The sequence below is a fragment of the Capsicum annuum genome, chromosome 7 (assembly GCF_002878395.1).
Source record: "Capsicum annuum cultivar UCD-10X-F1 chromosome 7, UCD10Xv1.1, whole genome shotgun sequence".
NCBI classification, from domain to species: Eukaryota; Viridiplantae; Streptophyta; class Magnoliopsida; order Solanales; family Solanaceae; genus Capsicum; species Capsicum annuum.
This window is the reverse complement of record NC_061117.1, coordinates 58,538,273-58,610,361: the sequence shown is the minus strand read 5'-3', so window position 1 is coordinate 58,610,361 and position 72,089 is coordinate 58,538,273. Positions and strand designations below refer to the sequence as shown.

General features: G+C 33.1%; 1 long non-coding RNA gene across 1 annotated transcript; it reads left to right on the top strand.

The window, feature by feature from the left end:
* The first annotated feature begins 43,356 nt into the window (after positions 1-43,356).
* On the top strand, positions 43,357-56,994 carry LOC124885576. The gene is made up of 2 exons (XR_007042735.1): positions 43,357-44,028; positions 56,487-56,994. It is a non-coding gene; the product is annotated as an uncharacterized LOC124885576 (long non-coding RNA).
* The last annotated feature ends 15,095 nt before the right edge of the window (positions 56,995-72,089 follow it).

Genomic DNA, 72,089 nt, shown 5'->3' with positions numbered 1-72,089 from the left:
TCACTTATTGACCCTTCCGAGTACCTAAGGATTGTATCAATTAAATCGACCCAATACCTCAATTAGGCACCCCTATTTCTAGGATGGTACCTAAGATCTAGTCAACCTTACAATCACCGTTATGTCTAAGATAGTGAAAATTAATAAACTTTTCCCATAAATTGTCTACCATTGCCTTGGTCCCCATATCCCTCTTTGAAGGATTATTTGGTTTCCAAAAGTTCATCTAAACCCCTCTTTAAAGGATGGTTTGGGCTTTCAAGATCTTGGGGTTTTCACTCATAAACCCATTCGGTATTTGGGGCTTTCGCCTACAAATCCCAACTAATTCAGTCAGGCAATAGTAGAACGCATCCTCAACAAAATAACAAATGCACAATTTAATCACAACCCACACATGATTGCACCCTATTCTAGCACAATCCCAAGAGGAAGAACTAGCTATACATAAGAGTAATAAGAAAGATATACCTAATAATCTCCATTGATTTAGATTTATGAAAGACTAAGTGAATGTTACTTCAAACTTTGAACTTCAACAAATCTTCAGTGGGGGTTAGCTAATCCTTTACTTGGAAACTACTCCGATGTATTCTTCACCAAAAATTAATACACTAATTATCTTCCAAAAAGTGGAAACTAAGAAGTAGACCAAGTTCTAATAGTTGGGAATGGATTCAATAATTTTTAAAGGGATAGCGTTTAAGTCTATGTAAGGACATTTGGGATCAGCTGGGTGCATTTACATTTCAACCCTTGGGCTATATTTTTTGCTACACCGTGATCACAAGAGTTGTTCGCATTCACGGATACCGAAACTGCAATTAGAGCCATACGATCGCGGTATATTGGCCTTCTTAACTGACCGTGATCGTTGTCCTCAGACTGTGATAGTGGTAACTGAGTCTATGTTCTTCTCCAGGTCTTCAAACTGGACTTCTTCCTTCTTTTGATCTTTTTCATCTCACATCCATATATTATCATCCCATTATCTATGTGCCCACAAAATATAGATATTAGTGCATTTAATCACTAATATATCTCACTTATTCAGTCAAAGTATGGTAATGTACATGAATGTTGAGTGCAAATGAGTGGTAAATTCACCACTCATAATGGAGAAAGAAGGTTTTGGGTTGAGAGTTGAAATTAAATTTAGTCCAGGTAGAAATTACCCTTCACGAACGTGATTCAACGGTAACGAACGTGAAGGTCAACCCTTCTCGAGTTCCGTATGCAAGGTCAATCCTTCATAAATGCGATAAAGGTCAGCTTGAAACAAACCCACTTGACCCTACGTGAATGCAACCGAGACACCACGATTGCGATGATCAAAGAAATTGTCCTTTACAAATATGGTCCCACTATCATGTTTGTGATGTCCAATATTCCTTCTCCATAAATATAACCAGGGCCCGCAATTGTAAAAAAATACTAGTAGCTACAGTAGAAACAATAGTATCAGCAATATACTTAGTCCAAAACTCTATGAACAGACCTTCAAAATTTATTTGAAACCCTACAGAAATAAGCTAATAATCCTAGTAGATAATTTTTTATGTTACAAACGTAATGGAGACGTTAAATTTCCAAAAAATGATCATTTTCAGCAAACTGACCCCCCAGAACCCTTTAAGTCAATTTTAACTAGTTTCTAGATGGAGGGTGAAATATAAGTTAAAGGTTTGAACCTGACCCAAGCTTAATACTAACCCAAAATTGACATTTTAGATCTACTGGAACAGTCAGAATCATCATCCAAGGCTCAAATCACAAAACATTGATCGAAGTCAAATCAACCCTTTTCAGAATGTTTAAAACTATAAATTCATTTAAAATACTCTCAAATGTATCGAGAATCATATCAAACATCTCTACAATTCGTAAATGAGATAAGGTAATCACGAGAAAGGAAAAAATGGTTAAAATACATATATTTTCTAATTTTTAATACAAAGGTCATTATACCATGTTAAGATTACAGACTCCAATCAATCGAATTAAATTTCGTACTATTTAATTCATTGATTAATTTAATCCTTAGTCATATGCTTAACTTATTTAATGTGATGGATGCAAGTTTCCACTTGCAGGGTTTTAACATAAAAACTTATAAGTTACAATAAATAGGTATCATCAATCTCAAGGTTGAGACATAAATTCTATTATCTAATCATTGTGTCACAAATGTCATTTGTTATCATCCAACCTATAGAAAATATTTTAACCCATGAAAAAGTTTCATCCTTTGATAGATTAAGATAACAAACAAATGGAATTGATAATAATAACTATATCAAGATTAAGAGTATAAGTACACTTAATAATCTAGAGAAGTGGTTTATAAATATTCAGAACATATATAATCTTCTTTATATGGTTTGTTCATTACACACAAAGTGTACTAGTATAATCAGTTACTATACGACCATTTTTATAATTAATATTAAAATATATTTAATCTTGTGCTATAATCATCAAGATGTCTGTCCACTTTCATCTTTAATTGTGAACATGATATTTATACTTATAAGAATCGATGATTTAATCTTCCGTGTATAAGCTAAATTCTATACACAAAATCATTTACTATATAAGTAAACGAACGCATAGCCAAGTATATGATCAATTTAATTCTTTATTAAAATTAAATAAATAATTTTTCTGTGATAAATATTTTAGCCAAAACACATGGTTAATAGTATATATCTTTCACGACCTAAACTAGGGTCGTGCCGCGATGGGTATCTTAAGTCCTACGTGGACCGGAGACCACCCCGTTCATCTAGCCTAACTAGCACAACAACCACAAGAGTCGGATGAATTCCAAAAATATAACAAATAATGTAAGCTAAGACTTGTATTAATCCATGAGATGTATAAACCAATCACTGGTAACTAGAAAACCGTCCGTCACTAAGCCAATCCACCAAAATAACACACCCAAGTCCACAGTAATCCAACAAAGCCTCTACAAATCCAAATTCAATAAAATGTTGGGACATGTCCCCAACGGTGGCCAAAACAAAGTCTAATCAAAATATAAGACAGAGAATATAAAGACCATAAAATGAAGCCTTCCAAAGTATGGAAGTTCCCCACTTCAATGTCAACTGATGAACTAACTCAAGCACCTAATCACTGTGCAGGAAAAGTAGAAGAAGTTCATGTACCTGAATCACATAGGGATACAGCATCCGGAGAAGGTTGGCAGTTGGAGAGCTAGCATGTGACTGAGGGATAGAAGAATAAAGTAATGTCATCATTCAAAACCAAGAAAAATAACCATATGCAATTATATACATACATATATATATATCGTGTCAGAATAGGGAACAAGGTTTAACATGTATTTGAAAACCTTAACCTCAGTTGGGTAGCATAACCTTCATATAACAGGGCACTCATGGGCTATATGGTCCTAGCTCTCCCCTAGCTAGAAGGGCCCCGGTGTGTGTAGTCTCACGAACCAGAGAATATCCATATCCATATATGCCTTTATGGGAGACTCAAACCTCCCAACATAGTCAAGGTGACTTAAGCACCAATGTATACAATATGGGAGACTCAAACATCCCATTCATATTTTCATTCGAAGGACTCAAACCTCCTGGTCATATAGACACCCGCACCAACTAGCGCGGTTTCCAGTGATAGTTCTTTGGACTCCACTTTCATGGCCCAACAACACATCCTATTTTAAAGCCTGAACTAAAACATTCATTACACATACACAACCATTATTCACATTAATTACCAAATTCATCCCGTTGATATCCTCATACCAACCCCACTTGCAAGCATACAACATACCATAACCATTATAATAAACTTAAAACTCGAACCCATAGTCTAAACAAAGACATTAATTCAATTCAACATTTAGGGAATCAAACCCATTTATCTAACTAACAACCAAGGTTATAATTCAAATCAATTTATGGCCAACAAAGCTTTCATAAAACCATTTACCAACCACTTAAATCATTAGCCAATGCTTTAGTTCAAAACACAATTCAACATATGAAAGATCATTCTCAAAGAAAATTCAAAAACAAGTTGAGGGCATACCATTATTCAAGCCAAAAACCATTAAGTCAGGGTTGACCATGACCTATTAGTTTAAATCACAATTCCCAAGCATCCACATGTGCAAAACCATTATCAAAACATGTATAATCACAATTTAAAGCATGAGAAAACAAACTCAACATTATGTATTTAAACCCTCAACTATGGTTTTCAAAACCACCATTAATGATTTATGAACATTATTTAAAATACATGATTTTAGTGAACTAACCATGAAGGAAGAGTTACATGCCTGAGTTACGAATATTCATGGAGAGATTTTAATCTTTCAGCCGCTAAATGACCACCTTGAAGAAATCCTAGCCCAATATTTCTAGAGAAGTTTTAGAGAGAGTTTAGAGAGTTCGTGATCTTATTTAGTGTAGAATGAATTCCAAATAAGTGTTATAAGATGTGGCGTCTTAAGGGCTTGGGTGGGAAATGTCAAAAATACCCTCAGCTTAAAAGTTGTAGAAAACCCATAGGTGGGTATGAGTTTACCCTCCAATATGTCACCACATCATATGAGTAGTACCTTAAAGTCATCTCAAGATGAAAATATTGGACACCATATTTTGTCCAACATACGACACCCTTGCCCAACGCGTCACTAGACCATACAACTAGTACCACTAAGTCGTTTCCAAGGCAAAACATCAAGGGCTAGACACTGGACAACATACGATTGGACCTTTAATCTTTTGTCACATAACCATACAATTGATATACTGTCTCTGGTAACTAGGACAACACTTGGCCAACAACATGTTGACCAACATATGATTAGGGAACCTAGACCCGTCACCATACCATACGACTTATAGTGTGACTCATATGATGAACAGAGAGTTAAATACTCAAGAAATTTGCAAGAGCCAAAGTCTGGGGCATTTTAGTCTACCCCACTTAGGATCATTCATCCTCGAATGATGGAACAAGGCAATAAAGGCATGATTTAGACTCCACAAACCTCTACTCTTACCTTTAACTAAGTTAGAAAAAAATATGCCACACAAACCACCTTTTCCCTTAGCAAACATAGAAAATAAGGATGTTAAGAATAGCACATACCTCAAGCATGAATTTTTTAAATCAAGAATAGGAACAGATACTTGGACTTTATATCCTCCTCAACTTCCTAAATAGGTTCCTCAGACTTTTGGTTCCTCCATAGAACCTTTTCTAAAGGTAAATCTTTCATTCGAAACCATGAATTTGCTGATCTAAGATCCTCACCAAGACCTCCTCATAGGATAAAGACCCCGAAATACAAATGTTCTACAAGGAAACAACCAACGAATATCGAAATGTTGGATGAATGGAACTCATGCTAGAAGGCAATTCAAACTCATATGCAATACTACCAACCCTTCTCAAAACCATGAACGGGCCAACATTCCGGGGACTGAGCTTTTCCTTTTTCCCAAACTGTATTACTCCCTTCTTGAGAGACACTTTCAAGAACACCTAATTTCCAACCTCAAACTCCAAGGTCCTTCACCTCACATTCGCATAGGACTTTTGGCAAGTTTGGGCGGTCTTAAGCCTATCCTGAATTACCCTCACCTTCTTCATAGCTTGGTGAACCAAATTCGGGCCAAATATTTCCACTTCACCAACCTCGAACTACCCAGTAGGAGATCTATACCTTCTTCCATACAATGCCTTAAATGGGCCCATGCCAATTCTAGAATGGTAACTATTGTTATAGGAAAATTCAATTAGAGTCAAATGGTCTAACCAACTACCACAAGAATCAATTAAACAGGCTCGCAACATATCTTCCAAAGTCTGAATAGTCCGTTTGGCTTGCCCATCCGACTGTGGGTAAAAAGGAATACTAAGACTCACTTTAGTCCCCCAAAATATGTTAAAACGAGTGCCAGAAATGCAATGAAAATTAAGTACCATGATCCAAAATAATTGAGATAGGTGCTCCATGCAACTTTACAACTTATTGAAGAAACAACTTTGCATAGTCCTCAACAGAATAATTAGTCCTCACTGTCAAGAAATGAGTGTACTTAGTCATCCTAACCACAATGACCCAAGTGGAGTCACACTAATTTCACGATCGCGGAAGGCGAATAACGAAATCTATTTAATTACCTCCCACTTCCACACCGATAGTTCAATCTCTTGGAGTAGCCCACCAGGCCTCATGTGCTCTACCTTTACCTGTTAACACACCATATACTTATCCATAATATTGGCTACATCCCATTTTATATTATTACACCAATACTTCTCCTTAAGGTCATGATACATCTTTGTTGAACCGTGATGAACCATATATTGTGACTCATGGGCCTTGACCAAAATCCTACCTCGCAACCCATCAATGTTGGGAACACACAACCTTTCTTGGTACCTCAAGACAATATCATTGCTGATCTCAAAGTCCCTTACCTTCTGCTTACTACATCATCCTTGATTTTCATTGAAAGAGGGTCAAATACCTGTTTCTCCTTTATTTTTTTAACTAAAAGACGATTGCACCACCTTTTGCACCAACACACCACTATCCTCAAAGTCTAGAAGATGAACTCCAAGGTTAGTCAAATAGTGAATATACTTCACTATTTCCCGCTTATCCTTATCCGCATGAGCAATACTCTTTATAGATAACCTTTTAAGAGCATTAGGAACTACATTAGCTTTACCTGGATGATATTGAAGACTCGTATCGTAGTCTTTCAGCAACACAAGCCACCACATTTACCTGAGATTAAGCTCTTTTTGAGTGAACACATACTGCAGGCAATTATGATCAGAAAAGATATCAACATGCACCCTATACAGATAATGATGCCAAATTTTCAATGTGAATACCACAGCCAAAATCTCCAAGTTATGAGTCAGATAATTCTTCTCATGAACCTTAAATTTTCTAGAGGCATAAGCAGTTACCTTACTATGTTGCATCAACACCCAGTCTAAACCAATCTAAGATGCATTATAATAGACAACGAAACCCTTCGTACACTCAGGTAGAGTCAAGACCTAGGCTGAAGTCCACATATCTTTCAGTTTCTCAAAACTACCCTTATTAGACCATAAGAACTTTACCTTCCTCTTGTCAACTTGGTCAATGGCACAATAATAGAAGAAAAACTTTCCATGAACCTCATATAATAATCGGCTAAATCCAAGAAGCTATGAATATTATTGGAGTCGTGGGTTTAGGCCACTTCTTAACAACAACAACATTTTGAGGATCCACCATGATTTCTTCACTAGGCATAAATGACCTAGAAATAAAACAACATTTAACTAGAATTCACATTTAGAAAACTTAAAATACAAGTGCTGATCTTTTAAGGTCTGTAATACAAAACCGAGGTGATTGGCATGATCCTCCTCTCTCTTGAAGTACACCAAAATATCATCAATAAAGACAATGATAAACAGAACTAGAAACTGATGAAAGACCCTAATCATCAATCTATGAATACTACCAGGGTATTAGTCAAACTAAACGACATTGCCAAGAACTCAAAATGGTTGTATCAGGTATAGAAAGTTGTAATAGGGATATCCACCTCCCTAATCTTTAACTGATGATTCCCAAAATAAAGATTGATCTTATAAGAACTTAGCACCTTGAAGTTGATCAAATAAAACATCTATCCTCGGAAGAGGGTATTTATTATTTAATGTTTCCTTATTCAGTTATCAGTAATCAATACACATCTGAAGGTAACCGTCCTTTTTATGCACAAATAAAATCAGTGCACCCCATAGAGACACATTAGGATAGATGAAACCCTTGTTTAAAAGATCCCTTAATAGCTCCTTAAGTTCCTTTAACTAAATTGGAGCCATTATATATGGTGGAATAGATATAAGACCAGTGTCCAGAACAAAATCTATCCCAAGATCAATATCCCTATTAGGATGAATACTAGGAAGGTCGACAAAGAAGACCTCAGGAAATTTATTCACCATCGGGACAAAATATAAAGAAGGATCCTCCAAGTTAGAATCTTTAACTCGGACAATATGATAGAGACACCTCTTGGATATCAATCTATAAGCTCTAAGATATGATATGAACCTCTCCTTAGGGGATAGGGAACCACCCTCCTACTTAATAACTGGCTCATTTAGGAATTTAAACATGACCTTACGGGTCTGATAGTCTAGAAAAGTATAGCACGAGTGCAACCAATCCATACTCAATATGACATTGAAATCAACCATGTCTAATTCAAACAGATCCACTAAAGTCTCCCAACCACTAACAGATACCACGCAACCCTTATAGACTCTTCTAGCAACCATAGAGTCACTTACCAGGGTAGACACAAAAAAGGGGTCAGAAAGACACTCAGGACCAAAGCCAAAATACACAGCCACAAATGGGGTCACATAAGAAAAAGCAGACCCGGGATTAAGTAAATAGTACACATCACAAGAAAAGAGTTTCAACATACTAGTAATGACATTGGGAGATACCTTAGAGTTTTGTCGAGAAGAAAGAGCATATAAGCAATTTTGGCCAGTGCTGATATCAAAAACAGAAGCAGTACCCTTTGGTGCAAGAGCTGATGAAGAGGAAATAGGAACCTTATTAGCCACAGAAGCAACCCTAGAAGGAAAAGCACATTGCATATCAACCTGACTACTATTGAAATATCTATTTTTCCCTTTCTCACATTGGTCATGGTGTGACTAAGCATAAAATCTACAAGGAGGATATGATGGAGTAGACTGAGACCCACCAGCCTGAGATTTAGCACTCTATGACCTATACCCTCCACCATACTAAGAAAAATAAACACCCAATGACTTTGGATAAGAAGTACTAGCCATAGAGAAAGAACTAAAACTCCCCCACTTCTTCTTAGGCTACATTCCCCAGTATCTACCACTCTACTACTGGCCTTCTTCCTAATCAGAGAATCTAAATTTCTTAGTCTGCCTCTCACCAATCTTAGCCTACTTCTTATTTTCATCAACCTATTGCATATAAACCATAAGGTAAGAAATATCTATATCCTTGTTCAATAAGGCAGCCTTACTCTCTAGAATCAACTCAAGGGATAACCCAGAAGCAAACTAACATATTCTAGCTCTCATGTTAGACACCAAATCAAGAGCATACCTGGACAACTGATGGTATTTAAAGTCATAATGGAATTTCAAATCGTACTCCTTGACCATTATCTTACTTTGCTTCAAGTTAACAAATCCCTCTGCTTTTACCTCCGTCAAATCCTGAGAAAAGAAATGGTCCAAAAAGGCTCTAAAGAAGTTATCTCACAAAGAAGAATTAGCATCACATTCCCTAAACTATTCCTACTCTTTATACCACTAGTACGGCACATCATTCAATTGGTAGGCAGCAAACTTTATCCCCTTTAACATCAGATGCATACATAATCTAGAAGATATTCTATATCTCATCAATAAAAGCTTGAGAATTCTCCTCAACCTTAACACCAGTAAAAGATAGAGGACACAACCTCATTAATTGGCTACCCTTTATGGCCTCAAAAGATGGAGTAACAGAAGCACCATGCTCAGACTAGGAAGAAACCAACTGAGTCAATATATGAATAGACTGACAAAACTCAGTGTTTGTCACATCTTCCTTAGGAGCTCAAAGAGGGCTAGAGAGAATCGTGGAACTCCAGGAGAGAGATCAAGAATTAGACCCCTAGACCGAGTTTAAACTCTATAAGTAGGGTATGTCACATCAACAGTGTCCCTAAGTGGAACAGAGGAGTTCCCATGAGCTTCAAATTATCTAAGAGGCGTGATCTAAAAAAGTAAACAAATAAAAATTAGAAAAAGCTAAGACCTTAAACTATATAGCTCAAAATAGGACATCAATAAAGGAAAACATTCTTAAATGACTTGTAGACTCTCACTTATAAGTGCGGCGTACTACGCACTCATAAAAGAGAATCTACTTAACACAACTTTCCGTACACCTAATTGACCATGAACCTGGATCTGATACTAACTTTGTCATGACCCAAACTAGGGCCTAGCCATGATAGATATCTCAAGTCCCACGTGGACCGAATATCAGCCTCATTATCTAGCCTAACCAGCACAAAAACCACAAAAGTTGGATGAATTCTGAACATATAATAGATAATATAAGTTAAGACATATTAATTCATGAGATGTCTAAACCAATCATTTATAACTAGACAATCATCCGTCACCGAGATAATCCACCAAAACAACACACCCAAGTCCATATCAATCCAACAAAGCCTCTATATATTTGAAGCCAACAAAATGTCGTGACATGCCCCTGACAGTAGCCAAAACAAAGTTTAATCAAAATCTAAGACATAGAATATAAAGACCAATAAAGCCTTACAAAGTATGGAATCTCACCACTTCAATGTCAACTAACGAATGAATTCAAGCACCTGATCATTGTACTAGAAAAGTAGAAAAAGTTCTGGTACCTGCATCGCATGAGGATACAACATTCGGAGATAGTTAGTGGTTAAATCGCTAGCATGTAACTCATGGATAGAGGAATAAAGTAATGCAATCATTCAAAACCAATAGATCTAACCATATTCAATCACATACATACATATATATATATATATATATATATATTATGTCAGGATAAGGAACAAGGTTGAACATACTGTAACACCCCATACTTTTGGGCTAGAATATTAACCGTCAATCCTACGTGTAATAGTTCCAAAGGCCAATAAATCCTATGCAGATTTAGTGTGTTAATAAATTATGTAGTGTGGGAATCTATTTTATCATGAATTTAAATCATAGAGGTCCCTTAACTCAAAGACGAGTTGAAATCTTTCCTATCGATTGAGTTTTAGTAAGCATCTAAACTTGGGTCAACTTCCATCGACCATAACATTATGTATATAACGAATTAGGGGTCCTACTATATATCAAATGAAATATCTTTGAAGTGGATTTCCAACGATATCAATTTTCCCTCAATACGATACCCGAGGAAAAATTTATGACTTAGCAAAGCAGAGTACGTCACCTAGAAATCGCCAAAGGCTACTGGAATTGTTGTACCATGGGAAATGCGATGCCCAACCTAGTTTGGGTGATGGAAAATGCGACGCCCAGCCTATTTTGGGTGATGAACAATGCGTGGTACTGAATAGCTTAGGCCATAGGCAATGTATCGCATGCCCTATGGCCCAAGGGCGTAAAAACGTTGTTTTTAAGTCATTTTAAGGGCAATCAAGTCTTTTTTCAATCTAAAACCGTCCCTACTCATCCTTAAATGAAATTAGGGTTATTAATAATATTTTAACTCTCTTTATATCCCTAATTCATCTTCCAAGAAAACCATAAGAGAAAAATAACTTAGGGCTAAATATTCAAGCTTAAGGGATCAACTTTTTCGCGAATTCTTCATCGATTAAGGTACGTAGGGCTGTCCTAAAAACTCTATGGTCATAAGTTATGATTTTATCAATCTTTTGAAAGTATGTTACAATGTTTTTAACAAGGGTTTGAATAGTTATTTTGAATATCAAAATCATGAAACCCTTTTCAATAATAGACATATTATTTTGGTCTTGAGGCCTCCCCTTAAAAATTAATTTTTACTCGTGTATATGTAAGTTTGTATTTTTAGTTTTGAAAAATTAAATTGAGAGCATGAATAAAGAAACCCCTTTCTTGTTATAGTACCTCTTGATTTCATATGTGGTGGGTTGTTCAATTGCATGTTTTGAAGAGTGAGATAAGTGTTTTACTATTATTTTAAACTTGATATTGATTATGAATTGAAGAGAGGGTGTTTTATTGTTTATAAATATTTAAAGTGATAATTGAAAGAGATTGAATAGTTTGTTACATGATACTTGACCACCATGTGTTTGTGAATTAAAATTAAGGATCTTTGCCTAAGTTTTCATGAGTTCCACTATATGCATCCTCATATACTATTTGAATAGTTTGGTGATCTGAACATAAGGATTTGAAAGAGAATATTGTAACATGATAATGTATGTCTTAGAGATACGATTTGCAAGTCTTGGTATAACGATACCAAAATAGAAAATGCCATAACAGACTCAGAACATAATAGAAGTCCGATTTCATTCAGATTTTCAGAATTTGAGTTCTTAAATATGCATGTTCAAAAAAAGTTAAAAAATAGGCTGAAGAGATTTTAGGTGGTCACCCAAATAAGGCACGAGTTCAGCTAACTTATTGCCCAAAATCATGTTTTGCTGATACGGGTTATTTTGTCCCCAAGAGGGATTATACACTGGCCTAGTGCCCTATGGCATATCGAAATCAAAAACTTCAACTCTTGTGGCAAACTTAGGTTGGGGGCTTACCCACCGAGTCAATGATGTATTCCATATAGCCATGGAATATCAAACTTGTAGGCTGTACCACCTAGCTCAGAACTAAGATAAAGATATTGAGTTGATTTGCAGAACTTTTTTAAAGGCCTATTTACTATGCCCATGGATTTTCAGATGGTTTATGATGATGTATTTTTTTCATAAAATGCTCTCACGTATGTTATTTGTTAAAGCATATTTTTTTGGATGGCTCTGCATACCAGTACAATTGTATTGACCTCTATATTTTAAGATCTGAGGCTCAGTCCCGGGGTTTCGTTAAGCAGTAAATTGACTTGATAGAAGCTGCAGCTGGTGGCCTCCCTTACTTCGAAAGGCCTGGTTATGAAACTTGTCATGGTTATATTATTTTGATTAATGGTCCGACTAGGGGCCTTATCCCAGAATTCAGACAGATGTTATTTTCAGTTAGTAGAGATTTCAAAGACCAGAGTCGTGAACTTTGAATGTTATGAACTTTATTTTGTATTGTCTAGTTAAATTTAAAAGTGACCATGTTTCGGTTTATTAATCTTTTGTATTTCTTTACATTATATGAACATTGTGTATGATTACCAGATAGAATAGGGGCACTCAGGCCTTCACAGTTTGGGATGTCCATCGTGGCCAGGGCCTCGATTTGGGTCATGACAAACTTGGTATCATAGCTAGGTTCATGGTCCCAAGGTGTCTATAAAATTGCGTCGAGTAGAGTCTTATTTATGGGTGAATAACGCGCCACACTTATAAGCAGGAGGCTAGTAGGCATTTAGGAATGTTTCATTTTCTTCATGTTCTGGAGCATGCCATTGTATTGTTTATTCGGAAGTTGTTCATATTCTTTCCTTACTCTGATTTCATTAACTATGTCTCTTTGTCGAGTCGATTCAAGAGAAGAATACTAGAGCCTAGATTAGATGGTCCCTTCTAATTGAATCGTATAAGATTATGAAATTGTACAAGGACTTGAGAGGAGTCTGTTGGTGCTTTAATGCATATTGATTCTAGTGTAAACTCTGATCCTGATGAAATCATGCTTTTCAACCTGAGATACAAGTGTATTCAGTCCCCTTTCAAAATTCTTAAAGCAGATATCATGCATAAGGGTAATCATGTGAAGCAAAATATTGGAACTATATTTCCACCCGAGTAGTTGTATATATTAAAGTGTCATGACCTATTGGTAGTAAGATTGGGTCAAGTAGTTGGTGATATAAATTCACAAGGTTAGAAGTCAGAGTGAGGTTGACCTTTGAGTAAATAAATAGTTTCAGTTGTATAACCATTAATTGAGGGATTATTTGCCATTTTTTGGAGATAGACTAGTGTGGTAGCAATATTAGTAGATCGTATGGTAGTCTGTTGAGGAAGTATTTGTCTATGATTATTATCTATTCAGAATAGGGAAAGAGCCTAGATTGGATAGTTATGGTGGTTATGGAAATCGCTTATAAGCTCTGAATGGAAACGGTTAGATTAGCCTATAAGTTATAAGTATAGATTCAATGTTGTATATGGAATTTTGAAGGTAGTTGTGATGTATGCATGGGTGGGTAACTATGATGTGAGAAAGTAGAATATATTGATAAGATTGTAATGGTTTATGATATAAGATTAAGATCGACTACCTTCATTATGTGACCTTTGTTGACACCCAATTTTGACCGTCCGATGCTCCTTTTAGACTATTATTTAAGCAAAATTATCAATTTTAATGTTAGTATTTTTTGCACATTTTTCTTGCATCAAATAGATTTTTGACGTGTCACATTCATAATTTAAAAATGTACAAATTATTTTGTTAACTTTTGGTATCATTTTTTACAATTTATTAGCTCAAATACAACATTTATTGTAATTTTATTAATATTTATTAAATTATTTTTTTCACTAATATGCACACTCACAATTTACAAATGCATTGGCTAGTTGTTGTTGTTGTTATTATTATTATTATTATTATTATTATTATTATTATTATTATTATTACCGACAATTTTACATAATACTTTTTATGTAACACTAATTTTACATGCTCAATTTATTCTTAATAACTGCATCTTATTATTGCATTTATTAAAATAACAACTTATTTTATTCAATTTAAGTGTTTAATTTTTAGCCACTGTTATTTTTAACTGATGTCAATTTTAGCCAAATTGACATCAATTTTTTATTCAAAAATTAAAATTCAATTTTGACCCATTTTTTTAAATCACCCTCATATTACTTTAGTCTCAGCCGTTGATCGATATTTGATCAAACGGCTGAGATCAAATCTTCATATCTTCCCTTTTTAAATCTAAAAGAAACCCTAACACCTCATTTTTTTTATCAAAATCAGCCGCACACCACCCCCACATTTCTCCTTCTATGCTCTCTTCCTTCTCTCTAAAAGTCAGTAGCCATCGAAGGTAATTACCGATCGGCCAACCATCCCCCCCGACTTCAGCCACCGTTGCCGGCGTCCCTCCTTTCTACATTGCTCCCTTTGACCATTGCCACTCCACACCAACAATAACAATAGTCAAACCGCCGTAGCACCGCCCCCCTCATGCTCCAGTAACCAACCGCGCCACTGCCCCTTCCGTTCTCCTTCTCCAAGCACAACCATCACTACCGCCGGTGAAATAGCAACAACAATGCAGTCGTTTCACCATTTTTAGCCAAAAATCACCCCAAGAACAGAGAAACCAGGACACCGATGACCGCCGCCATCACCGCGCTCTCCTTTCACCCGTCACGTCCTCGCCGTAGTTGATGATCGACGAGGCTTTGATGAACTTATCTACAATTATTGTCCGGTTTGATTTTTTAGTACCGCATGTTTGCCTTGTTAGCAAAATCAGTTTTCTAAATTAAAATTTTCGTGATTTTTGACTTTAAATTTGGATTTAATTCCTTTATTTACGTGTTCATGATCATATATTTGGAATGCTTCGATTTGATTCATATAACTAGGTGTCAATGGGAAAAATGTTGGATTGTGTGTTTTACTTTTAAATGACATTTTATGGGACCGATTTCGTGCATAGCTGTAATAATTTGAATTTAATTTTTCGTGCATAATTAAATTGCTTTGGTTAAGGCATATTTTTATAATTAATTCTTTTATTTAGGGTAAGAATTAATAATGTTCATACCCATATGATGTCTATTATTTTTTAATATATTTTAGTTTTTTTCACTAACTTGCTTATTTATAGAAAATCCAATATGTTATTCCAATTTATTCTGTGTTTGACAGATTCTCCCTTGTCATTTGTGGTAAATTTTGATTCATTTGCAATTTAATTAATTTAATGTGCCTTATTGGAGAATAATAAATTGTGCAATTGATAATTTTCTTCCTCTCTTTAATGTCATGGTTGACCCTGTGATAATGGATATAGTTTTTTTGCCTTAATTGTCATAGTCATTTTTACTACATAAACAAGCTCTTTCTCATTATTTGAGGACACGGTTCCCAACCGCACTACTTTCTTTCCTACAAAATATACTTTCACAACATTCACTTTTCTTGTCTCTTTATATTTTCTCATCCTCTGCTCTCTTAGATACAAAGAAAAAGAGAAACACTTTTAACTGTCTTTGGCCTCACACGAAAAGTAATAAATATTCTAAGTTTCTCTCTCGGTTCACACTACACAGTGGAGATTCCGATCGGCATTTTATTTATTGTAATTACTGAGTATTTGAGTCAAAGTACTGATCTCCAAGCTTTCTTTAATTATTTATTTGCTGCAAAACTTGTTAGTTTTCTGAGACGATGCATTTAATTATCATCTTTAGTTATAAACGTTTTAAATCCCCTTAAGTGTGATTGGTGAATTTTGTGGCGTCTTCATGTGCTTGTTCAGTGTAATATAATCGCTGGATATCTGTTTTTTTGTTTGTCTTTGGATATGTTTGGTTTGCTTGACAGATACTATTGAACATTCCAGACGGATGAAGAGTCGCCAGGAAATTAGAAGGATTGTTTAAATTCTTCATGATTTCTATTCCTTTCATGCTTTCATTTGGGTTGTAACTATTGATTGTACAAACACTGTTATTATATTGTAATAATAAATATTGGGGACTGCTCGGGGGCGGAGACTTACGTGCTCTATGAATAATATAGATAGGCACAACTTGGATTTTGTGTGTGTTACATGCTACGTGAATTATCTAGGCACAGGAATTTAGAATTTATTAACACATAAATAGCTCAGACATTTAATCTACTTAATAATTAATTGGGTTAGAAATTTTGATTTTAGGATTAACGTTCGAACATGCTAAATCCCTGCACATTAACACATCTTTATCATGTCTAACATTAGGCTTAAATGATTTTTATGACACTGCACGTTCTAACATGTTAATACAAAAATTCAGCATTTTAATATTGTTAGAATAGGTTAGCATTAAATTTCTGCATATTAATATGTATTTCATCATGTCAATTTATTTTCAGCATGTTCACATTGAATTTTAGCATGTTAAATAGTAGAACGTAAGAATTTCCAGCATGTTAACATGAGATTTAAGCGTATCAATATATTTTGCATGTTAGCATATTAAATGGACTTTAAGCATGATCTTTAGCATGTTAGTGTATTAAATTAGATTTAAGCACGTTAATGTATTTTCAGCATGTTAAGCATAATAAATTAAATCCCAAATTTTTGGCATGTTAACATTAGATTTAAGCATAATCAGTTGAATTTTCAGCACGTTTAATTGAATTTTCAGCATGTTCAATTGAATTTCCAGCATGTTTAATATAATGTCCAGCATGTTTAATTGAATTTTCAGCATTAATAATAATTTTTAGTATGTTAAACAATAAATTTCAGCATGTTCATCTAAGGTTAAGCATTATGGAATAAGTCCCCAACAGGTTAGTATATATTAATTTGAACGCAGCATGCTAGTATATTTTCCTACATACTAATTCATTTATTTCAAGCATGAGATTTAGTATGTCAAGGAGTGTTTAGCTTGTTCACGTTACATGTTAATATATTTTGCATATTAATTCCCACTCTCAAGCATTAAAATATGTATTTCCCACATGGTAATGGACTTTCTAGTTTAAAATAAAATAATTTTTGACGTGTAATTTTTTGGTACTATCATTAGTTTATAACACTTGCACAATGAAACTCATGAGCACAACTCTTTAACATATTCACATCACTTTGACATGTCCTTTTAAATAATTTTATAACACATTATTTGATACGAACAATAGTTTTATTTTTGTCATACTAACACTTGTTGAACGCGTAGATATCACGTCTATAGGTTAACTAAATAAAATAAATCAATATTTGTCTTTACATGTTCATCACATTAATCAATTTTAATTAACCCAGAGGCTAACTTGGGATAATTGTGTGCTACGTAACATCCTACTTGTTACGTGCTTTGAGTCTTAGAAAAACATAACTTATTCTATCTAGACCACAAATTCAAAATAGCAAAGTCCATTGCCTCTTGGACGATAGGTGGGACGATAATTGTTACTAAAGATGTTAGTTTTCTCCTTGTCCTAGAACACCTTTAGACTTGGCATCTAGCCTAGGTAGGGTGAGGATGGGTAGTCATTTGGAAGAGATGATCTCCAACAGATATTAACGGTAAGACTAACGACATTGTCACTTGTCTAAGAATTCCATTGGGTCGGATAATGATTTAAAAAGTTGGGGTTCTGATCCGAATGAGACCAAAAACATTTCTTTGTTTGATTTGATGAATTATTTTTATTCTTTTATTTACTGTACATGCTTATTTATTTGGAGTAGTTAGTCTATTACATAAGCAGTCCCCTTTTGTAATATATTATGTCATTTCTTTTTCCTCACTTGTCTTATTATATGTTTTACTGATTTTATCACTTAGATAAGCAAGAATTAGAAATAACAAAATAACATGCATTTGTTTATTAATTACTTCATCACTTATTTAACAATTAAGTTAAAATAAGAGACCTTTATTTGATCACGTAGAATCCCCACGTAAAATACGAATTCGGCCGAAAACCACTTTTGTGGACCTCAAAAGGTGCGTAACACCTTTCTGTCAAGGTAATTTGAACCTTACTCGAATTTCTGGTGAACTAAGAGAAAATAAAAAATAGGTCCGTAGTAGCCTATACCGGTACCCTAACGCACCTTAATTTGCCAGGTGGCGACTCTTCACATATACCCTTTAAACAATCCCAAAAAGAGTGGTCACGTCGTATTCCGCTTTTTAAAGAAAAATGGGGGACAGAATGGCGACTCTGCTGGGGATCAAAGTTCTAACCATTATGAGTTTGTGTTTTATGTGGGGTTCCTTCACGTTGTTTATTTTATTGCTTTCTCTCTTGTTTATACCACGAATAATTTATACATGTTAGTCCCTTCTCCTTTCCCCTTTTTTGTGTTATTTATATTTCTCCATGTCTACTTTCGCTTTTATTGGTGATTAATTTATACATGTTAGTCCCTTCTCCTTTCCCCTTTTATGTGTTATTCATATATCTCCATGACTACTTTTTATTTTATGGGTTATATGTTTTAGCGTTTATTCTTATATTGCTAAAAGCATGCTATTGTATGATGTGCTACGTGTTACTGCTTTATATAACTGGCATTTCGCTCATAATTTTCTCCACTTGGAACCTCTTTTATTTTTATGAATGGTTGTGTGGGTACACGAACGTTCTTTCCTAAAACACCTTTCGGGAAATGCCTTTTGGATTGGTCGATAGCAATGCGTTGACAGCCATAAGTTTTCCCACTCTCAAGTTGTTCGCTTGAAGAAGCCTTGTCAAAACCACTCTTATTCCTAGAACTTAACCGTTTGTCCCTTTACTAAGGAATAAACATCCTTAAAAACCTAGGATGTCATGTTAGAAAACCTGGCCCTGAGTTCTAAGGGATTCTATGATCCTAAAAAGAACGCCTTACTATTTATGTGCATTTTGAGAGACAATTATGCCAAAATGATGTCATTTGTTCTTTGGGGGGTAGGGTAGACTAACGCTTTATTTTGCAGATTTAATGGCCATCCCAACTTCATACCCAAGATTTGGCATATTTTGGAGCATGCCGCCGCATATGAAGCATTGGTGGTCGAACTTGGGGTACTATGGACAAAGCATGGTAGAGAAAGCATTAGGAAACTTGCCGTCCCTTATGCAAGTCACCCCGTGTAGAGAACTTATTGAGGCGGCCACTACATTTTGGGATGACACAAGATCGGTGTTTAGATTTAGTAATGTAGAAATGACCCCACTCCTAGAGAAAACTAGAGGGTACGTAGAAAGCAAGAGTATGCCATCAATAATGAAGTCGCAAAGGGCTGAGGTGATCATCCCGAAAAGTGTGACTTTGGAGAAAGCTAGTGATAAATTGGGACTCCATGGCAGCAGGTTGGTAGCATATGTGATGAGGTCAAAAATCCCGGGCAGTTACTTGGTTGATCAGTTCGGGCACATGCAAGGAAAGGAAACATATGAAGCAGAAGGTTCTGACCCCAACTCTTGGAAAAGTAAACGAATCTTTGTATTCATCACCTACTCCTAGGAATGGTGATCTTCCCAATAGGAGTGGAAGAAGTAGTACATATTCGTCTGATGACTGTAGCTGATGCCTTATGTAAAGGAATCGAGAAGGGGTCTTGCACAATTGTACCCATGATAGTGGCGGATATTTACTGGTCCCTTGGTCATTGCAAAAATGGGGCCAAACATTTTGATGGTTGCAACTTGCTGCTGCAATTGTGGTTGATTGAGCATCTTCAAAAGGTTCAAGGGATTCAAAGCCTACGTAGGTTGATTGGAACTAACAACATCACCGCACATGACACCCGAGTCATATTAGGAGTCAAAGATCAAACGGCAAAACGAGGTAGAAAAATGGGGACAGATGTTGGACACCCTAACCGAAGACTCCATACAATGGATGTTTGAATGGTTTCCTATCATGGACTTCATGATTTACAGCCAGTATTATGTCTACCTAGTTTTGATTGGACTTCACAGGCTACAACCATATGCTCCTACTAGAGTAATAAGGCAAGGAGGAAGAAAACAGATAATCCCAAGGGTCGCCAATATAGACTCGCACCGAGTAGACTATAAAGACAACAAGATCCTAAATGCCAATGGGCTTGCCAAGATTTAGGGCAAAAAGACTCATCTCTATAAGGAGAGTATTACGGCAGACAGGTACCATGTGGGCTACGTTGTAGTCTATATTGAGTGGTTGCACACCGATTTGAAAAACAAAATAACCCTAGGCATAAAGAGGGGTAAACATGTCAACGATAAGGAAGCCGAGGCACAAGCCCTCTATCATAAATTTAAGAAGAAAACTTTAGAATTTGAGGCACACCACCGCCAGATAATTATGGAGAATGCCAAGAAAATTGCCTACATGGGGAAAGAGCTAGAGTTTTGGAAACACCGTGCCTTGACCGTTGAAGAAAAGGTGCAAGAGCTCTGGGATGAATTTGATAAACAAAGTAAGGACTGCTATGACATGGGAGACTTGGGAGGAAGGATGGCATTGTCTTATCTCGCGACCAGCCACCACCACTTTGACAAAGCCTTGGAGGCATACAAGAAGGAGGGACAAGAAGTGGACATATTTACAATTTAGTTTAGCATTCATTTTTCATACATTCTTGTATTTATTTTTATTGCAGTTTTGAAACAATTCGAATAAAATAAAGTTCAATTTTATTTTGCGGTTTATCTTTGAGCAAATAACATTATTCTATGGTATGATTGTCTCTCAAACAACGATAGGCCTACCTCTGGCTCAAAAGAGGCTCCCAAAATAGGAAACGTCAAACAATGTGTTTTCGATGTGATAACCTGGTTCATTCTTTTATATCACTAACACACTAATTTCTTTACCTTTGTTGTTTTATTTGTTTTGTTCCCCCCCCCCCATAGGTTGATTTGTGCATCTTGGCCTATTATACCCATTCGAAAGGGCTCCTCCTTCTCTGCCTCATCTACCTATAAGTTTTAGATGTAAAGAAGTAATGGGTGACCGTCACAATGTTGGGGACAAAGAAGGTGATAGTTCAAAAGGGGACAGTGTCGTCGGTTAGAACTAAATAATACTGAAAATAGAGCAAAGAATTTTGGTGTTACAAGAAGAGTTAGAGCAAGTACGTATTCTGGCTAAGCTATCACTTAATCTAAATACTCCTGAATTGAAGGCCAATGGCTATGCTATTCCAAAGTCCTAAAGTATGCCTAATCCTCCAATGCCTCCTCCTTAGACTCTGATTCCTACCAACGTCCAGAATTTACCAACCTCTACTCCAAATAACCCAAATATCCCAGCTCCATTATATATGCCTACCCATCATACTCAAAATCCTAAGAACTCCACTTACTCATCCACACAAAAGCCACAAAATCCAAACTTATTCCACTATCACATATCCAGTAGCCATAAATAGAACCCCGTCTATGTTGAAACCCTTCCACCTAGTTGTCCTCAACCCGCATTTGAGAATCTAGAGAATGACTACACGATGTAGGCCGTGGTTGAGAGGCTGAGACAATTACAGGGAACCAAAGAAATAAAAGGTCTAAACTATAAGGACCTTTACATTTATCCTAACGTCGAACTACTAGACGGGTATAAGCCTCCCAAATTAGAGATGTACAGCGGGGCAAGAGATCCCAAGATGCATCTGCATGTGTATTGTGACAAACTGGAAGAAGTAGGGAGGAATGAGAAGATTTAAATGAAGTTGTTTATAAGAAGCCTCACAGGAGAGGCTCTCACGTGGTACATTGAACAAGATGTGAAAAAGTGGGCAGGTTGGCTTGACCTGGCCTCTAGCTTCATCGAGAAATTTGGATACAACATTGACAACACTCCCAATTGGTCGTACATACAGGCAATGAGAAAGAAATTGAACAAATTCTTTCATTTGTATGCCATGAGATGGATTTTGACCTCCAGTAGAGGAACAACAAATGAAAGAATACAACAAATGAAAGAATACTTTGTCAAGGCACAAGAGCCACAATACCTTGACAAACTGTTGACAGTTACGAATAAGATTTTCTCCGAGATCATCCATCTAGGAGAAATATTTGAAGATTGTCTTAAGAATGGTAGCATCATTAGCTTGAATGCTCAATCTGAAGGAGCTACGTAGAATAAAAAGAAGAAAGAGGTAGGGGCTGTGATGGCGGCCCAACCTTTAGAGAGTGCTCTGAGTTGTCAAACCTTTATTCTATCTCCTCCACCTTACCCATAAGCTCCAACGCCTTACCCACTACAAATTCCCTACCAAGCTCTATTATACCAAACGCCTACTTATTACCAAATGCACCTACAATTCTCAAACCCTTCTTATCCCATATACAATATCTAACTAATATAAGTCCAAACACCTTAACCTACCCACATCCCCACTGTCAATCCTGCTGCTACCAAACCCAAATAAAACTTTAAAAGAAAGAAATATACACCCTTAGCCGAACCCTTGGCTCAATTATATGAACGGCTCAAAGAAGCAAGCCACATCACACCAATTTTTATCATGCAAGTCGATACTAAATCTCTGCGATATCAACATAACAAGACTTGTGCCTACCATTCTCGGATGAGAGGACATCCCACTGAGGTATGCTTTGCTTTGAAGAATAGATTCAACAGCTGATTGACATAAAGGTCATTCATCTGAAGGACCCAGAACCAAATGTTACTAACAATCCTCTTCCAGAACATCACGTGAATATGCTCGATGTTGATGAACATGTGGACTAGGAACAATGATAATGCTGACCAAGGAAAGGAATTGCTATCATCAATGAGTAGAGAGGAGCCCCTAGGGAAAGTAATGGATCGAAGACTACTCCGTTTAGACCTCGCCGGGCACTTGGGTCGACTTGACAAATTTTTATTTTTATAATTTTAAAAAGAACACGCTCCGTGTTTGAGCAAGATCGTAATTTCAGTTTTTCCTTATTACTTGAAACTATGTTTTGAGACATTCTAGCATCATTAATAAGGGATTTTTTGAATTATTGATATTTTCTATTTCTTTTTACAACAAAGTCACTTTTAAACTGTTGAATCTGAGTCTGTAACACAACGAGATCATACAAAAAATAAAGGATGATGAAATCTCTAAGGAAATTGTTAGATTTAGAAGATAAGTCAAGACACTTCACACCTAGACAATTGGCCTTGAAATGGATCTTCTCGCATTAAGATGAAGCAAAAGGAAAATTCTCGCCCAACTGGTAAGGTCCTTACGTGGTTTATCGAGTCTCGACAGGAGGAGCACTCATACTTACAGAAATAGATGGCATAGTTTGGTCTAAGCCCATCAATTCAGACGTTGTCAAGAGATATTGTTGTTTAACATTTCATGCCTATTACATTGCAATTGAAACTACGGTTGACCGAATTCTCATTTAAAGGGGATACGTAGGCGCTCCTGTGGAGTTCGGTCGCATTATAAAGAAATTCTCTTTTCCTCTCTCTCTATGAGCATTGTAACTGGGGCAGAATTTTTGAGAGGACCTCAAAAATTCTATATGAGCATGACATCGGCATAAATTATGAACTGGGGCAGAATTTTTAAGACGACCTCAAAAATTCCTACGAGTAGACTTTGGGATTCTTGCAACAAGATAGCTCTATACTAGAGCGGAAATTTTTGACCGGTCCTCAAAAATTTCCTAGACAAGAGACCAAGGTCTTATAAGATGTATTATTTCAAAACATGTCACAGTCAATGATTTAACGATATTTTAAATTTTACAACAAACTTTACTTAATAAAAACTATTTGCAAACATGATTTTTCCTCTAAACAATTACTTATTTTCTATCTACCCGAGCAAAGACCTAGACGAGGCTCATCAATGAGATGATAACATCAAGAAAAAGACACTTCAATTGAGGCAGAGGCACAAATCAACCTCCTTTTTTAACAAACTCACAATTTTTCTTTGAGTACAGGATTAAAAAGTATAGATAACAACAATCACTCCATCACAAAAGGCCTAACGGCTAATCCGACATCACGTTGAGAAGCTTGACAGCTGATCCAACAGTACAATAGATATGCTTTTAAATTTCATTTTTGAAAGGCCTAATAGCCGATTCAATGTTATATCGAAAAGCTAAACAGCTGATTAAAGCTACATCGAGAGGCCCAACAGCCGATCCAATGTCACGTTGAGAAGCCCAATAGATGATCCAACACTACATCAAGAGGCCTAACAGTTGATCCAACATCACATCGAGAAGCCAAATAACTGATCCAACGCTACATCGACAGGCCCAACAACCGATCTAATATCATATCAAAAAGCCAAATAACTTATCCAATGCTACATCGAGAGGTCCAACAGCCGATCCAACATCATATTGAGAAGCCAAACAGCTGATCCAATGTTACATCGAGAGGTCCAATGGCCGATCCAACATCATATCGAGAAGCCAAACAGCTGATCCAACTCTACATCGAGAGGTCAACATCGATATAGCATCCTATTGAGAAGACCAATAGCTGATCCAACGCTAAATCGAGGGACCCAACAGCCGATCCAACGATATATTGAGAAGCCCAACAGTTGATTCAATGCTACATTGAGAGGTTCAACAGCCGACCCAATATCTTATCAAGAATCCAAACAGCTGATCTCAATAGTATAATAGATATGCTTTGTTTACTCGCATATTCACCTTATGTTTATCAATTATTTATTTCTTGCATGTCTAGCCTTTGTTATTCAGTATATTGTAAAGTAAGCAGGTAACAGAGAAGGAATAACAAATAGAAATACTTTTCATTCCTGTTTTCAAAATATCACCCCTTCTATTCATCCATCGTATGAAATAATCTTAAAAATCACCTACCTCAATATTTTCAAACCCTCCTTACGTCATTATTTCAAATCTCATTCATTTCTGTCTCGTTGATCGACCCATAATGTTTTCGTTGAATGCTCATCTTTTATCGTTGGCATTATTTAGGAATATTATTCATTCCTAAATCTAGAACTATAAACGGCATGATTCTCATAAAACCAGAGATATGTAGGTGACTTAAAACCAAAGTCTCGGCCACACTATTTTTAAAACACCTCCCGTTGTTTTCTTACTAACAAGTCGTCATCTCGGATGGACAAAATTGGCGAATATGTCACATTTAATTGCTTGACAATTCTTTTATCATTTTCAAGAAACGAAGGGGCAGCTGTTGACACCTAATTTTGACCGCCCGATGCTCCTTTTAGACTACTATTTTTGCAAAATTATTAATTTTAAATGTTAGTATTTTTTACATATTTTTCTCGCATCAAATAGGTTTTTGACGCATCACATTCATAATTTAAAAATGTATAAATTATTTTATTAACTTTTGGTATCATTTTTTACGATTTATTAGTTCAGATACAACATTTTATGTAATTTTATTAATATTTATTAAATTATTTTTCACTAATATGAACATTCACAATTTACAAATACATTGGTTAGTCATTGTTGTTGTTGTTGTTGTTGTTGTTGTTATTATTATTATTATTATTATTATTATTATTATCGATAATTTTAAATAATACTTTTTACGTAACACTAATTTTACATGCGGAATTTATTCTTAATAGCTACATATTATTATTGCATTTGTTAAAATAACAACATATTTTATTAAATTTTTGTGTTTAATTTTTAGCCATTGTTATTTTTAACTGATGTAATTTTGGCCAAATTGACATCAATTTTTTATTCCAAAATTAAAATTCAATTTTGACCCATATTTTAAATCACCATCATATTTCTTCAGTCTCAGCCGTTGATCGATATTGATCCAATGGCTGAGATCAAATCTTCATCTCTTTTATTTTATTTTTTTTAAAAAAACCATAATACCTCATTTTCCATCAAAATCAGCCGCACACCACCCCTACCTTTCTCTTTCTACACTCTCTCCCTTTTCTCTAAAAGTCAGCCACCGTCGGAGATAATTACTAATCGGCTGACCATCTTCCTCCGGCTCCATTCACAGCCGTCGGCATCCCTCCTCTCTTCTTTCACTAGTCACGTCCTCGCCGTACGTGATGACTGATGAGATTTTGATGAACAAAGAGGCTTTGATGAATTTATCTATGATTATTGTCAGGTTTGATTTCTCAATGCCTTAAGTTGCATGTTTGTTTACCTTGTTAGCAAATCATTTTTCTAGATTAAAATTTTCATGATTTTTGACTTAAATCCTTTATTTACGTGTTCATGATCATATATGTGGAATGCTTCGATTTGATTCATATAACTAGGTGCCTATAGAAAAAATGTTTGATTGTGTGTTTTACTTTTAAATGATATTTTATGGGACCGATTTCGTGCATAACTTTAATTATTTGAATTTGATTTTTTGTGCATAATTAAATTGCTTTGGTTAAGTCATATTTTTATAATTAATTCTTTTATTTAGGGTAAGAATTAATGATGCTCATACCCATATGATGTCAATTACCTTTTGATATATTTTAATTTTCTTACTTGCTTATTTCTAGAAAATTCAATATATTATTCTAATTTATTCTACGCTTGACAGATTCTCCCTTGTCATTTATGGAAAATTTTGATCCATCTGTAATTTAATTGATTTAATGTGCCTTATTGGAGAATAATGAATTGTGTAATTGATAATTTCCTTTCTCTTTTTAATGTCATGATTGACCCTGTGATAATGGATATAATTTTTTTCCTTATTTATCATAGTCATTTTTACTACATAAATAAGCTTTTTCTCATTATTTGAGGACACAGTTCCCAACCCCACTGCTTTCTTTCATACAAAAACACTTTCACAATATTCACTTTTCTTGTCTCTTTTGCATTTTCTCATCTGCTTCTCTCTTAGATAAAAAGAAAAAGAGAAACACTTTAACTGTCTTTGGCCTCACACAAAAAGTAACAAATAATCTAAGTTTCTCTCTCGGTTCACACTGCACAAAGGAGATTCGGGTTGGCATTTTATTTATTGCAATTACTGAGTATTTGAGTCAAAGTTCTGATCTCCAGGCTTTCTTTAATTATTTATTTGTTGTAAAACTGGTTAGTTTTTTGAAGTGATGATCTCCAACAGATATTAATGGTAAGACTAACGACATGGTCACTTGTCTAAGAATTCGACTATTGGGTTGAATAATGATTAAACAAGTTGGAGTTCTGATCCGAATGAGACCAAAAATATTTCTTTGTTTAATTTGATGAATTCTTTTTATTCTTATATTTACTGTACATGATTTTTTATTTGGGGTAGTTAGTTTATTACATAAGCAGACCCTTTTGTTATAAATTATGTCATTTTTTTCTCCTTGCTTGTCCTATTATATGTTTTACTAATTTTATCACTTAGATAAGCAACAATTAGAAATAACAACATAACATGTGTTTTTTTATTAATTACTTCATCACTTAGTTAACAATTAATTTAAAATAAGAGACCTTTATTTGATCACATAGAATCCTCACGTAAAATACGAATTCAGCCAGAAACCATCTTTGTGGACCTCAAAATGTGTCTAACACCTTCCTTTTGAGGTAATTTGAATCCTTACCCAAAGTTTTGGTGAACTAAGACAAAATAACAAAATAGATTTGTAGTAGCCTAGATCGGTGCCCTAACGCACCTTAATTCGTTAGGTGGCGACTCTTCAAATCTACTCTTTAAACAATCCCAAAAAGAGTGGTCACGTCGAATCCCACTTTTCACGAGAAAAATGGGGAGGTACAACCTTACCAACCCCCCTCTCTTATTTTATCTTTTCTTTAGTAGTTGTAAATTTATAGTGCGTGCGAGAAGGTATGTAGTAGATTTGGAGGTTTAGTAGTAATGTCGTGGAGAGAATAGACTTATAGGTCATAGATAAGTGAAATAAGAGACTTAGGTTGATATTATATTTGATTGATTAGTATAGTATGTGACATGCTTCATATGATTGGTGTTGTTAGATAATAGGCTTGAACTTTAGATGTTGACTGTAGTAATAAGAATAGTAGCTCGAGATTGATCATGCATGTTTTATGGGATTGAATTAGAAGTCTTGATCTGAGGTATGAAATATCTTAGGTTGGAAACTTGTGGTAAAAGAATTGGATAATTGTGATATTTATGTACATGAGGTCTAGTATAAAAAATGATGAATTGTGGTTGATTCATTAAGTGGATAAGGCCTAGGTATAAAAGAATAAGTTTAACCCTGAGGTAGAATGTTGTTAGATAAGGTGTGATATATATGAGTGTCACATGTACCTAGATTTTATTCTCAAATCTTGTGGAATGGGGAAGTCAGGGGAGTTGTGGTATAGCGTTATTTAATATTGAATTCAGGAAATATGGGTGGGCAATATATGCCTTTGGTATAGTTTTACAAATCTTGTTAAGTTGCAAGTTATGTGATTAAAGGTGCAATGCTAAGTATTCTAAGGAGTTAAAGACGAAGTATTGTGTGCCTTGAAATGTGAATGTCTATGCCCATGATAACGTTAGCCATAAATAGATGACTTTGGGCGTTGGAGGATGTTAGGATTAGTGTACCTGAAGGAGATGTCCTAGAATGAATTTAGTGTCCTTGTATAAAAAAAAATTATAGAGGGGAGTTTGTGTTCATATGTATACTGGTACCCCTTTGTGATAAGGAGTGTGGAGGCGTATGCTTATGAGAATAGGAGTTGTAGAGTGATGGTTATAGAGGCTAGCGAGATCTAAGAGTACACTTTCAAAAAGCAAGGCCTTTAGAGTATAGTTTATCAGAGAGAGTTTAGCGCTTATGTGTATAGTGAGATACCTTTTTGTGTTAAGAGTTGTTGCTATAGAGTTTGATGTGAGGGTATGACCTCAAATTTAGGAATGTAACTTTGATCTAAAGAGGAGATGATAGATTAAAGTAGTTCCTGAATTTTCTTGTGGTGACAAGTTTCAAGTAAGAGGCTTGATAAATCAATTCTTATTCAAGCAAGCTCCTCCTACTGTGGTTTGAATCAATACCTACTAATTTCTTCTATACTCAAGTCCAGCCTATGTCTAAGGTTGGAGCACTCTATGTAACTCATTCCATGTTTGGACCTCCAAACTAGAAGAAATAATGTCCCTCAGTGATCCTATATTTTAAGTATCCAAGCTCTATGTTATGAGGTACATGATCCATAAACCTGTGTCCCAAATCATGCTTGGTTCTAAGGAACTATGTTTTCGTATGTTAACGATTCATTTTATGTCGGGGTTAGCCAAAATGATAAAGTTGTACGAACTCATGACTATTTTAGCTCTGAAAATGAGAAGCGATAGCTGCTAGTAAAAGTCCTTGTCTAAATCATCGACTTCATGAATTCCACACTCATGTTATAAAACTCGTGATGTAAGCTCTCACGTTTCTTACTGTGGTTGTCCTAAGAACTCGTGCTATGTTGAGTTTATACCAGAACGACTCTCCACTTATGATCCAACACTCGACATATGAAACACTCCATGATTGTATTGTATCTTAAACTCATGTCCCACCTTGAGTAGTGCAATAAGTATATCTTATAATCGAATAGTGTTACTCTCTTTCATGATATTTGTGCTCAGGTTCTTTAATGACTCTCTGTATGTTAGTATGATGGTGGTTATGGAAGTCTAGAAGTGTGTTAGGTGGGGGAGTAGATGTCGTTGTAGGTGAAAATTTTGATGTGATTTCTTGAGCTAAGGTTATAGGAGCAGGGGGGAAGAAGATGAATATTCTTTACGTGAAATAGTTAGGAGTGAAGTATATAGCGAGAATATTTGTGAGAATGATTTAATTTCCTGGTCTTAGTGGAGATATCCATGAAGTGGGGTATAGTAGTGGTAGGCTTGAAATTTATGATTGATGAAAACACAAACCAAAGTGTCATGTGGTTAGTATTCTTTGAATTAATACTTGAGATTGTTGGATTATAGAGATAAGGTGAGGTGATTTCTTAATGTTATGTAGAGTATAGGGTCCCGTAGTTTAAATTAGCACCTCTTTCCTCTGAGTTAGGCTTCAACATAGAAGTATTATACAGAGGGACACAAATTCTTGTGGTTAGATATGTTACGGGAGAATTGTAAGTTTGGAATGATGAAGTATGTTGATTAGTGTTGGGGTATAGACAATTTGTGTCTCTAAGTTTAAGTCTTTTCATTGTACCTCGTAAGATGGAGAATGTTAACATTCTTATGACTTGCGAGAATCTTATCTCATGTCTTGTACCAAACTTAGTTAGGTCGAGGATTCTTAGGAAAATTCATGTCTTACAATGTTTTGATCATGTGCCATAAAACACTTGATCATGTGCCATAAAACACATGCCAAGATCATGTCGATGTCAATATTCATTATCTCAAGTTTTATGCTTACCCATTTTCCTAGGGATTATCATGAAGATCGTGTGATACCTTTGCATATTTTCGATGAGGAAAAATGTTCAAATCAATATTACATTAATTATTCTATACTTTTAGAGCTTCAAGAAGTCCCTACCCATCGTTCGGGGATGAATGATCCCAAGGGGAAGATAATGTAACACCCCGTACTTTCGGGCTAGAATGTAAATCGTCATTCCTATGCGTAATAGTTCCAAAGGCCAATAAATCCTATGAAAATTTAGTGTGTTAATCAATTATGTAGTGTGGTAATCTAGTTGAGCATGAATTGAGATCATAGAGGTACATTAACTCAAAGACGAGTTGAAAGTTTTCCTATCGATTGAGTTTTAGTGAGCGTCTAAACTTGGGTCAACTTCTATCGATCATAAATTTTTTGATATAATGAATTATGAGGCCTGCTATATATAAAATGAAATATCTTAAAAATAGCTTTCCAACGATACCAATTTTGCCTTAATACGATACCTAAGCAAAAAGTTATGACTTTGCAAAGCGGAGTGCATCGCCTAGCAATCACCTAAGGCTACTGAAATAGTTGTGCCATGGGCAATGCATCGCCCAGCCCATTTTGGGTGATGGGAAATGCGACTCCCAGCCTATTTTAGGTGATGGACAATGCGTGGCACTGCCTATCTTAGGCCATGGACAATCCATCACATGCCCTATGGCCCAAGGGCGTAAAAACGTCATTTTTAAGTCATTTTAAGGGAAATCAAATCTTTTTTCAATCCAAAACCGTCCCTACTCATCCTTAAACGAAATTAGGGTTATTAATAACATTTTCACTCTCTTCATATCCCTAATTCATCTTCCAAGAACACCATAAGAGAAAAATAACTTAGGGCTAAACATTCAAGCTTAAGGGATCAACTGTTCCGCGAATTCTTCATCGATTAAGGTATGTAGGCTATCCTAAAAACTCTATGGGCATAAGTTATGATTTTATCAATTTTTTGACAATATGTTATGATGTTTATAATAAGGTTTTGAACAATTATTTTGAATATCCAAATCATGAAACCTTTTTCAATGATTGACATATTATTTTGGCCTTGAGGTCTCCCCTTAAAAATTGATTTTTACTCGTGTATATGTAAGTATGTGCTTTTAGTTTTGAAAATATTAGATCGACAGCATGAATGACAAAACCCCTCTCTTGTTATAATACCTCTTGATTTCACATGTGGTGGGTTGTTCAATTATATATTTTAAAGCGTGATATAGGTTTTTACTATTATTTTGAACTTGATATTGATTATGAATTGAAGAGAGGGTGTTTTATTATTTATAAACATTTAAAGTCATAATTGAAAGAGGTTGCATAGTTTGTTACATGATACTTGACCACCACGTGTTTGTGAATTGAAATTGAGGATCTTTGCCTAAGTTTTCATGAGTTCTACTATACACATCCTCATATACTGTTTGAATAGTTTGGTGATCTGAACACTAGGGTTTGAAAGAGAAGATTGTAACATGATAATTTATGTCTTAGAGATACGACTTGCAAGTCTTGGTATAACGATACCAAAATAGATAATGCCATAACAGACTCAAAACAGAATAGAAGTCAGATTTCATTTAGATTTTCAGAATTTGAGTTCTTAAATATGCATGTTCAGAAAAGGTTAAAAAATGGGCTTAAGAGATGTTAGGTGGTTACCTGAAGAAGACACGAGTTTCGATAACTCATTGCCCAAAATCGAGTTTTGCTGATACGGATTATTTTGTTCCCAAGAGGGATTATACGCTGGCCTCGTGCCCTGTGGCGTATCAGACTCAGAAACTCCAACTCTTGCAGCAAACTTGGGTTGGAGGCTTACCCGCCGAGTCAATGGCGGATTCCATATAGCCCGTAGAATATCATACTTGTAGGGTGTACTACCTAACTCAGAACTAAGACAAAGATGTTGAGTTGATTTGCAGAACTGTTTTAAAGGCCTATTTACTATGCCCATGGATTTTCAAATGGTTTATGATTATTATTTTTTTTCATAAAATGCTCTCACTTATGTTATTTATTAAAGCACATTATTATGGATGACTTTGTGTACCAGTACAATTGTATTGACCCCTATATTTTAGGATTTATGACTCAATCCCGGGGTTTCGGTAAGTAGTAGATTGACTTGATAGAAGCTACAACTGGTGGCCTCCCTTACTTCGGAAGGCCTGGTTACGAAACTTGTCGTGGTTATGTTATTTTGATTCATGGTCCAACTGGGGGCCTTGTCCCAAAGTTCAGACAGATATTATTTTCAGTTAGTAGAGATTTCGCAGACTAGAGTCATGTACTTTGAATGTTATGAACTTCATTCGTATTGTCTAGTTGAATTTAAAAGTGACCATGTTTCTGTTTATTAATATTTAGCATTTCTTTACATTGTTTGAACATTGTGTATGATTACCAGATAGAATAGGGGCACTCGGGCCTTCACGATTTAGGATGTCCGTCGCGGTCATGGCCTCGGTTCGAGTCGTGACACATATATTTGAAAACATTAACCTGGGTTGCGTAGCATAACCATCATATAACAAGGCACCCACTGGCTATATAGACCCAGCTCTCCCCTAGGGTCGTAGTTCATGTAGCCGCATGAGCAAGAGAATATCCATATTCATATATGCCTTTATGGGGGACTTGAACCTCCCGGCATAGTCAAGGTGACTTAAGCATCAATGTATACAATATGAGGGACTTGAACCTCCCATTCATATATCCATTTAGGGGACTCGAACCTCCCGATCATAGAGACATATGCACCGGCTAGCGCAGTTTCCAGTGTTAGTCCTTTGGACTTCACTTTTACTGCCCGAATACACATACCACTTTAAAGAACGAATTAAAACATTTGTTATACATACACAACCCTTATTTCAATTACTTACCAAAGGCATCCCGTTGGTATCGTCATACCAACCCTACTTCCAAGCATACAACATACCATAACCTTTGTTAATCAACTTGGGACTCAAACCCATTATCTAACAAAGGATATCAATTCAATTCAATAGTTAGGGACTCGAATTCATTTAGCCAACTAAACTACCAAGGTTATAATTAAAATTAATTTATGGCCAACAAGACTTTCATAAAACCATTTACTAACCGCTTACATCATTAGGCCAATGCCTTAGTTCAAAACACAATTCAACATATGACAAGATCATTCTCAAAGAAAATTTCACATACTGGTTGAGGGCATACCATTATCAAACCATTATTCAAGCCAAAAACCATCAAGTTAGGGTTATCTATGACCCCTTATTTTAAATCACAATTTCCAACCACCCACATGTGCAAAACCATTATCAAAATATGTGTAGTCATAATTTAAACCATGAGAAAACAATACTCAACATTATGTATTCAAACCCTCAACCATGGTTTTCAAAACCACCATTAGTGATTCATAAACAATGTTTAAAATACATAATTTTTGTGAACTAACAATGAAGTAAGAGTAGCATGCCTGAGTTACGAAGATTCACGAAGAGATTTTAATCTTTAAGCCTCTAGATGACCACCTTGAAGAAACCCTAGCGCAATATCTCTTGAGAAGTTTTAGAGAGAGTTTAGAGAGTGCTTGATCTTCTAAAGTGTAGAATGAATTTCCAATAAGTGTTATAAGACGTGGGGTCTTAAAGGCTTGGGGTGAAAAATGTCAAAAATACCCTCAACTTAAAAGCTGTAGAAAACTCACAGGTAGGTACGATTTGACCCTCCAACTCGTCACCACATCATACGAGTGGTACCATCAAGTCATCTTAAGATCAGAAAGTTAGACACCACATTCTGTCCAACAAATGACTCCCTTGCCCAAATCATCACTAGACCTTAAGACTAGTACCATCAAGTCGTTTCCAAGGCAGAACATCAAGGGCTAGACGTTGGACAACACATGATTGGACCTTGAAGCTCTCATGACTAGACCATACGACTCGTATGAAGTCTCTCGTAACTAGGACAGAACTTGGTCAACAACACACTGACCAATATATGACTAGAATCGCTGACCCATTACAACACCGTACGACTTATGATGTGAGTCGTATGATTAGTAGAGAGTTCAAGACTCAGGAAATTCACAAGGGCCAAAGTCCAGGGCGTTTCAATATCCCAACAGGTGATTCACTGGAGAAGAAAAGGTTAAATTTTTTAAATGTTGTGTTAAAATTTTATTAAACATAAAGGATCCTTGTAATACAATTCAAATTCAATATTATATATCTTTATGAATTCGAAAGTTCTTATTTCATAATAAATATAATACATTTCTAACTACAGAAACTGATTTAAATTATAATAAAATCTTTGAAATTCACATATAATACTTGTAATACTTTTGGAATAAACATATTTTAGTTATATATATTCAACATGTATATTGAAATACGTCTTTAATACGTATAATATATTGAATTCAAAATATAATAAAATTATTATTTATTTTCTCTTATTGATGATGTTAAAACTGTGTTTAAAAATACATTATATAAGTATTTAGATATTTTCTTATTAAAAAAATAGATAAAAATTTAGGCATTGTATATGTACTAAAATTGATAAATAAGGTATATATTTATGCTCTTTATGTAAATGACTCATAATAGTAACTAAATTTTTTATCCGTAAGAAATATACACCCTAATAACATATCTTTACAAGTTACAAATAACACACATTTCTATATTATAAAGAAAAAAGAGGCTGTTGACATGGGTGCTTCATGTTATTTTATTTCATACAAAGGGAATTTTGGTCATTGACTCCACAGGGTAATAATGATTTGATATTGTATATGCAACTACAACATTCAACAAAATATGTAGTTGCTTCCCGTTTTCTCTAACTCTTTTCCTAGGGTCTTTCTATTACTTCTCTTTTGCTTTGTTAATCCAAAAAAAAAATAAAAAATCAAAGATAAGGTTTGTATCGGGCATGTTTCCTTTCCAAAATTATTTCATATTACTATATTTTAAATTTTTTATTATAAATTTTTTATTTTTATTTTTTGTGTTGTAGTTTTGGGATTTTACTGGAGTTTTTTATTTGGATAACTACATAACTTAACAAATATTGATTCCTAATTATTTGATTTAGTCTAAATTTCAATTAATTACAATCCATAAACCCTCTTGCCTATTAATTATCCCTAATTACAATTTATAATTTCTCTCATTATTTTCTCTATTTTCTATTATTCTTTTTTTTTTCAGTTTTTTTCTTCATTTTTTCTTTTACTTTTTTTTTTTGTCTTCTCTTTCTTTTTTCTTTTTTCTTTTTTCTTTTTTCTTTTTTATTTTATTTTTTCTCCTTCTTTTTCTCTCATTTTTTTCTCCTTCTTTTTTTCTTTTTTTTTCTTTTCATTTTTCTTTTTCTTTTCATTTGTGCAAATTAGCAAATACAAATACAAGTGTCAACTATAAAATACAAATACAAATGTGAACTATAGCATACAGACATAAGTGTGAACTATCATTTGTATTTTTTAATTATTGAAAAGAAATGATTGGTTTTCTTTCTTCGAATACTTGTTTGTATTTATTGATACGAGTTGTATTTATTGATACATATAAATACAATTCAAATTTTTATGTAAATACAATATGTACAAATACATATTGTATTTGTATTTGTAAAATCATTTGTTTGTAATTGTATTTATATCAATTGATATTTATTTATTTACAAATACGAATGATAATTTTGACATATAAATACAAAATGGTACATTTGTATCAAATGATACAATACATATTTATATATTTTAGAATCAAGAAAATACAATTAATGCATTTGCTTGTTCGTTTACAAATGCAAATGATAAATTATACGTGATCACAGCTTAATACAATATGCAATCAACTTACAAATACAAATACAAAATAATTCTTTAAAAATAAAAAAGGCATCGACGAAAATAGAATACAAATACAAATATAATCTAAATATACAAACACAAAAAACTCACAATACAAATATAATCCAATATAATATATGATCAATTATGAAATACAAAAATACAAAGCAGTTCTTTAAAATATAAGTGAGAATTATATAAAATATAAATGATGGTGCGAACTGACAAATACAAATACAAGTGCAAACTATAAAATACAAATATAAATGTGAATTGCAAAATACAAATACAAGCACAAACTTTAAAATACAAATACAAATACAATTGTATCAATGAATACAAAATTATAAATGATGGTGTGACTACAAATACGATAACAATTGTGGTAGTTACGTTATCAGCCATTACTTGTGCTCGAGTAATTATATTTTTCAAAAATACGAAAAATATAAAATAGAACCAAAAAAATGATAAAGAAAATAAGTACAAAAAAAAATAAAAAAGAAAAGAAAAAAAGAAAGAGAAAGAGAAGAGAGAAAAAATAAAAATAGGGAAAAATAGAAAAAAAATAAAGAAAAAATGAGGAAAACACAAAAAAGAAAAATTATTAAAAAGAAAAAAGAAAAAAAAATAGTATTTTTGGCGAGACTAAATATGTAATGTATTTATGTTTTATATGATTACAGACCACTGAATAAAAGTGAATATAGTGGCTGTGAATCGAATACAGCGGTTAAATGGTAATGCATTTATATTTTATATGAATACAGACTATTAATAAAATCGAACACATCGGGTGTAAATTGAATACAACGGCTATAAATGATAAAATATGGTTATGAAAGGTGAATTTTTCAGCAAAGTATAGCTATTTTTGAAAGATTCCTTTTTTATCCTAACTTAGAAGGAAATCAAATTTGACTCTCCTAATTGTAGGTAGATTAAATTGATTAGTTGGAATTTAATTGGGGTTTGTTATCTCCATCTTTTATTTTATTGAAAGAAGAGGAACCAATTCAATTTTGTAATTTTTGCATATTTTAGATTGTTAAAAGCTTTGTACTTGATCCTTGGTGGTTCTCTTCAAACTCAATTTTTAATCTCTGTAGTCATGTTCTTTTCGACATACTCTCGGAATCTGACTTTGCAAAGTAATTGTGTAGTTTCTGATCAATTAGAGACAAAAATAAATAAGTCTTATAATTTTGACCTATGATTCTAAATTTAAGATATCGGTATTTTTTAGTAAGCAAAGGTGCCCATGAATTTGCAAAATATACATCTTACAATTGTTGTTCCAACTTCAGATGCACCCGTCTTTCAATTTCTTTTCCAATTTTTTTAATTCTTTAATTATGAGTTTACGGTACTCTTTATTTGGCTAAAGGGGTTATTTTTCTTGGGTATATTCGATTTTTATTCATAATATCTCTACTCATATCATTGTTAATATTTTACAATGTCAGGTTTCTCAAAATCACGAAAAGATTTAGCATCAATGCAATTACTCCTACAACTGCAGAGAAGTAAAGCATATAACAACTCTTGATTCTTTATGATGAAGAGGTACATTTTATTCAACTTACTTATGCTATGGAAATTAATGCACATCACTGAAAATTATAGTGTTTGATCATTGTACATAGAACTACCTTTAATCTTGAGATGTAAATTAAGTACAACTTAATTATCAGAAAAGCTAAATTAATATAATATTTCACAGAAAACGCAAGTTTGGTGCATTATATTCGGCAGTGACATGACACATTATGCAAATCTCCAGCGTCCCTTTCATACCTACCCATTGTCCCTTCCAAATATTAAAGAATCAAATTTTGGGTATGACAAATCAATCAGTGACTTCACCTAGATAATTGACGGAGAACCAATCGTCAGATCAATAAAAAAAGTAAAAATCCTCTGAATAATCCACTACCACCACCAACATGATTCGATCTTACAACATTTGACATCTTTTACCATCAATTAGAATCTGAATTTGGTATCATAACTTTTGATGTATCATATTTTTTATCGGCTAGTAGAGTTTCTTTGGTTAGTTTCTTACTCATTTATTATGTTTTTTTTTTTTTTTTTTTTTTTTTGCGAGATGTTCTTGCTATTGTGCTCAATGTTGGGTTATTAATATACACTGCAAATGAATTAAGAATTGAAGACTTTATTATAGTTGATAATCAGTAAGTACACATTTTTTTCTGCTTTCATTATTTTTTTATTTCTCTTTTTGCTGAAAACAAAAGAATAAATATATAACATGTAACTCCTACCCCTTTTTTGTATCAAAAGAGTTTACCATGTCTCACTTTTTGGTCATTATCTTTTCCTTTATTTCCCTGTATAGATGTCTTCTCCATCTCCTCTCCCTTTGCATACAATACAAAAGCAAAAGTAAGAACAAGCTCTATCACTTCTCCGTCTTTCTAGTTGTTATCGTCATATATTTTTTTGGGGTAAATTAAGTTGTTGTTAACTTGCAAGTAGAAGTATTTTGTGGAAGGTGACTCTGTAAGGGCATGTCGTCTAAAGTCATGCTTGGCCAACCAATCGTCAGTTTTACTCTTTCTATTTTTTTTTTCTTCCCTTGATCTGTATAGCTAAATTCAGGTAAATAAATATTAATTCCTCCGTCTCATTTTATGTGTCATCATTTTTTTTAGTCAATTCCAAAAAAAATATATCATATTTTCTTATTTAGTAAAAATATTTAAAAACACAATTACATTTTTACCCTTATTTGACCCACTTAATTTAAAAAAAGATAGTTGCATATTTTTTGATAAAAAACAATTTAATAAATATTATCAAGTATTCCCTTATTTCTTAAATTTTATGCCCAATCAAATGACGACACATAAAATAGAACGGAAGAAGTATTATTTATTAATTAAAAAAATATTGACAGATACTATATTTTAGAGATGAATAAAAAAAAAATACTCCCTCCGTCCCAAATTATGTGTCGTCATTTAACCGTACATGATATTTAAGAAATAAGTATTGACTTTGTTAAAGTTACAAAATTATCCTTTTTAAAAAAAAGAGTAATACTCTCTCCATTTCATAATAAATGAATTGTTGAATTTTGGCACACATATTAAGAAAAAATCATTAAAGACATAAATTTAACACAACTTTTTATTTTTACTCCAAAAAAAAATTGACCTTGTAATACCTTTTCAAAAGTTAATTGGTTGTCAAATCATAAAAGCAAATTTGAAAAAAAATTTAATGATTCACTTATTTTGAAATATTAATAAATACCCCAACAATTCATTTATTTCAAAACGAAGGAAGTAGTATTTAAAATCAAGTGAGATCACTTTTAATTGAAAATACAAATAAAAAAGAAGTAATAGTATTTTAAATCAAGAGAGACCACTAAGGATAAAATTATAATTGTGTTTTTAAAAACTTAACAAATAAAGAAAAATGATATTCGTTTTGGAACGTATCAAAAAGAAAATGATGACATATAATTTAAGACGGAGGGAGTAATTAGTAATTGAAATGGAGAGAGTGCTTCCACAGGAAAAAAGAGACTTGTTCACTATTAGATCAAAGTTCTGAAGTCTTATTTCTTTTTTTTAAAATATATTTTTCAACTAATCTGCCCTTATAGTTTGTACTGAAAGTAGTAATGCGTTGACTTTCTTTTGAGGATACGTATAATCTAAAACCTAAATGTTAGGTTAGCTATATGAACCTATTAAAAGAATCATTATCATTTTGTCTGCTTTTTGCATATTTTCATGTGTGCTTGGAGGAATTAAATATCAAGGCTTGTTTCTGCATTGTGATGAGCTTTCTTCTTTGCTGATTTTTTGATTTAGGATTTCCTCTTTTATTAGCTTTGATTTTCTATTTGCTTCTCCATAAAGTATCCCTTCTGCAATACAATTTGAAGTTATTGTTCGTCTGTTCTAATTAGGAAAATTAAATTATTTTGTGCCGGACACTCAAATTCTAAATATTAAAGCTCATGGGATATGTGTGTGTGTTTTAGCTTAATCTCACATTTTCTGCTTTATGCATCAGGTCTCAGCCTTAATATTACATTTCTCAACCTAGTATGCATCATATTTTGTTGTAAAATTTAGCTACTTGACAAATACTATCAAGTAATTAGCATGTTCTGCATATTTATGCTTATTATTTCTGTAGCTTAATCTCACATTCTCCACTTTATACAATAGGTCTCACCTTTAAGGCTACATTTCTTAATCCGACGATGAATCATATTTTGTTGTCTATGTAAATAAGATAACTATTTATAAAACTTAGTTACTTGACAAATACTATCAAGTAATTAGCATATTATGTATATTCATGCTTACAACACATAACTCGACTTGTACGTACATAACTCAACCTTGATGTTGAATCCGTGCTGACATGAGTTGTACTCCCCTAAATTTATAACAAATATGACATTTTTAAAAATAAAAAATATATACAAGAGTATAGTAATTCATTTAAATGTTGGTAAGCCTCTCCATTAATTAAGAAATTTATTTTCATTAGCAAACTTTCAGTGCACTATTTTCTCTCTCTTTTCTTCCCCTTATATATCTCTTTTTAAAAAAGAAGAATTATCTAGTCTTCCCTTAAAAAAAAATAAATGTTGAACAATTATTAATCGAAAAATAACCTCTTATTTGCATCTCTTCTTTTTATTTAAACAAAATTTATTATGCATAAACTTAATATACATGCACTATATTTAATTGAAAAAAGAGTCAAATATGCTGCTGAATTTTATGAAAATATTCAGATATATCATCCGTTAAAATTATAGCTCATTAATATCCCAGTCATTCATGTTTTAATCCATATATACCCTTGTTATTAAGTTTTAGGTCATATATACCCTTGTTGCCAAGTTATCCATGTTTTAATCCATATATATCCTTGTTATCAAGTTTTAGGTCCTATATACTCTTGTTGCCAAGTTATGAGTCATATATACCTCTGTAGCCGTTAATTGCTTTGCTGAAATTTTTCAACCCTCTTTTTCTTTTTTCTTCTTAAGAAATTACATTTGCCACATCACTTTTTTATTTCCACATCACATATAATTAAATTTACTCCTTCTTTTGCACATTAAATGTCTATCAAATGCTCTCATCTACCTCACAATCTTCTCGAATTTTCTCTAATTTTTCGAAATCCATTTGTTGTATTTTCAGATATTTGCATAACTGCTTCTCTCTTAACTGACAACTTGCATTTGTTGTCTCTATATGGACTGTCTTTTTTACACTTCTACATTCCAATTTCTCACTTGGGTTTTCGTTATTCTTCTTATTCATGATATTAAAATTGACGGTGGTGCGAAAGATGGAGTCGATTGATATGATACTAAAATAATTTGCAGTTGATAAGTACTTTAATTCTTGATTTTTATCGCAATTATGCATTGAATTTTTATGGGGATGTTCTTGACTTTTTTCAATTTTTATTTGATGATTCTTGAGGTTTTGCAATAATCGGAAAACACGACAAAGGAATTTCAACAAATTAGAGAAAATCCATAGAGATTATGAAGTAGATGAGAGCATTTGACGAATGATTATTGTGTAGAAGAAGGGGTGCGCTTAATTATATGTGATGTGACAATTAAAAAGTGATGTAAAAAATATGATTTTCTTAATGAAATAAGAAAAACAGGGGTTGAAAATTTTTACCAAAGCAATTAACGGCAATAGGAGTGTTGGCACCCAATTTTGGCTCGTCCTTTTTCCTTAATTACTTTTCCGATGCTTCTTACCCTAAGTAATTTTTAAAAATTAAATAAGAATTAAGATTCGTATTTTTATCTCTATTTCTATAAATTTTTAAATAATAAAAGGGAATCTATTTTTTCTATCATATTACAAAATATTTTAATTAAATATAATTAAATATTTTAACATCAAAAATAAAAAAGAAGTAGAAAAAAATCTTTTGATAATCGCATTCACATTTTTTTCTAATTTTAGTTTTTGACGATATTGTGACCATATATATATTTTGTTATATAAAACAAATATTTTATACTTTATTCTTATTTTTACACATATCTTATGTCCTTATTTTTCATACACACATATATATACGTATATTTTGTTAATATTTAATCGCAAAAGGATATTAAGATAGGCACATATACAAATTATGTACATAATTTATATATGTTAAATTAAAAACTAATTTTTAGAATATCATAAGTATCGATAAAATTAATTTTAGTAGAAAAGAACATTTTGGCCAACAATAATTCAATCTCAGTTTTCAAAATCAACTCGTATTTTATAATTTCAAACAAGAGCCCGAAAATTAGCTCAAAATTCAGTATAATTTTCATATCCGCTTCGCCTTTTTCATTCAACTGACACCTATCAATCTAACTGGTCAATTTATTTTTAATCCAAAATTCGAAGTTTTCAACCTTATAATTTATACGTATATATCTGCTTTATATATTTCATTATTTTTATTTATTTTATTTATCTATCTATTTATTTAATATTTTTTTAAGTTTAATTCGTTCTATTAAATGATCAAACGGATAAAAAACAGTCAATTATAATCCACTTTTATATTTATTTCTTTTTATATATAAATATTATTCTTTTTTATTATTATTATTACTTATTTTTATTCGTTCGATCAAAAAAATCAAACAAACCAAAATTGATGTGCATTAAATGCTCCTCACGGGCAACAGAGGCGCATAACATCACCCAAAAAGAGACCATCGTGTAGTCCAATGAGCGCCTAAAACCAGGAAGCCATTGCCTTTTTTTTTTCTCTCTCTCTTCTCCTCCTTCCCCAGAACCCAAAACAAGAAGGCCTAGGTGCTTAGATCCACCATAGCCTGCAAAGTTTCACCAACTCCCTGCGCAACCCATCTCCTACGCTCCGAAAGTCCGCGCAACAGAGAGAGTCAGCACGATTTTGGGGATAGGGGTGCATTTTTTCAAATTCATCTGAATTTTGCTTTTCTTCTTCACTTTTGATTTCAAATCCAGACGTTCAAGTCCGGATTTGACCTATAAATAGGGTGTTCTTCAACCCTAGAAAAGAGGGGATTTTGAGGGAAGAAAAGCAAAAATTAGTGGAGGGAGGGGGGGGGGGGGTGATCTAGAAAAAGAGCAAAAATTCTCGTGAGAAGAGTAAGGGTTCATGGAAAAATAGAGAAAACGAGTGAAAGAAAAAGGGAACAGAGAACGGGGGTCTCAAAAATTGGTAGCTTTCTTTTCTGATTTCGGGCCTAATGCAGTTCGAGTTAATCGCCGGAAAATACTTAACGTGAAACCCTTGTTTGCTGCACCCAAAAAGGTGCGAACTCGCTTTCTTTCGCTTCACTTTTATTCTCCTTGTACATGCTGATTCTGTGAGTATGGGATCCATTGTGATCTTGAATTGATATTGTTGTTGCTATTTTGGTGTTACGGATAAGGGCGTGATTCTGATTTTTTTTAAAAGATATTTTGTGTGCATATTAATTTATAGGTATGTCAATATGTGGTCAAAGTTTGGTTATGAAGTTGTTGTTTCTTGTCTCCAAATCAAATTCGTGAGAGTGGTTTATTTGTGTTTGGTTATACGAAATTGTGGGATATATGTGGCCTTTTCGTGGATATGAGTTTCTTGAACGTATGGTGTATAACTAGTTGATGTCGTCGCCCTATTTTCTTGTGAATTAAATTGAAGAAAGCAATTCTGTATCACTTCTCGTCTTCGTAGATATTTAAGGTGTCGTGATCAAATATGAAAGACATGTAGAAATTATAGTTTCTGTGAACAGTTTAGTAGTATAAGTTGTGTGTGTTTTGCAAAACAAGTTCAAACTGTTGTATTTGTTCGTCTCGACATGAACGATTTAAAGGATGTTTGAGCTAGTCTAATAAGGTTGCCCTCCAAGCTGTTCACTTCAGTCTTTTTTACACCTGTGCACGCATTTTCTTCGTAACGATTAGAAACCTAATTTATTTCGGGTAACTAAACCTAATTTATTTCGGGGCGTAGTTACACACATTTTTTGTCTCTCGAAGAAACTGCGCTTTTCTCTATCTATATAAACTTTTTATTACATATTAACATGGGCTATACACAGTCCTTTAATTATACTTTTTCTTTTATGTTGAAACTTAAGATACGTAAATTGTGAAAGTGCCGAGTTTAATTTATATTACTATATCAGAAAGGTGTTTGTAGTGGAGTGGAGTTAAAACTTCCTTGTATATTTGTTTGTCCATTTACTTACAAGTGCATTTCTCAGGTAAACGTCACATTTCTTTGCAAATGAATGTAAGTTGGGGACTATAGAGTACTTTGAGCGTTTTACCAAATGTCATGTTTCGTTGGCTATCTTGCTGATGTTGCTTCATTGTTATTTTTTACAAATTATAAGTCTACATTTAAATTTGAGGGATAGTGATAAGGTACGTTACAAGAACATTGGATTGCATTTGAGTTTGAATTTTTTCAGTGGGGCTTAATTTGGTTTGAATTGCCATGTTCCCCATTTTTTTCATAAAGCCTTCTTGTTTGGTTCATTGACAAGATCAAATCTCATTTTCTAAAAACACGTGGCTGCAAGCTTAATTATGCACTTGTTAGTTCACCAGGTAGTAATTTATTATGTTCATCTTAAGTTTGCTTTATATTTTCTTTATGTCTTGCCTAATCTGACCACTTTGTGAAGAATTGAGTTTAGTTGTTCATAGATCGCACTATCTTAGTCGCGTATCTCATTCAAGATTGATTTACTAATCCTTATCCTTTATTTTTACATGAACTTGGGAGTTGGAGCTCCGCATCGAAATTCGTTTTGACCCAATATTGGGTCAATCGCAATTAGGATCGCAGAGCTTCGAAGTCCCACAAATTAGGAGCCTAAGCTCTTAAACCAGAATTATTATTCTTTTATCATTTAATTTTTATGTTGTGTTATGTCTTTAGAATAATTACCAACTCTTGTTGTTAAGTTTGTTTTTGAGGTAGATTTACTTGATTATCAAATCCGACCCTCTTAGATGTAGTTTCAACATTCCGACTTTGGTGAATAACATGCGATTATCACTACGGAAAGAATATATTTTTATCATACTTATTTAATTCTTTTGAAAAATGCATCACCAATATGTTTATATAGTAAGCACCATGTTGCTTTTTAAAACATAACAATAGAAGATAAAATTTCAAAACTAATAGAAAAACACATCGCTAAAAATTTAGATTTTTAAGAGTGCATCCATCAATTTTAACTCATTTTCAATAAATAATTTTAACGTTGTAAGTCATATTTTGGTTCTTTAATATTTATTCGGGCTTTTAGATTAGCAAAAGAATAAGAAGTGTTGGTATATATTCACCCGCTATCATGTATCGAGGTATATTATTTTAGATATTATTACGGTAATTATCTTTATTATTATTACCAATATTTACTTATTGTCATTATTATTTGTATCGTGATTATCGTCACTATTTATCTTTATTATTATTATTGTTCCTATTATTATTATTTCAACTTTGCTACACCTATGCATTATCATTTATTTCTTGCTTATTTTCTAATCTAAATCCATTTGAATGAAATTTTACATTCTTCCATATTTTCAAACATATTCATATTTGTGTTAAATAAATTACTCCGCACCTCCAAGAAATATAATGCGACTATTGTCAAATACATAACCCAACAAAGTTTGGGGTCAAACCTACAGGAAATAGACCGAATATCTCTCGCGAATTTGCTGAAGTAGTAGAAAAAATACAAAAAAGTAAATAGAGGAATTTTGTCTGAATAGTATCAACAGTGATGAATCTTGGTAGCTTTGGTTGAAATCACTCTGAGATGGCTATTAGGACTGTGCTCCCCCTAACTTCCAAACTCTGTAGACTTATCGTGCTCCATCAAACTATCCCAATACCTTGCCTGCATACATGCAGAATTTGATAAAATATGTGTCACCAACTATATTGTGAACACCTTTAGTGAATTTCACATTTTACCTTTTGAGTCTCAGAGTTTTGCCTTAATAACCCTTATCCTGGATCTAAGATTAATTGTTACCTTTTAAGTGTTAAGTTAATTTGATGAGGGTTGGTAGCCTCAAATTGTTGTTGTGATCTTCTTTCCTAATCTCTACCCCTACTTTGAAGTAAGTATCAAATACAAACAGGTTCTTAACTTCTGCAGACGTTTAGAAGGCAATCAAATAAAAGAAAATCATATTATATGCAAGAATATTGATCAAGAATAACTTTGTACTTCCTCTACTTAATTATTCCATTACGGTTCTCACAACCCTAGTTACGTTGTTTAGTCTCTAATGGTTGCGAGAACATCTATTGAATTCAACAAAGAAAGCATATAAAGAATCTTACAATAATTTAAGAACAAAACCCAGAATCTCAAATTAATGATCAACCGTACAAACCAAGAACAAAGAATTCAATGATCAAAAGTAGAATAATAAAATCAATATATTATTGTGAATATAAAAACTGCGTAAACTAATACAAAAACATCAAAGACGTATTTCTAGTTTCATAAAATAACCCAGAAATCCTAACTAAAACAAAATAGGAAAATAAGGTCGTCAGCAGCTACACTTGAGGTGAGGAGTCATCTGGACTAACGACAACTCGTTGTTAGCTCTATTTCCTATCTTCTGAGTTCCGTGCTAACGATTCGTCACATATTCCTATGAGTCATTGGCTGGACTTATCGTCTCTCTAGTAAAATTTTATCTTTGAGATCTTTTCTTGTCATGCTCAGAATGGTCACCACTATGAGTCATAGCTTGACATTATGACTAGTCGCCAGTCTCATCTCCACTTGGCTCCAACTTGTAAACTCTCAAGACCTTTTGCCATATTTGGTCAGAACGATTCCTCCCTTCGTAGTCAATTCTTACGAGTCGTAGCCAACTTTAAATTTATCTTTTATTGGGTACTATGTAGTTTTGATGATTGACAATGTGATATGAAACATGTCAGTGAAGCTGGTTCATTCACATGGTTCACTAGTATGCAATTCAAGATGAGATTGCTTATGTGGGTAAGAAAGTTCTCATAAACTTAAAATAATGATCACACATGATAAAAAGAAGTTGTAGTTGAATACAATACTTGTATATAAGCTAAAGAAAGATTTTCACTCAAATGAGGAGATCAAGTTGAAGAAGAATTTTACTTATGCAAGGAGTTTGACTTGAAGAAGGACGTTGACTTAATAGCAAACTCTGATGAGTTGAAGAGTCCAACTGAAGATAAAAGATTGATGATATGAAGGACTCTTTGAATAGTTGTTGTTAAATAGAGAAAGTGATTGACATAATCATTCACGCACTTACAAAGCTGAAAAGGAAAATCGACAGATTGACTTCACGAAGTGCTACTCAATTACTGAAGAGACACATTAAAGAACTTGGTTCTAGTATAGAATTTGGCTAAGAGTTTTAGCGTTGATTTTTAGGAGTTGTTCATTGTGTTGAACTATTGATGTAATATTAGTTTTAGTGTGTTATAAATTGAACTAGGGATTAGTTTGAGTTGGGGAAAACTCAGAGACTTTGAAAACGCATACCTTGGGGTGTGTGTGTAGTTAAGAATTAAAGTTTATAATTCCTCGTTGTTGAGTTATAGGAATTGGAGTTTATAATTCCTAGGTTACAAGATTTTTATAATCAGTTGTTGTTAAGGCTCATTGTTGTATAGTGAAGTTGGGGTTAAATCCTGTAGAGGTACAGGTTGTGGTTTTTTACACCTTTTTGAGCCAAGTGTTTTCCACATAAAAATCCACTATATTATTTTCTTATTCTTTTAGCTAGTTCGGAACACGTTAATCAACCTATTCCATCGATAGGTAACAGTTAGGAGAAAATAAGAAAATCAGTAGGGCACATACTCTAACATCTTCCTTCTCATTTTGTGATTGTTCACCGTACGACTTGGACGACGAGTCGTACATCACCTAACGACTCATAGTCGAGGCAAAAACTTCAATTTTTGGAGCTTTTTCTTATTATTTTATTTCACTCATTTCCAACCCTATATTCGTGCAACATAAACACAAACACACATCTTATCTAACAAAATGACCTAAGTACTTGCATATTTTCATAATTTTACCATCGAAAGTGCCATATGACACATTAGTAGTATGAACACAAAAATACTTGTACTCTGTTTGCATTATAGGCCAATAATGTTGAGTGGGATAATTATATCATATTAAGTGTTAAAACTTTTAACTACAGAATCTACGGAGTGCATATACAAGTCAAATAATTAGATAGCCGATAAAAAATTAAGTAATCAAGTATGTTTAAATAGACTATTCATGTGAAATAAAATAAAGGCAAAATACATCGTCAGACCCCTTAACTTGGCGTCATCTCACTTTGGTACTCATGTGAAATAAAATAAAGGCAAAATACATCGTCAGGCCCCTTAACTTGGCGTCATCTCACTTTGGTACCTCAAGTGGATATTGTTCATTTTTGGCACCTCAAGTAGCGTACGAGTGTGTCATTTTGACATCTTTTGCTGAGTTGGCAAAGTGTGTGTATTACACCTCTATGAAGGCGCGTGAAAGCCCTTTTTTGGTTGATGTGGCGCCCAATTTGGCTCACCAACAATATATTAATTCATCTCCATTAATTTATACCTTTTTTCCTCATTTTTGTCAGTCTTAAGCTTATTTAATGGTGGAAATTATTGAAAGTGATTTAAAAATTATATACACATCTCGGGGTTCGTCTTGCCAAAAACAGTATATTAACTCAACACCCATTAATTTATACTTCTTTCACATTTTTATCCATCATTTTTATCAATCTTAAATTTATTTAATGATAAAAATTGTTGAGAGAAATTTATATACGCATTTAGGGGTTCGTGAAGATTTCATTTTTTTTAATCATTAAGGGCAAAATTGATGAAGAAAAATTGAAAATCAAGCAACATCAATGAAGAATAACTAAAAATCGAACAAAATTGATGAAGAAAAATTGAAAAATAAAGTTAAATCCGTAAAAAAAAATTGAAAACCAAACAAAATCAATGAAAACAAAACTAAAAATAGAAGCAAAATCGATGAAGAAAATCTGAAAAATGAAGCTAAATTCATAAAGAAAAAACTAAAAACCAAACAAAATCAGTGAAAAAGTTTGAAAATCGAAGTAAAATCGCTGAAATTTTTTTTAAAAAGGAAAAGTTAGTTGGGTGGGTTGTTTTGGAGAAGATGATTGGGGATTGGGGGAGAGGACGGCAGGTGGGTGGGGCTGGAAGGAGAGGGCTGGTATTTGGAAACGATTCAGGTGGGTGGTGGGGCGTTTGGAGAAGATCATTTGGTGGGGGTAGGGGGAGAAGACGACTGGGGTCAGGATGGGGAGAGGGCGGGGTGTTTGAATAAGAGAAAGAGGGGAAGAAGATGATTGGGGTGGGTGGGATGCTTGAAGAAGAAGACTAGCGGGGTGGGTGGGGTTCTTGAGGAAGAAGACTAGCGGAATGGGTGGGTTAGGGGGAAGGGGTGATTTTTTATATTTAAATTAATTATTTATGAATTATTTGGATAAATAACAAATGACTTATTATTATTGATCACTTTACACGTCATCGCGCGTGTAATACACGTATCCAATATATTTTTGCGGATTATATAAAAAGTGTCAAAATGACACATTTATATGCTACTTGAGGTGCTAAAAGTGAATAACATTCACTTAAGGTGTCAAAGTGAACTAGCCAATAATCACTCAGTATACACATGTATTTTTATCAGTGGATTTTCGAGACCGGTGATCCATGAGAGACTGAGTACACCCGTCTGAAACACGTGGATAATTTAGCCATGACACATGAAAAGGTAATAGACCCGACTTAATGAATAATTGGACTGAACTCAATGACAAATTCTACGCTAACTTGTTGAGATATGCATGACATACCAGACTCCAAGTTATGCCATATACACCAAGCAGAATCAATTGAATTTAAAAGATAGTGCACGGGGGGAGGAGGGTCTACGAGCTTTCACACGCCATTAATAGTCGTTATGTAACAGACCTGTGGATAACACCAGAGTGTTTCCTCTTTGTTATTAATGTCATTTATTTAATCATTGATCATGTATTATGGAGGAGTTAATGCGCAATAATCAGATCCTGAAAAACCATCCTTATATAAACTATCGGATCATGACCATGTACCTTATCGAATACTTTCGATCAAATAATATTACTCTCCTTACAACCTTAATTTTGTGTCGATAATGACATGGTCTTATGAGTTTAAGACTCAAGACAGTTTAGGATATATTGATCTCTATACTTCAACTGCTTATTTCTATTCTTATTTATAGTATTATTCATTATAATTACTTCATTTTATCTGAATAATTCGATCCTTGCTTACAAATTCAACTGTATTCTTTTAGGGTAAACATCAACATAGTGACACCACTTATATCTGTCTGTATGTATAGAATACAGTTTGTATGTCATCAGATTGTATTCGACGTATATAACCTGTATTAATCGAACACAACCTGTATCTAGCATTTCTCTTGTTTCTTCCAATTCTTATTCACCTCTCCTCTCACCTCTCTCCTCTCTCCTCACTCTCCTCTCTCAAACTATTGCTTAAAATACCCAAATTATAATTATAAATGTCTAATTAGGTCCAAACTCTATTCATTTTCTAAACTTCCTCAAAAGTCAAAACAAACCTTTACCTAGGAGAATCTCTACAAATAAACTTTCCTTATAAACAAAAGAGAAAATGGTTTCTGTAAATTGGATTGTCAACCATGTCAGGCTTTAATTAAAAATAGTATATACTCTATTTTTTAGTCAGCGACTTTTTGTCAGAATTTTCGTCTAACAAGTTTGTGTAGACTTTTTTGTGGCTTCTCCGTAGAAAAACAAATCATGTTGTCATTTCTCAAGAACTTGCGGGACAAAACGTGTTCTTCCAATGTGTGAACTTTCTCTGTTTATTTATTTATTTCGACGTTGCCATTGTGGAAATTAATAAGTCTTTTGATTATGACAATTATTTATTTTTTCTTTTAATATTTATTTGCCTTTTAAATATTTATTTTATTTTATTTTAAAATTGGTAGTTAATTATAAAATTTTAAATTTAGCTTGAATTTCAAATTTGAAAAAATACTTTAGATTTTTTTTTTAATTCCATCTTCATAAATTCAAAAAAGTGATTTTTTTTAAATAGAAAAAGTATAACCAAATGTTTTGTAATTACTACTGGTAATAAATAAAAGTTTATTTACCAGAAAAAAAAAGTATAACCAAATACAATTTCATCTCACATTTAGTTGATTAGTGAATACAAATGGTTGCTCTAGATGATTTGTAAAAGCAAATAGATGTTTTCCAGGAATTGCATTTCCGAGGAACCATAAGCCAAAATTATTTTTACTTATTCCTCCGTTATTTGGGTCATGATATAATCAGTAGATTTTTTAGTTTTTTTTATCCCCTTTTACTCTCCCCACTAATTTTGAACATTTTTGTCCGTAAAAATAAGTTTTTATAGATATAAAATGAAATACTTAAAAACCCATTTGAGATAATTTCAGAGACCTTCCTTTAGGTTTGACTCTATTATCCCATCTTTCTTATGGTTTATGATATTACCATACCTCCTTTATTTGAAATTTCTTGCAATCATGTTAAATTTATTTAAAATAAATATAAATAAGGGGAACGTGACAATGTACACTACGACGATTAAGGGGAATAATCTGACTTAGATAAAATCGAGACTGATTTAGTTAAGAAGTTTGGCGAAACAATGATCATAAGGGTTCTGACGTGATATTCTCTTTTACCTCGACATCGAATTGATTCCGTTATTATGCTTTCAGACCGGCTCATATAGGTGCATGCCGAGTCTTAGAAAACACAGACCAAAAAGGTAGACATCTTCAAAGAATATTCTTCAAGAATTAAATAAAACGATGAAATGACTTATAGATTCAACTACAGAATTAATGCAAATACTGACAAATTGTTAATGCATTGCTAACAGCTTGTAAAATCGAAAATTTACTGTTGTTTGGAAGAGGTTAACTATGAGCATATTGTGCACACTCCATTTTGTAGTTATATTGGCTTAGCAATGAATAATATGTTGTCTAGGATAGAGTCCGAGGTATGCCAAAAAGACATTTTTGAAAACTATTTAACCATTTAGACAAAAGTTTTTTTAAAAATTTATCATATACCCACTTTAATCCACATCATCACTAACTTTTTCAACTCAACAAATTCACTCAAAAGTTTCTAATAATACACTTTAACCCGCTCCATCATCCACGATTATATAATACAAAAATAATTAAAAAAATCTAAAAGCTTAAAATAGAAGGTTCTTTTCCTTCAAAAAGTTTCGACTCAGTCCACTTTTCCGGCATTATTTTTCGGCGATCAGCTCCAAATTAGTCCACAAACATCATAAGTTTGTTCATTGCATCCATTGATACCCCATTTGTTTGTTATCTTCTCAAATACACTTTCCACCATTGTTAGAAAGCTTTAAATCACTCACATTACTCAAAAACTCTTTAGAAAGTACATTATAGTCGCTTAGGTGACTTCAAGTTCATTTCTCTATTCTATAAACCCAAAGATAGTTGATTAGAAGCAATATTTGCAATTTCAACTTTTTGTACGGATATATGCCCAGTCATCGATCAATCATTGTCAGTCATCGATCGTGTGTACATCCCGAACCATCGACCAAAGCTTAATTCTAAGGTGTTTATTGAAGAATTTATTCTGGTTTCTGGTGATTTCATGGGAGAATGGGAGGAGACTCCCAAATGTTGAAAATGAAAATCTTTTACTAAGCTGACATTGCCCATTGTGTTTCGCTGCGACGGTTCATATGATGAGTTGGTTGCAAGCGTAATAGAGAGCGGGGATCTAGATTGCGTACTAAGCGACGTGGTGATTAGTTATCCAATGCATTTGAGGAAAAAGGTGCATCCTACGATCCTAAATAATGATAAACGTGTGTCGTTGTACATGGTAGATGTTGATGCTGATGGCTTTAGACTTATTTTAAGGATAAATGTAGTTGAGGATCCCATTAAAGAATCGTTGAATTTATCACCACCTCCACCTAAGCGCTTGGCAGTCGACGACTATTTGAATGATGAAAATCATTCAATTAATATGGAAGATGATTTTATGCATATGGAATACGTTTCATCAGACTCGCAAGATATGGAAGAAGATTGTGGAGCGGAACCACAATCAAGAAATTCCTTCGCCAAAGGAATCAATTTCTATCGTGATCAAACATTAGCCGACAACAAAGAGCTAAAAATGCTACTAGACGGAGCATCGGTGAGATAGTCTTTTAATTATTTTATGAAGAATAGTTGCACTAAATTGTTGAATGTGAAGTGTGTATCTCGTGGTTGCAGATGGTTGTTGCGGGAAAGAAAGTACGAATTCTCAAACAAATTTTGCATATACAAGTATGTTGGGTTCCACACGTGCGGTGTTGAACACGCCACGAGTAGGCATAAGAAAATCTCATCTGAGATGATTGCTTTACTATGCGTAAATCATTTTCGTGATGGTAAGGGTCCAAGCATAAGAGAAACTCAGAGAATTGTGTTTAGGGAGATGTTTGTTCAATGAATAAAATTGTAGACTATCTTGATTAAATTCACGAAGATTAAAAATTATGTGATAATAAATCTAGATCATATATATACTCTATCACAGATAAGCAAATCGATCTACGCTACACCAGATAATATTTTATGCACTATCATTGATCTTAGATACTGCCACTCCTCGACGAGACATATAGGTCAATCGTAAATCATATGAATCGATGAATCATCAGTAGCTTGTAGTTTGAAAGAAAATAATTAAATTAAAAAAGTTTAAACATATAATCACATGATTTGGGAGTGGTGAAAGAAAATAATTAAATTAAAAAAAGTTTAAACACATAATCACTTGAACTACTAGTTAAACAAACAATCTTGAACTATTGGTGATACTTAATAGATTGTCATCGATGATGGCCCATGTCAATCCCATGTAAAAAATATACTTGTGCTTTGAGGGTCCATCTATTCATTTGGTCTATCATAGACCTACACTGTAGGTTGTGCATCGATTACTCTCTTGATCATTCGTAGATTACATAGATCTATGTACATGGTTATATATCCTCACTTGGATGTTTTTTACAATAAATAATTAAATAAAAATAAATAAATTATGGGTTTATACACATATGAAGGAGTTTAAACTAGTCACATGATCTTATTAGAGCTTATACAAATTGAGGGTGGCGATTGAAGGATTATGTGGATGGATAGTGTTTGAACAATCAACATCCTCAAAGTAATATTTGTCAAAGTACAAGTATGTTTTGAGGATGTTGATTGTATTTGATGACTACCCATCCATATACTCTTTTGATTTGAGGGTGGTGATTGAAGGAGTATGTGGATGGGTAGGCATCAAATATAATCAACATCTTCAAAAAATACTTGTGCTTTGACAAATATTATTCTTATGATATTGTTTGTTCAACTACTACCCATCCACACACACCTTAATTCACCACCCCTGATTTGTATAAGTTCTGATATGATTATGTGACTTGTTTAAACTCACTCATATATGTAGAATTCCACACTACATCTATTATTTATTTATTTATTTTTAAATAGCATGCTAATAAGGGTCTATAATCATGTACATATATCTACGAGATCTACCAATGATCCAGAGATCAATCGATGCACAACTTACAGTGTAAGTTTATGGTAGACCAATTGAATCAATGGACTCTCAAAGCATAAGTATATTTTTTACTTAATTATTTTCTTTTTAAACATGTTATTGAGGGTCCATCGATTACGAGTGTCTACGGTAGACTTTAATATCTCGTTGATGATTGACATAGGTCGTGATCGATGACAGTCTATTAAGTGTCACCAACAGTTCAAAAATACAATTACTGTTCCAACGATAACAAACAGCTAATTTTGTATTCCTTCAATATTAACACTTCTTTTTTACTTCATATATAAAGTCCTCCATCCTCATTGTTTTATTTCGTCCACTTTGTTTTTATTTTAAAATTCTACAATGTCTCAAACATATCAAACATCCAATTCTGAAAAGACTCTAATTTATCATTGTGGAAATACAGCTGTCTTGAGGATAGCACGCACGGACCCAAATTCAAGTCGCAAATTTTATAACTGTGCAATTGATTTCAGCCAAAGAAAAGGAGAATGGCCTAAAATTAATGTTATGTGGTATAATGCTTGTATTTGTTGTTTGAAAAGGTGTAGCATGGATGTATTGAGATTGAATAAATAAAAATACTTATATTTTTTCATAATGTTAATACTGTTTTTCATAGAATCATAGTTGATAAACTATACATCAACTTAAAATCGAGTAGCATGGTAATGATAGATTATGCTAAGAGTATACAAAAGATTAAATATGCATTCTATGAAGTCAATCATACACTGTATCAGTTATGACAACACAATGCACATTAAAATTCCATGGAATAATACAGTTTGATAAAAATAGATTTAGTACAGAATCATAACAATTTTCATAAAATAAAAAAATGTTTGTCATATCTTAATGATGAGTGGGGAATTTACCACTCATTTGCAATCCACTTTCGTGCACACTACTATGATTTGAATGTCTAAATGAGACAACTTTGCTATTATATATATTAATTCTCATATTTTGCAGGTTTACAAGTGATGAAAAGAAAAGAAGCAAACTTGAGTTAAAAAGGATCAAAAAGGGAGTTGAAGTGCAAGAGCTGGACAAACTGAAGCAGGATCAAGATCTAGCTCACATTTATAGCGATCGCGGGCATTAGCCCACAATCGTAGCGAGTCAAGCTAGTCAACCAACTGCGATTGCGATGGACTAACCGCAATCACAGTTGGTGTGATCACGATTAACCTGTTGCGATCACGTGAGAGCAAAAAATGGCCCAAGGACATAAATATAATTTTGGCCAGCTGACCCCAAATTCCCATTTAAAGGTTCAAAACCCTCATTTATCTCATCATCCATCATTCCATCACCTATCTCCTATTCTTAGTTTATGGTTTTTGTAATTTCTTGGAGCTTAGAGCAATATTTGTACTAATTTTGGGCTAACAAGATATTAGAGTGACTTTTAAGTGTAGATTTGGCTTCACCCATTGAAGATTTATTGGATTCTAAAGTGTGGTTTACCCTCTTTTTATTCTTTTATGAACAACTTTGATGAAAATATTGATTTATTTGTGTTTATTATCATTATGAGTTGCTAGATATACCTCTTGGGATTATGCTTGATTAGGGTGCAATTGTGTTTGAATTGTGATATTTTTGTGTAGATTTGAGTTTGTTAATGATGGATTCTATTATTTCTTAATTAAATTACTTGGGATTTGATGGGTGAAATCCCCAAATACCCAAATAGGTTTGATGGGTGAAAGCTCCAAACTCTAGAAAAATTAAGGTCATCTTCGAAAGAAGAGTTTTGGGTGAACTTTAGGAATCCATATCATCCTTGAAATAAGGATATGAAGACCAAAATAATAATATACAATTATGTGTATAGTTTGCTAATCTATCACTATCTTAGACATAAGGGTGGTTGTGAAGTTAACTATACCATGGGTATCATCCTAGAAATATGGGTGCCTAATTGAGGTATTGGGTGGCTTTAATTGCACACTCGTTAGGTACTCAAAAGGGTCAACGAGTGACATCTTTGTAGTTTTGTTGAAAAACTAGCCTCAGGGACTTTAGACCTAGCCTACCACATCATCAATGATCAGAATTTGCTTCGAATTATCATGTTCCCACACATATATTATCCCTAGGAAGGTATAGTCCGAAAATCCATATTATTTGATTACACTCTAATTGTTCTTAGTCTCAAATTAGTCCCCTATAAGATCAAGAGTTGCATTCATATTCAATACGATTGAAAATCCCCAAACCATCTTGTATCATAGGTTTGAACTTAGTGAGTAGTTTTTTTTCGAACCTACTCAATCGCCATTCACATTGTTCCTCGTGGATTCGACCCCGACTCTTGTTGGGTAATTATATTGACAACGACTGCCTTACACTCAAATTGATGTGTAAGTTGAGCGTTATCACCTAACAACAGATCATTCAACTCCTTTTTTTCTCAAAAGAAAAAGTCTTAAACATTAATAATATTATCATTCAGATGTCTTTTTCCTCATCATTACATATATTATAGTTGATGAAATCAACGATATCCAAGACCACATCTTTTTTGTTTGCTTTTTCTTTTTCTTCTTTCTGTCCATGTTTTTTGTCTTCTCCTTCTTCTTTGTTTGTCGCTTTTCCTTTCCATCTCCAGCTTCTTCTTAAACAATTCTGTCATTGTCAATTTATAGACCACAAGGCTATTAACAAAAATAATTCAATGCTCAAATGAAAAAGTCAAAATAACTAAGAATTATCCCATCATTAAATAATTCACAGCGTAATGAACGAAAAATTTTCAATCAAACATATAGTATCAAAACTCAACTATTTCTACAAATTCAACTGAATAGCTATTAATCTTTTAATTTTGACTATTCCATCAATCATATTTTAGAAGAATTTCATACCCCTAAATATTAATTTCATAAACCACAAGTCTGCAGACAGAAACAGGTCACTACTAGAATCAAATAGCTAAAATAACTCATAAATTAACAATTATCACACCATTCAACACTGCTGTACTTAAAAAATACCAGACCTAAAGAAAAATTTCTTAACAAAAATTTCAAAATTCAACACCGTGATCAGCAAAAAAATCTATCGAAACTGCCAAATCAAAATTCAATCATTGTTTCGGAATCAAATAATTACCTATAAAATTCTCATATTTTAACTATTAATCAACCACATTCGAAAAAAATTTCTATACTACATCACTTCGAAATGGTTAACAATAAAAAATAATAAAATGGATCTACAAATAATCAAAACTTGATTTTAACTTATTTATAACATAAAAATGAGTCTTTTATCGCTGGAGAAGAAGAAAAATAAAAATGGCATTTGGGAGAAAATTCTTGAGAGTAGAGGAAGAGTTGAAGTTGAAGAAGAGAGAGAGAAGGAGTTTTTTTTATATTGGAATAAGTTGGAGGGTGTTAGGTGTATTGTATTAAATTTGCAAAGTTGTAAAAATGATGGAATGGTCCCTTGGCCCACGTGTGGGTCCCACTTTTACAACTTTTTCACACTTTTTTAACCTAAACCCTAAAAATTAAATTAAAAAGAAAATAAGTGGGTATATGATAAAATAGTTTTGGAAAAATATGTTTTTGCCAATTTTTTCCATAGAATCCATTGGACGCTATTTTTGATATCTTTGTAATGACTACTACATTAACTAACAATCCTTTTGTTATAAATGTATTTACATTATAGTGAATGTCTATCAAGATCTAGTTGATATCTATCTGGATTTGAAGTATCTGTCTTTTAGTCAGAAGCTAGGAGTATTTTTCTCTATAAATAGAGGAGTTTTGTTCATGATATTATCAATTAAGATAATCTCTCATCCCTCAAGAAAATAAATAAGTCTCTCTCTTCTCTCTATTTATTCTTCTTGTTCTTGCTTTTATATTTCATAACACGTTATCAGCACGAGTCTCTAAATTTTAAAGCAAAATCAGTAATTGCCTTGTTTTCAAAACCAACATATCGTTGGTGCACAATTGATCGAGTGAAAACAAAAACTGGAAGGAAAGAGAGCTAAACTCCAAAAGGTAAAGTTAAATCCAGGATGTTAACGTAACAAATTTTTTATAGCTATTTAAATTGTCTAGGTGGCAGGTTGGTCATCAAAGTAGAATTAAATTTTATAATTGGAATGAACATCTTTAGAGTATGAAAGGTAAGTACGACACCTTAGAAAAATATAACTATGAGTTGTTAGTATTGTATTTGCTATTACAATTATTTGGCTACTGAAAAATAATCATCCGATTGCTTTCTTTTCTTTTCTTTTATGGTTGAACCAAAAGTATTATGATTATTACCTTTATCTTCTTACTATAAATATATCCATGTTTGCTAAAGGTGAGCAAAATCATTCTTATCTCTATCCTAACAAAGTGAAATTATGCGACAATAGATACGTAGATTCTTAATTTTATCATACACTTATTTGTATTTATTGGATTAGAGTCTCAATGCATTACGACGAAGATGTTGGGTTTAAGTTCCATCGAGTTATAGCCTAAGATGCCTTTATATGTATAAGATATTGAGTTTGAATCTAAATATACCATACTGATGATATTATGATGGCTAAGGCAAAATAATGAGTATTTGGTGAAAAATCATGAAATTTGACTCATTGAATATGCTCCAATCCATGAAGTAATATGGCAGCAATATATGATAAGTCTGAAATATGACAACTTATTTCATTCTTGAGGTGTATGTGGTAGCAGTGCATAATATGTCTGAAAGAAGACAACATATGATACACGAATATAAGCATGGAGGGACAATATGCTAATAATCAACAAAAGTGATAATATTTTCACACGCTTATTATGACTATAAGATATGTTAGATAAAAATTCTCTACATTATATGTATGCCTCGATTTGCTCTTTTCTCCTGAAGTAGCAATATCATGAAAGAGGTTATAAGCTATCATAAATTGATAGGTTTAAGACACTATTATATTCCATTCCTGGAGAATGAGAAACTTATTAATGTAAATGTGCACTTGATTGTGATGGTATAACAATTCACCTTCGAATGAGGCAAAATAACTAAGAATGAGGCATACTAATTGAGAAGAGTTATTTTGAAATCTACTTCTTAAGTAGTAAATTTGAAATTTATTCATGCAATAGTAAATCTGAAATTTACTAAAGTGAAAAATACATGTCATGGTAAACTTGGAGTTTACTAGTATAAAAATTTATAAATTGACATGAATGATTTTGACATCCTAAAGATATGCATATTAAGTATTAAATACGTATTAAAGAATTCAAAAATTCTTCATGAGCTTTTAATGTTTCTTATTCTCATGATAAGTTGGTTGGACCAACTAATGTTGGGATTTGGTCCCTTAAAATCTAAAAAGTATAAAGGATGAATATGGGCATGTTCATCTATCATATGATATGTTGAAAAGATACATCAATAAGATGATCGGATGTACATTCATTGTCAACCTGCAGTTTGACATTCATAAAGTTGCTTGCTCAGTAAAATTGATTTAAGAACATAACTTTCAGATTGTATAATCAAGACAATTCATCTTGATGATGATGGTTTGACATTGAATGCCTTCGATAACTAGCTAAATCATTGCTAATGAGAACATAGTTTCATGTGTTGGTCTGAAATATAATATGTTGTATACAATAGCACTTGTATGTATTAGACCAATAGATTATGATTATTTTTTCCCTCTCAATTGGTTCAAGGTCATGAACCAAATATTCCATCTAAAATTTTTTTATGTGCGGTATACGATTAATGAATATATCTTGATGCACAAAGATGAATTTCTTAAAGAAGTAGAGGATGTATGTTAGTTTTCCTGACATAAGTGGGGGATTATAAGAAACTATGAAATATGTTAGGAATTATCACCAGATTCTCATTCAAAGATAATTCAAGTCAAATGCCGAAAGCATTTCAAATTTAAGCTGCAAGTGCTCCTATTTTGTGTCCCTAAAGGACAAAATCTATGCATGCATGAAGCGTGGTAGACTAATTGGTTCCAAATGAAATAATCCTTGAAAATAAGGAGAAAATAATAATAATAAGAAGAAGGCAATGTGCTCTTGAAGAGCCTACGACATAACATTTCATAAAACCTTATGAGAGGTTTAGGTACCTGAAAATGAAGTGATGAGATCTCAAAAAATTATGTCAAAATGTGAACCGATACGAAATGATATATCATCAATATCTTTGATACAATATTGACACAACATTGTGAAAGATTACGAGGATCCGAATTCTACATTTATTTAAGCATGCTGACATAGAAATATTTATCATGTGACCTGAAAGGATGCATTTTGGTAAGCGTAAAACTTATTTGATTTGCAGTCCAAACACTTAAAGATGTTACACTTGACATGTTGGATATTGTCACCTGACAATAATCTATATGAAAAATCCCTAAAGGATTCAAAAATGTCTAAAGCATATAAAGTTTTTGGGAAACTTGTTTATTATCCTTATAAAGGATAAATTGATGGTTTGAAAATCATTGAAACTCTTGGAGAGTTTTCAAAAGCAATAAGATTATTTGCTGAAATGAGAAACATATCGAATTGGATTGGTCCTAAAGTATCATATCTTAGTCCAATTGATGTACTAATGTATCTTGCAAATACTAAAAGGCATGATATAGCCTTTCGGTCATTTTGTTAGCAAGGTATATTTCTGTTTCTAATAGGAGACATCCAAATAGGATAAAAGACATGAGCTTACTTTATTCTAAAGCTTCCAGTCCCGATCTTTTGGCTATGCTAAGATAATCGATCTCAAACAGGCTATGTATTCACGTGTGGGGATACTGTCATATCTTGGAGATATACAAAGAACTCTATCTAGACACTTCATCAAATCATGCTGAGAAAATAGCTATTTATGAAGCTTACCGAGAATGTGTGTGGTTGAGGTCCATGATACATCTCATTCGAGAAAAATATGATTTAAAATGTGACAATGTACCCACAATTTTATACATAGATAATACATCATCCATAACACATCTTAATAGAGGATTTATAAAAGGAGATAAAACGAAGCACACTCCATCAAAATTTTTTTACATACATGAGCTACAAAAGAATAGTGATATTAGCGTGCAATAGACTCATTCAAGTGACAATGTGGCTGATTTATTCACCAAGTCTCCTCCAATTGCAACTTTCAAGAAGATGGTGCACAAGATCGGGATGCAAAGGCTCAAGGATGTTCTCATTAGGAGAGTTAATACTCGTTGTACTCTTTTTTCCTTACGTGGTTTTGTCCCACTGGGTTATAAGGTTTTTAATGAGGCAGCCTATATGCGTATTCACTACTAAAAAAAAAAGAAAAATCGTACACACAAAACCGACCACGTGTTCTTAATATTTTATAAAAAAAAAATTGAAAAAAAGCAACCACAAGTGGTAGCTTTTTTATTTTGAAAAAACAAAAGAATTATTTCATTAATTTTTATATTAATTATTATTTATTTTACAAATAAAATTTTTTTAAAAAATATTAAAACCGACCACTAGTGGTCGGATTTTAATATTTGTTTTTAAAAAAGAAAATATATTAAAGACCGACCACAAACTAAAAAAATTAAAAAGTAAATAAATTTTAGTAACCAATAATTATATATATGCAATCAAATATATATATTATTTTCATTAAAAATAATTATATATCTGTAATGTAATTTATATATAAATTTTTAAAATTACACTGATCACACGTAGTCGATAACCAGTATAATAATAATAAAAATCAATCATTCTTAAATTTTGTGAAAAAAATTACACTAAAGAATATATCAAATAAAATAAAAAAATTACGTTAAACATAATATTTATCTTTTACTTATGTTTCAGTATATGGAATAAATATTTTTCTTGTATATACGTTAAATGACGTTAAACATATATAATCTTTGTATAATGAATATGTGTGTGTGTATATATATATATATATATATATATATACACACACACACACATATATATCATACCATTGAGATAATGATATTATGTTACTATTTCAGTCATAATAATGTAATATATAACCAATAATTCATCAGAATATAATGAACGTGTTCTATTATAAGGTAATACATATTTGTGAATGTGACATATATATATATGCATTCAAGAGTTCATATATATATATATATATATATATATGTATAATATTAATCGATCACTCATTTGAGTATGTATAAGAAACACATTGTGTTATATTATTGGATAATATACTTGTGTGTGTATGTGATATATATAGTACGTATTTAGAATTTGATATACTCGATAGTATGTATATGTGTATATGTGTATATATATATAGTATATACATATTATACGGTGAAGGTATACTAATGACATACATAAGATAATGTAATCTATAATTTATATGAGTATTTGTGAAATACCTTATATATATATTATTATACGGTAGTAGGATCGTGTATGTGATGTTTATAGTATGCATGTGAAAGATGATAGACAATTGAATATATGTATATATACGTATATCTTGTGTAGTGACATATGTAATAATCGAAAGCTAGATAACTAAATGTATATATCAGTATAGTTTGAATGATACGTTGATATATATATATATCACACTATTGAGGAAATAGATATACTATTTTGGGTCAATGTAGACACGCGTATGTTGTTGAAGTTGTAATAACGTAAGACTAGTATTACGAGGTATATAAATAAATAAATATATATATATATATATATATATATATATATATATAATATCATATTTAAAATCTAATTAACCAAAAATTTATCGTAATTTGCAAAAATCATTGATATTATAATACGATTGTTGAAATATACTACTCGTGTTAATGTGATGATAAAATAACTATTATCTAATTTATATATGTACGAATTGTATTAAATTAATTGGATGTTGTCCCGGTACCATACACAGTGTATGTACTGTATATTTATATATATACGACTTGCATTAAATTAATTGAATGTTGTTAAAGTAATTTTAATTTATTAACTTGTTTTTGTAATTTATTAATTTATTAAATTTTAATTTCAAAAATAATTTTTTTAATTATTACAAAAACCTACCACATGTGGAAGGTTTCAAAAATAATTATAGAAAACCAACCACATGTGGTCGATTTTCTATAATTATTTTTGAAAATGGTCGGTTCTTGTAATAATTGAAAAAAATAGAAATTTTTAACCCGACCCGACCCGTAATACATAATAAAACACAAAATCACTCCAAAACCTCACCCATTTCCCGTCCAAAACAGTCACCAACCCCCCAAAACCTCCAAATCTCACACTTTAACAATAAACTCCTAATCTCCATTGTTCTTTCTTTTTCAACGAAGTTTGTACTCCATCCTAACTTTCAATTTTGGCTTTAATCCATTTTCAAGGAACTATTCTATCCTAAGTTTCAATTTTGGGCAAGGTAAAAATTAACTTTCATTAACTAAATTTAGCTTATTCTTGTATTCACAAACACATTTTTTAATATCTAGAAATGTTAAACATCTACATACAAATATCTTAGTGTTCATTTCATCAAATGGTTGTGGTTTGAGTTCTAGGATTTGGATATTTATTTATTTAGCTAGATTTTAGCTAATTTTTAGAATTTGAGATTGAATTAGCTAATTCTAGGCTTGTTCCAACATTAATTTGATTTTGAATTACCTAAATTTTGGTTAGTCTTGGCACTTATTTCTCCATTTCACTCATTAATTGTTTAGTAGGTTTGTGAAAAAATCTTATTCCTATTCCTTTACTAAATTGTTGTAATTATTTAAGTGAAAGAGTATTCTTTGTAATAATTTTACTATTTGACAAATTTTGAATTCGATAAAAGGATTGCTTTGCTATTTTTTTGGGTAACCGCTTATCTCTTTCACTTTAATTTACGCCAAGCATAGGTAAGTTGATTTGTCTCTATTTTCTTATAATTAAGTCTTGTCTTATTATTGTACATATTGAAGTCTAGTAAAGCCGTATTTGACCTTGTTCGATTCACTAGCATTGTTGTTATCTTCTTGTTATTGTTCATATTGAAGTCTAGTGAAGCCGGGTGTGACCTTGTTCGATTCACTAGCATTGTTGTTGACATCTTGTCGGTCTTGTTGTTGCTTTTTTGGTGACATAGTCATTTGAAAATAATTAAGTGTAGGAACTTTAAAGGGGATTTTTTTATTTTAAATGTGGTTGAGTTGGTGACTTAGTTGCTTGAAAATGGTTAAGTGTAGGAACTTTAAAGGAAATTTTTTTATTTTGAATATGGTTTGGTTAGTGACTTAGTTGCTTGAAAATGGTTAAGTCTAGAAACTTTAAAGGGGATTTTTTGTTTTGAATGTGGTTTGGTTGGTGACTTAGTTGCTTGAAATTGGTTAAGTGTAGGAACTTTAAAGGGAATTATTTTGTTTTGAATGTGGTTTGGTTGGTGACTTAGTTGCTTGAAAATGGTTAAGTGTAGGAACTTTAAAGGGAACTATTTTGTTTTGAATGTGGTTTGGTTAGTGACTTAGTTGCTTGAAAATGCTTAAGTGTAGAAACTTTAAAGAAATTTTTTTTGTTTTGAATGTGGTTTGGTGGTGACTTAGTTGCTTGAAAATAGTTAAGTGTAGGAACTTTAAAGGGATTTTTTTTGTTTTGAATGTGGTTTGGTAGGTGACTTAGTTGCTTGAAAATGGTTAAGTGTAGGAACTTTAAAGGGAATTTTTTTGTTTTAAATGTGATTTGGTTGGTGACTTAGTTGCTTGAAAATGGTTAAGTGTAGAAACTTTTAAGGATTTTTTTTTGTTTTGAATGTGGTTTGGCTGGTGACTTAGTTGCTTGAAAATGGTTAAGTGTAGCAACTTTAAAGGAATGATTTTTGTTTTAAATGTGGTTTGGTTGGTGACTTAGTTGCTTGAAAATGGTTAAATGTAGGAACTTTAAAGGGATTTTTTTTGTTTTGAATGTGGTTTGGTAGGTGACTTAGTTGCTTGAAAATGGTTAAGTCTAGGAACTTTAAAGGAATTTTTTTAATTTTGAATGTGGTTTAGTTGGTGACTTAGTTGCTTGAAAATGGTTAAATTTTTGCGACTTGATCTAATTAGTTGAATCTGATTGATTGGGTAGATGGAACCTGATTATAGCTGGATATATCAACGGAACAATGATAATAGAATGGGTATTAGGGAGGGATTTGTTGAAGGTATCAAAAGATTTGTTGAACATGCTAAGACACTTGATATGTGGACACGTTATCGGGTTATTTGTTGTCCTTGCATTAGATGTGATGGGATAAATCTTGTAAATGAAGAAGATGTAAAGGAACATCTTTATAGAAAGGGGTTTCATGAGGACTTTTTAAGATTGCGTGACATTCATGGGGATGTTGCGCAAAATAACTTTGTTGTTGGAGAAAGTAGTAAGTCTGTAGGGCATAATGAATATCAAGATACTAGGATGACAGAAATGAGACACGATGCTTTTGGGATCCAACACGGGGTTGAGTTTAGGGAAAATGTTGAAGATGTTCCTAATAGCGAAGCGGGCAATTTTTACAAAGAATTGCATGCTGCTAGTTATCCTTTGTTTGACGGGTGTTCGCACTCTCGTTTGTCTGTTGTTGTTAGATTATTAAGTATTAAATCTGATTGGAATATTGTTGAAGGAGGAATGGACTCAATGATAGACCTTATTAAAGAGTTAGTGACCCTAGCTTGGAGGTTCCTGATTTTTTCTATAAGGCAAAAAGATTGGTGTCAAAGTTAGGTCTTTCCTCGGTTAGAATTGATTGTTGTGAAAATGGCTGCATGTTATACTTTAAGGAAGATGCTAAGCTAGAGTTCTGTAAGTTTTGTCAGCACTCTCGATATAAGCGTGGTTCTACTGGAAATAAAATTGCTATTCAGGCGATGCATTATTTACCTCTTATATCAAGGTTGAAGAGGTTGTATGCTTCAAACAGCTCAGCTCCTCATATGAGATGGCATAGTGAAAATAAAAGGCCCACTGGTGTTATGTGTCATCCATCTGATGGAGAGACTTGAAAGTATTTTGATACAACTTATCCAGATTTTTCAGCTGAGCCACGAAACATTCAATTGGGAATATGTGTGGATGGGTTCTCTCCTTTTTCAGTTGGTGGTGCGCCATATTCATGTTGGCCTGTATTTATCACTCCTTATAATCTTCCTCCTGAATTGTTAATGACTAGTCCCTATATATTTCTGAATTGTGTTATTCCTTACCCGCGTAATTCAAAAAGCGGAATAGATGTCTACTTGCAACCTTTGATTGATGAACTTCAAATTTTTTGGCATGAGGGGGTTGAAACGTGGGACATCTATCTTAAACAGAATTTTAATTTGCGTACATATCTAATGTGGACTGTTAATAATTTTTCTGCTTATGGAATGTTGTCTGGGTGGATGACAGCTGGAAAGCTGGCTTGTCCATACTGCATGAAAAAAATAAAATCTTTCACATTGAGACATGGCAAGAAAAATTCATGGTTTGATTGTCATCGTTGTTTCTTGCCACCTGATCATGAATTTAGAAAACTCAAGAATGCATTCATAAGGAATAGAAGGGAATATAATGGTCCACCTCCAAGGCTGTCTGGTCATGATGTCTGGGAAATAGTTCAGGATTTGCCTAAAGCCAACAAGGAATGATTGTACAGGCTTGATGGATATGGCGTTTCACATAACTTGACTAAGCAAAGTATATTTTGGGAGTTAGAATATTGGCTAGATAATTTACTTACACATAATGTTGATGTCATGCATACTGAGAAGAACTATTTTGACAACTTGCTCAACACAGTTATGGATGTCACCAGCAAAACAAGGGATAATCCTAAGGCCAGACTTGACTTAACAGAATATTGCAACCGCAGAGAATTACACTTACAGCAAGGGCCCAACAGCAATGTTCTTAAGTCCAAGGCTAGTTGTACATTCAAGTTGGACCAAAAATGTCAAATATGTGAGTGGGTTCAAAGTTTAAAGATGCCTGATGGATATGCCTCAAATTTGGAAAAGAGGGTTGATATGACACAAAGAATCTTACATGGAATGAAAATTCATGATTGTTACGTTTTCATGGAACAATTACTTCTAATTGTTTTTATTGATTTACCTGAAAACATATGGAAACCAATAGCAGAGATCAGTTTGTTCTTCAAAGACTTATGTGCCACTACATTAAAAGAAGAAAATCTGGCGCGAATGGAAAGTAATATTGTTGTTATCACCAACAAGCTGGAGAAGATTTTCCCGCCAGCGTTCTTCAATGTGATGGAATATCTTCCCATTCACTTTATGCACGAAGCTCAGCTAGGCGGTCCAGCTCAAAGTAAGTGGATGTATCCATTCAAACGGTAAGCATTTGCAACATATTTAAATTTATACATATCTTTTTTAAATATAGTAAACATCTAACCTTAACATTGTATAGGGCAATTGAAAAATTGAAAAGGGGTCCCAAAAACAAACATAGGGTGGAAGGATCCATAGTCGAGGTATATCTTGCAAGAGAAACTTCTTAATTTTTTTCATACTACTTTCGTGATGAAGTTTCTTGCTTAAGAAATCGAACGAATTATCATCAAGACGATGTGAATGGGCCTCATTTGCAACCGATATCAATTTTCAATCAATCTGGTTGTAAGGCTAAAAAGACCATACCTCGCCGGCTCACTCCCATGGAGCGCAAGTCAGCAACTTTGTATGTCATGCTGAATTGCCCGGAAATTGATCCCTTTCTGAAGTAAGGAGATTAAAAGTTTAACATATCTTATTTGTTTACTCATTCCCTTAAAGAAACTAATTGTGTTTCCCATGTTGGATGTTCAATTCATTTAAGACTCAATTCCACGAAAATCAAGTGTATGCATCCTTTTCAACGTGGTTTAAAAATGAGGTTCATAGGTGTATTAATATTTCTACAAAGTTTAAACATTTACACATTCCTCAACCAAAAAATATATATCTATAATATTTTTAGGTACACCATTCACCAAATGCAGCCGTATACGATCAACTCTTGAGAGATATTTCTTTGGGTCCAGTTAAAGCTAATGCAATGTCCCAATACAAAGTAAATGTGTTTAAATTTTCCACCGAACAATACTCTAGAACAAGGAAAAAAACAATAGTGGTGTTTGGGTTAAGGGTGATGATGATATTGATTACTTGGGCATCATACACGAGATCTTAGAACTGGAGTATGCTGGTTTCTTAATAGAAAAAATTATCCTCTTTCGATGTAAGTGGTTTGATCCAAGCATAAGAGGAACAAGAGTACATAGGGAGCATAACGTCATCGAAGTGAAGCATAATAACTCGTATCCTATTTACGATCCATTTGTTCTAGCGCAAAATGCTAAACAAGTGTATTATACTCCTTATCCATTACACAATAAAAAGTCTGATTGGTGGGCTGTAATCAAAATAAAGCTTATAGGCCGGGTGGAAGTTGAGAATGTGCTGGAGACTACGTATCAAAATAAAATACAGATTGATCACCAGCTAGTGGACGTTGAATTAGTGGACAGTTTGAATCACCCGAAAAATATATTTAAAGAAGTTAATATTGCGGAAGAAGAGGCTGAGTGGGTAGGAGATAAGAAAACCTCCGAAGAGGGTGAATGGTTTAGTGGAGAGTCTTCAGAAGATGAGGATTAGTTGTGTAGGTTGTATTTATTATGTATTGATGTCTTTATGCTTTGTACTATATATTTACCTTTATGTTTCTTGTTTAAGATTGATATGTAATATACTGTTTAAGTTTGTTATTTCCACTTTTTCATGATTTATATAGCAATAAAAATATTCTTGTCTATATCTCGTGTTGTATTAGAGCGATTTAAAATATGAATTAGTAACTTCAAATTAGTTACTTGAAATATTTTCTTATATATTCATTTTGTAGGAACTAACTACTTGTTAACTTAATTTAGATGTCAAGCAGAGGTGAAAAGGGTAAGGGAAAGTTGATACTATGAAATAAAAAAAGAATAGACAACCTCTGGCTTATAGACGACCCACATGTATTCATATATCTGAGGGTCGATTTGCTGAAGCGACAACATGACCCTTATATTCTAGGTCATTCAAGGATTCGATACCTACTCCTACGCATGTGGGGCCACTACATGGGTCTACACCGACTCATTCTGCTCCTATAACCATGCCACCGCCAGCACAGTACTATTGGGTGGAGGTTGGTCCTTCCAGAAATCTACCATCATTGATACCCTCCTGCAGCAGTCACGCAGCTTCGCACAGTGATTCTGTTGGATCTATTGGGTTGTCAGATCTTCAGCTTGGAGGCACTCCATCTAGTGCTTCAGATCCGCCCACACCAATGCATCCACCATCACTTACTAGGTAGCCAGGAGACAGGGATGATTCTGGGAGGATTTATCTTATTCCAGTTGTGAGAGGGTAAGATTTCTAAATATAATAATGTTACTCATTGTTTCATCACTATATTATTATGCTCTTTGAAATTACTTTTTGATCTTGTGCTGTAGGTTTAGGCCGGATGGTAGAGTTGGAAAAAAGGCGCGAATATGCATTACTCGGCACTTCAACGGCTACTGGACCCGCTGGCAAAAGGTTCCATAACTTGACAGGGATAGAATGTTTGAAGAATTTAAGGCAATGATTTAACTTATCGACTACTTATTAACACTTTGTTAGAACAACAGATTGAATATTATATGTTTTTTGTAGAAATTTTACTGGTGGGATGATGCAAATACATTTCTTATAAAGAAGAACTTTTTCATAAGATGTAGAGCCAGATTTAACGATCTCTTAAATTATGCCCGAAAGAAATTGGTAAAATCTAAGTGGATTCCTAAACCCACATGGCAACTGTATCTTCGCCATTGGAGTAGCGCAAAATACTAATTGTTGAGTGAAAAGGGAAAGAAAGCTTGGACATCATCCAAGGGTGGCTCCCTACATACTGCGGGAGCCAGAAGTACTCTTGCTGTGATGGAAAAAATGGTATGTAACTTTTATAGTTTTAATTATTTGTTTATATTTAATTTTTTTTATTATGTGAACATTGATAATTTTTTCATATGCAGAAAAAAGTAAAGGGTAGGAAAATACCACATTATGAGCTATATGAGGAGACTCATCTGATGAAAAAAAAAGAACACGACTAATGAAGATGTCTGGGTTGAAGCTCATGCAAAAGCTGTCCATGTAAGAAGCAAATTTTGAATTTATGAATCTTTTTCTTAAAGTTAGATATTATTCAATTATAACTACTTTAATATTTTTTGACTTTTAGTATTAACTTTACTTTCAATATAGGATGAATATATGCGTATTGTTGGTACGTATCGTAGTAGTCAGCCTCCTGAAAGTCAGGGTGACCCAGTGCCCTAACATGTAGAGGAGGAGTTATGGGCAAAAGTTGTGGGTCCTGCAAATAGGGGCCATTTGGTCGGATACCACAAAAATTTTTTAGCGATAATGTTAGGTGTTCGTCCGGCCCTTCTTACTCTAGCTCTTTAGTTGATAGAGAAATGATTGACAGGCTACAAAATACAGTT